This window comes from Sphaerodactylus townsendi, linkage group LG06, assembly GCF_021028975.2.
Source record: "Sphaerodactylus townsendi isolate TG3544 linkage group LG06, MPM_Stown_v2.3, whole genome shotgun sequence".
In the NCBI taxonomy this organism is placed as follows: Eukaryota; Metazoa; Chordata; class Lepidosauria; order Squamata; family Sphaerodactylidae; genus Sphaerodactylus; species Sphaerodactylus townsendi.
This window is the reverse complement of record NC_059430.1, coordinates 35,842,202-35,914,290: the sequence shown is the minus strand read 5'-3', so window position 1 is coordinate 35,914,290 and position 72,089 is coordinate 35,842,202. Positions and strand designations below refer to the sequence as shown.

At 42.0% G+C, this 72,089-nt stretch overlaps 1 protein-coding gene across 1 annotated transcript; it reads right to left on the bottom strand.

Annotated features, from left to right (window-relative positions):
- Positions 1-34,961: 34,961 nt before the first annotated feature.
- ISX (intestine specific homeobox) lies at positions 34,962-59,415 on the bottom strand. Its single transcript, XM_048501525.1, has 4 exons — positions 59,238-59,415; positions 39,079-39,230; positions 36,987-37,094; positions 34,962-35,388 (listed from the first exon to the last, which is right to left on the bottom strand). Exons 1-4 carry the CDS (start codon positions 59,413-59,415, stop codon positions 35,158-35,160), a joined length of 669 nt encoding a protein of 222 aa, XP_048357482.1. The 3' UTR covers positions 34,962-35,157.
- Positions 59,416-72,089: the final 12,674 nt, after the last annotated feature.

The window sequence follows — 72,089 nt, the reverse complement described above, 5'->3', positions numbered from 1 at the left end:
TCAGTCCTTTCGATGGCTCCCTTGTGTCAAATTTTAGACTGGAAGCTTGTTGGGACAGGGGTCTATTTTCTCATACTCTATGAGAATCTCATGGAGTAAGCATGCACATCGATTGTTAATATAAAGTAGAGACCCATGAGACTTGAGGGGGAGGGAATCCCATCCTTCCCGACTTCCCTGCCAGCCTGCCTGGCTGCTTGCAGTGCCTGATCTCTGGTTGTGGGGAAGGATGCCCCCCCATTCACCAGACTCATGGATTCCCCACTTAACTCCTGCTCCTTTTCCTCCCCCCAGCCTCCCTGCCTGCAATGCCCGTTCTCTGGCAGCAACTGTGGTTCCCATTCCTCCTCCCTCTCCCTCTGCTCTTACCCTGCCCTACCCTTCACTAACTTGCAGTGCCAGTTCTCTGGTGGCAACTCACACTCCACCCCTTGACCTCTTCCTCTACCACCTTCCTCTTCCCTTCCCTGCCCTCTTCTCCCACCTTCACCCACCTGGTTACAAGCAATGATTGCACTCTGGAGGCTACAGGCTTCTCCTTGCCTGCTTGCAGCACCCATTCTTCTCTGGTGGCAGGGGTGCATCATCATCACTCATCCTACCTTGCTCACACACCTCCCTCAAAATGGTGGCTGAGATCTTGCAACATAGGGTTGTGAAAGCACTGTGTTTCCCAACAAATATTCTATTTTAATTGTCTGTAATTTGGGATTTTTCTGCAAACATGGGAGGTCACCCAGGCTTGTAGAAAAATGTCCTTTATCTATACCTAGCCCCATTCTCTGCATTTTCTAACCGGAATGAAGAGGCAGGTTCATAATTAGATATATGGCAAATGGGGGACGTACAAGGTCTCTCGCTAGGTTGTATTTCTACCCCTTGGCATCCATCATACCCTCTTTCCTTTTTCTACTTCCTGCTCTCCTTCCCACCCACTAGATAGCTTTCCGTTATCTGCTCTCCTTTCCCTCTTCCCTTCCCTCTGGCAGACCCTCCCCAGGAAAAGTCTGTCCAAGCTGCATGTTTCTGGTTGCTGAGGCGATTGCCTGGTGGGGAACCTGCAAAGATTTCTGGGGTACTTCACTTTCCCCTGCATCCCTCCTCACACGATTTCTTCTTTTCTTCCTTCTGGCACATCCATACACTCACCTTTCCCAGCTTACTTCCCTCCTTCTTCACCTATGCCCCCTCTGTGGGGCACTGAGATTGGGGTCATGGATAGAGAAGACCAATCTTTTTGTACATCTGAAATAAACTCCAGGTTTGCAGAAAAAAAATTAAATAAAACCTCCACAAAATTATAATAATTTTGGGGGTTAAAACCCTCCTAAAGATAGAAGCGGCTCCTTTCTCTTTAAGAAATGAATGGCCTAAATGGCCATTGCTCAACAACCACAACAGTATTGCCAGCATTCAAGTCTTGCTTTATGTCTGTAAAAGGCAGGGGCTAGAGGCAGGGCCTTTTCCAGAGTGTTCTGGTATTTGAGAAAGGATTCATTGGGGCCAGGTCTGGCAACAACCAGAGGGCAATTTGCTTCCATGCAACTTTTATGATTCACCCAGTCCCAGTTGTTTGGTGGCATTCAGCAGCAGTGAACCCATGATAGCCAGTATTGTGTAGTGGTTTGCATTTCAAATTATGATCTGGGAGACCCAGGTTAAAACCCTCTTTACTGTGGATGCTCACTGTGTGACTTTGGGCCAGTCACATACACTCAGTCTAATTTATCTTTGTGGGGATAAAATGGAGGAAAGGAAAATGGTGTAAGCTGCTCTAGGTCCACATTTTGAAGCAAGGCAGGTTATAAATGAAGTAAATTAATAGTAAACATAACTGAAGATGGGGGGCAAATAAAATATAGCTTGGTGGGTGAGTGGGAAGAAGAGAAGAAAGTAGAAAAAGTTGAAGTTAAGGGGGCTGCCAAGAGGAGGGAAGGAAGAAATAGTGCAAGGTTGGAGATAAAGTGAGCCTGGTCCAGTCTAGCTGACTCTGTCCAATTGGGCCCAACCTGGAACTGCCTCCACTCACCTTGACCAGAATGTTCCTGGGGAGAGGCTGTCTGTGAGGGAAGGAGGGGAAACTGAAGATGTGGGGCAGATAAAGGAAGTTTGGCTAATGGGTGAGAAGGAGAGAAGGAAGGAGGAAAAGTTATAGGTTCTGGAGTTTACCAAGGACAAGACAGAAGAAACAACGGGGGACAGAAATGAGATGCCCCCACCAGTCCTTGTAGATCGCTAGCTTGGCAGAATCCCAGGAGAACTTCAGGTGGAGTTTTTGTGTAATGGCCGAATCTTTCAGTTCAGCAATTTTTGCAGCTTGTCCATGAGAGTATTGTAGGGTCAACTGTCACACAATAAATTGTTAAATATACCTAAAACATCTAAGGAATATCTAAATAGGTTAACAAAAGATATTCTAAGGAATATCTAAATAGGTTAACAAAAGACAAAGACTTCATCGGAAACATAAGCATGATATCCCTAGGGGATGGGGCGGTCTAAAATCTGAAAAATAAATAAATAAAAATAAAAAATATGGGTAGGCCCAGGAGAGAGCAAGCCTTAGCTACAGCTTCCTCTGGAATGTATACGTGGTCATTACCCTCTGGTTCTGTTCCTGTCTTCAATTAAGTGAGAAGGCTCTGAGCTTTAGCAGCAGTTAATGACAGGGCAGTGAGGGACTGACAGCAGAAGGCAACCAAAGAAAGCCACTGAAGCAGTGTGCAACTGGCAGCAGGTGTTTCCGGGCCTAATCATACCTTTCAAAGTACCCATGTCTCCTGTATGTCTGGCACAGCCTTGTTGGCAGACAGGAGTTCCATGCTGAGAACTTAATTCACAAATGTATATGGTCCCAATTTGGGTCAGGACCACGGTGCACAAAGACAGGGTCCTTAAAACTCACTGCCATATAACCTTCCCATTCTAAAACAGCTCTTGAAGCTGCTTTTACTCCACTAGGGAAACTTGTGTGTACTGATTGGCACAGAGGTGGGTTTGTTCTTTGGTTTATTTCACTTGCGGTGGGATAGCAACTGCATGGAAACACAAATAGTAGTGACCAGGCAAAATGAAAGCCCTTGTTCCGGGCCCTAATTGGCAACGTCTCTATAGAGGAGCCAAGCCCTCTTCTGACCCCTTTTTGAAACTCTCAAGTTAATGATCCACAGTTTCCATTTTATATTATTTCCCAGCCTTTTAAGTGGCTCTCAAGGGGATTTTGCAAAGAAAGTCAGTTGACAAATGTGTCTTGCACAACATATGTAAATGGCAACAATTTTTCTATTCCACCCCTCTCCCTTGAGTGCAAAAGGCCTATAAAACAATTAGAGCTTAAAATTGGACTCCTGGCAGAGACTGAGAGAGGGAGTTTATGCCTTGTTAAGTGTAATCAGCTTGGTGATAAGGGGGGCTATTTCAGCAGTGTCTAATATAATTACATCATAAACTCTACATTATAACCAGGGCAGGCAGAGGTGAAAAGGTAAAAAGAGAGTTTATAATGGGCTGCCCTTCAAAAGATGGGGTAAAGATAACTTACCTAAGAAAGTTCTGCTACAAAAAAAAGGCACTCTGTTCAGCAAAGTTCGACTCTTTTCTCCAGTGAAAATTAATCTTGTGCCAGAGAAAGAGCCATTTAAATGGGATAAAGGCTTCACTTTGTTGAGCATCGTAGTAGGCTATGTGCCTGTATATTTATTACATATGGGTATGATATGCAGATGGAAAAAGAGGACTTTGTGTCCAAGGGTCTTCAGAAAGCTCCTTAATATTAGGTTTTATTCCTATCTGCTGGATGCCCCTTGGAGTTACCTGCTCCCTAGAGTTCATGCTTCCTTCAGAAGAAAAAAAATAAAATAAAAGGGACCGCTAGAGGGCGCAAAACACATCTGGAAAAACAACAGTGCGCTATGGGCACACAACCAAAGAAATGGCATGTGTGGGAAAACTCTACGTAATCTTCCTCGAGACTCAGCGAGAAAGGTGGATTATAAATAAATAACCACGACTGCTGTTATCCGCACGGATATTATACCAATACATGACAGTGTCCTAGGCCTCTCGATGAGGCTTAAATTGAAATGAAAGTCCAACAACCAGCTAAAGAACTGACAGCTGTGAATAAAACAACAACAATTCAGTAGAAGATTGCCTGTAGCCCTCATTTTATACCATCCAAACCAGTTGTGGGATTCAGCAGGTTCGCACCACTTCAGCAGGACCGGTTGTTAAAATGGTGCTTGTAAGCAACCAGCTGTTAAATTATTTGAATCCCACCACTGATCCAGACCCAATCCAAACACCATCTGAAATCAAACTCCCTGCTTTCTTGGCAGGCCTGCCTAGTGTTGCTAGTGAAGAGCAGGTTAATAGTTGCACTGAATTTGGTACTTGACTTGACAACTACTGAGTTGAAAACTTTCCATCTGAAAGTCAAGGACATTTTCATAAGGAAACTATCCATAGCTATCCTCAAGTTTGGGGGTATCCAAACACACAAAATGTAAAAACTTAATAGTATTTTTGGGAGACAAATTGCGAATAACTTACATTCTTTGCACAGTAGCCTTGATAACTGCATATCATTTTGCTGCAAATTGCTATCTACATCATGTTGCCATAAGATGAAATTGCTCAGCTATCTTAATTCTTCTTACATGAAAGACCTTTTCTTTTGCCTGAAATGTAGCCCTGGGAAATTTCAGTCCCAATGTAAATTTAATACAGAAAGGATGGTATAATATACAGGATTTAAATAGACTGGCTATTCTAACTCAATAGTGGATATTAATTAATTACCAGTGCTTAAATGACAATAGTATATTTCCGTGGAGAATAACTGAGACATCAAATACCTAAAGATTGTCAGACTGGTGTATACCACCTGTCAAGCAGATGAGAAATTATGCTGTTAATTGTCTGAATGGATGTTATACTGAAACAGGAAGTGAACCCATAAGGAATTGTTGGAGGCATGTCATCCCCCCCTTCACTTCTTCCCCTTCCTTGAAAACCCCTCATAGACTCTCCATTTTTCCTGCTTTCTTCTTTCACTACAGCCAACTTACTTTTATCTCCCATCCTGCCTTCAACTTTTCCTCCATCCCTACCCCTGGCACCCTCTGTCTGGGAAAAGTCCTCTCAATGGGAACCCAAAGCAGCTTACATTATTCTATTCCATTTTATCTTCAAAATAACCCTGTGAGGTATGCTAGGCTGGGGGTGTATTATTTGTTCAAGGTCACCCAGAAAGACTGTGTGGCAGAGTGAGGATTTGTCACCTATTTCCTAGTCTGAATAACTAAGCTCTACACCACACTGGCTTTCAAGGGGTGACTGCTATTGTACATTAGCAAGCAGCTGGGTCCAGGTGAGTCATGGAACTTGCTGCCAGGCCTGGCCATGACTCTCCCTCAAAGGCCAAAGTTCTGGAAAGGTCCATTCCCCTTCCTTTTAATGACAGAAGCCAAAGTTTTAATGGACAGTACTCTTGTGGTTGCCTAGCATCAGTCACTAAGGGCATTATTTCTTTAAACCGCAGGTGCTGGTTCTATTATTTTGGGGTTTTAAACCTCTCCAAAGAGTGTATTCTTTTACACTTTCCTCCCTGCAAACCTGGATCTTTCCCTAAATTTGTAGAAGCATCCATCTTCTCTGTTCACAGCTCCAGCGTCTGGATTTAACTATCCACAGTTTTGGCTACACCGAGAATTAAATATATTGATTATCAAGATGCTTATTTTCCTGTGTGCTTTGTAAACTTTCTAACTTCTACTATTTTAAATGCAAAACCTTATCATCATGTATAAGCTGTGCAAAATCATACTTGTTCACTGCTCTATAATGCAAATGAGAGGAGAGAGAATCACAGAGATAGAGAATTTGATTGCCAGCTTTAGTTGACAACTTTTGAACTGCCTGCTCTAAGTGTCCTTTTTTTACAGCAGCAGCAGCAGCATCTAGCAGGTGGTGATGCTTATCTTCATGTTCTGAAAGCTTCCCCTGCTGATTTCCGCACATCAAGGGATTGTTCAAGATTAGGCAAGTTCACACCCCTCACATGGCAAAGCTGCCAACTAGATACTGGAGAAAATGTCCTGTCCTTTGCTACACATTTAGTATGCAGAAATGGGCAGCTGAAGCTTTTCATGGCATGGAGTTAATAACATCTCCTGACTACTGCAGTGATGTTATGCAGGTAGGCTGATGGCCATTTTTAAAATTCTCCCTCCACCTGTCTAAACAGCATTAGGAAACATCACTGGTGGCCTGGCAGGTGAGTCTCTTTAGGGAGAAGATTCCAAAGTTTTGGGTTGTCACTTTCCTAAACTCAGAAGATGAGGTCATCAGAAGCAGAGCCTGGGGTGACGACAGTAGCAGGCAAATGGATTTGTAATGCAGTAGGTGGGAGTAGAATTGTTCTGGCCTGGTTTTGAGCAGTTTGCATACAGTCGCCATGACTACAGGCTACCATCAAGCATAAAGCGGCTTCTCTCCTTGCACTGAGGTCTTCTGGGCTAGCTGCTTAAAGAAGCAGCACATAATGGAGGCCATCATGCGAAGAGGACAGAGACAAAAGATATTCAAAACCTGCCTGGCCACCTGAATTCTGTTTTTGGAAATTCTTGGAGTTTGGGGGGCAGTGTCTGGGAAGAGTGAAGTTGGGAGAAGAGGGAGCTTGTACAGTTCCACAGTTTGCCCTTTCAAGTGGTCATTTCTTGCAGGGGAACTAATCTTTGTGGTCTGGAGATTAGTTGTAATTCTAGGAAAACTGGAATGTGAATGGCTCAACGTCACACTGCAAGCTTCCATGGCAGAGTAGGAATTTGATCTTGGGTCTCCCAGATTCTAGTATAGTACTCAAACCACCACACAAAATGGGCTTAGAAAAGAAAAGTTGTGCGACTTGTGTGTGGAAAAATGTGGAATTACATCACATTTCTATTCCTGGAGGGCTTTAGCTCAAGGGACTGTTGGTCATCGTGTTGCAATTCCACAAACTGTGAAGAAATATGAGTTTTGGAATGATAAGGGAGAAGCTCAAGGCAGAAGTGGATTATTTAACCTCTTGAGACTGCTTTGCGACTTTCTCTGCAAGGCCTTCCTCAAGAACCAAGGCAGACATTCATCATACATCTGAATGAACTGGACTCACATGGGAGAATCATAGTTTACCCACAGTTTGGACAATTGTCCTATGCAAAAACAACCTCACTATATGTTGGAAATATGCATACTAAGAGGAGAGGTTCTAGCCTAGTTCTTTTCCTGTTGTTTTGATTTTCAATAGTCTTCGATATTATTTTTAAAATACATGGGGCCATTTGAAATGGCACATTTCTGCCCGCAATATGATATGGTACAATCCAGGTTCAGAAAGAACTGTCCCACATGATGTTTCTGATGTGTACAGTGTATATCATCCCCAAGAAATGTATAGCTAGTGGGGCTATACTATGGCTTCAAATTAAGCATATACTTTTCAAACTTGTAGAAGCAGTTACACACAGGCATACTCACAAGAACGCAAAATAACACTATGGGATCAGACAGCACTCCATCTAGTGTAGCAACCTGTTTCACACAAACAGGGGCCAACAAACAGGGAGTGTAGATTTTGCCAGCCTGATAAAAACTACTGATCATTGCTTGATGGCACAAAAAAGGTTAGCAAATAAAATAGATTTCCTGGAACACTGGCAGCAGATCTTGGGGTGGGATCCCTGCATTTGTAAGGATCTGTATAGAAACAGTCTAACCTTTCACTTGTCAAAGATTTTATTTTTAGACAATGCTGTGATTTTGCTAGAGAGAAATCAGGAATGCTGATTCTTGGATGTGGCAGTATTTGGAGATGAATGTGCGAGAGCACTTTCTTTATTGGAATGCTATTGGCTTTCTTTTCCATTCACCCAAGAGATTCCAGTGCTCTGATGCTTCCATTTGACAGGAAAAGGCCATCTACTTTGAATCAGCCGCTGCAGTTCCATCCACATATTTTCAGTGCACCCTGAGACTCCTAATTCAGCATGTTTGCATTTTTCTTTATCTAATCTATACATTTTGTTTAAGTGCATAACTTTAGGTATATATAACAAAAATTGGACACACTTTTTTATCCCCAAGTAATAAAATGTAATGAAAGAATTTACAGCTGGGGTTATAAAGCAATAACCATTGTAAAACCATTTAGCAGGGTTCAGATGCAGGTGAAAGGAGAAATCATAAGTTCAGCCTCAGAATTCATTTTCTAAGGAGTTTCCCCTGATGAATTGCAAGTTTCATTATTGCCTTGATAGATGGCAGCCCTGGAATATCTTCGTCTACATTTTCTTGGTTTATAGTGCAGTCCTAAGCAAACCTATGCCCGCTACTGTGGGTTTTCCAGGCTGTATGGTCATGGTCTGGTAGTTTTTGTTCCTAACATTTCACCCACATCTATGGCTGGCATCTTCAGAGGCATCTCATGATAAGTTGGGTTTCTCTCAGCTGTGACATGCCTCTGAAGATGCCAGCCATAGATGTGGGTGAAATGTTAGGAACAAAAACTACCAGACCAACATCACACAGTTCAGAAAACCCACAACAACCAGCTGATTCTGGCATTGAAAGCCTTCAAAAATGCATCAAACCTATATATGTTAATAGATGGGCAGTGCAATCCAGAGGGGTGGGGCTGAATCCCCTTTTGAATGTGGCACAGGCTTCCACCAGCGTAAATGCCATCTCTTGGGCATTTATGCCGGCTGAGGGGCAAATCTGTCAGCCTAGCCTCACACTGATGCTTGTACGCCGCCCACAGCTACACTGGCATTCCAAGGTGTTCTGGGGATGGGGCTGACCTTAGTTGGCTTCCAGACTCCTCTCAACCCCCAAGGCACCAGCTGAGTTGCCAGTGGAAATACGCCATGATTTTTGTGGCATATCTCTATTCTCCTCTATGGAGGTGTTGGGAACGCCCTGTAGAGTGGGGGGAGTGGCGCTCAAGTGGCATCATCCCTGTGTGCCTCAGCTGTGGATTGAACTGTTAGAAGGGTTTAACTCTGTTTACTGTCACACCATTATTCTTCTCTTATGTCAGGTAAATCCTCCCTTCCCCCCATATGCTGCTTAACACTTCACAAATATGATGTAAACAATGGGCATAATAAAAATGTTAGGTTCTTGGTTATCTCATTGCTATCTCTGTGCTATAGGTGGTGGCTAATACTGTCAGGGTAAAAAAGATTGCAGCTGTAACCCCCATGCTCAGAATGGGTTGACCCAGAAAGGGGTGGAGACTCAAAGCAGCAGGATGCTGCAGTTTGGAGGAGACAAGGCTACCAGACTCGGACCTTGATTTCTATAAGCCCTTAACATCTTCTTAGAGGTTTTTGTGGTTGTAATGGGTGAGAGTTCTCCTGGAAACCTTCATCATGTTGAATCCTGTTCATCAAGCCCTTGGAGTGTTCAGGAGCCAACCCACTTGCAAAGAAGAATTGGACTTTGCAATATCAGTAGACTGTAAATATAAAGACTTGAAAATGCAACTTAACAGGACTATAATGTGTTAAATGTTAAATGTTAAAAGTGTTATTTGTTAAGAAAGTAAACCATTTTGTTTTAAATTTAGTTTCTTTGCAACTCCTTCCAAGTACTGCCCCACAGAACTCACAAGCTGAGGTTACACAGCCATCCTATATTAAGAATTGCCATCCATTTTTCCTCTCCTTGGGATGAAAACCTTTAATCTTTTGCATACTTCTCTTCTGGTGATCAGACCATATTTTTTGTTGAATTGTGAAGGCATAGCTGTAGGCATCGAGGATTTTGCACCTAAACCTTGACTGAGAAGAGTTTCTGAGGAACTGAGTTCTTGGGAATTTACATCCTACCAGACCATGGCCCCACAGCCCCTAAAACCCACAATAGCCAATTTATGTCCTCCTCCTTTTCTTTCTATTGAACTTGGGCCTTGTGCTTATGAGCATCTGGGGATAGTGACTCCCTACGTCCCTAATATTACAGTACCCCCCCCCCCCGTCCCCACACACATGTAGATATTTGGAGCAACCTCAGTTCATAGAATCATAGAGTTGGAAGAGACCCCATGGGCCATCAACCCCCTTCAGTGCAGGAACACACAAGCAGGGGAGTTGGAGTATTGTATGCAGTATCTAAAAATGAACATTGCAGAGCTGGAAAACATATGGAACAGATCAAGATGATTTAAGGCTTAAAAATCTGGTACTTTTTGGTTTAACAAAAAAGATAATTGAGAGGTGACATGATAGAGGTTTATAAAAATATGCCTGGTGTTGAAAGATAGATAGATGTTTCTCCATCTCCCAAACTTCTAGAACTTGGAGACACCCAATGAAGTTGTCAGGCAATAGAATCAGGACAGACAAAGTGAAATATTTTTTTTAACTCAGCAAGTGACTAATATGTGGAATTCACTGCTAGAGGATGTAGTGATGGTCAGAAGGATAGATGGCTTCTAAGGGGACTTAGATCAGTTCATGGAGGATAGATCCATCAGTGGCCCGTAGCCATGGTGGTTCAAGGGAACTTCCACATTCAGAGGCAGAAAACCACAGAATACCAGTGCCAGAAGGCAACATCAAAGAAAGGCTTTGCTTTGTTTGTCTTATTGTTGACTCTCCTCAGTATGTATGTAATTTCCAAGCTGAACTTTGCCCTGAGACGTGTATTATTAATCATGAGATTATCCATTCAGGAACAAGATAATTCAGCTGAATGGTGGACAAAGGTTTTCTTTTAATACTGAAGACATAATAAAGTTATGTGAGGGGCATCAGTATGTAATAATTTATTCTGGTAAAAGTTATTGACACCTTATGAAAAAAGATTCATAAAATTGGTTAGATGACCAAATGGTGTAGGCAACACAGTAGAGAAGAATGAAACCTTTTTCAACAAAATTCCAAAATAGCACCTTTTGGCCACAATAACATTGTAACAGTAAAAACTTCATTCCTGGTGTGATTTTTGTGGATGCTGATGCCCTTATCCTCAAGGCAATTAAAAGCATTTTTTGGTTCTGTCTAGGGAACACCTACCTACTGGTTTGGCTCATGTTGAGTTCTTTGGCTGGAAACAGGGATATGATTTTTCCCCCTAATCATATAGCTGTTCATTAATAGCCTGACCCTATTTGTTGGGTTATTTTATGCATATTCTAACAGTACAGTAGAATGTAATCAGTACTATTTATGGCACAAATGTTATCATGAAGTTTAATGAGAATCCCATTTCCCCCCTAACTCACAACATCTCTCATGGAGCACTGTTTGGCTGGCAGCCATTGCAGAAATAAATATTGTGCAAATCAATGAGTATAAAAAGTCTTATCATTTGGTATGCATTTCATTCTGTATAATAGAGGTTATTTTGCACATGTTCACTTTTTCACAGCTTTGTTTTGTTCCCCTCTCATGTAATTCAGTCATCTATGACCCTGGGACAAAATCATTTTCACCTACTGATGCAAAAATGGCTGCAAGGCAAGAAAATGAAATTCCATCTTCACAGGCAGCTATTGCACAACTGTAAAAGTGTTCAATACCTGTTCAGCTCAGACAGCAGTAAATTGCACTGATCCAAGGCTTGGCTTGCAGGTGATCATCACAACTATTGAATAAGCTGTGTTCTCCTTCCAAACCTGTTACTACTAATGTTTGTAGAGCCCCTAGTTATATCCTGACCAATGAATCAGGAATGTTAATGTATTACCTACACAAACTAACCCTATTCACTGAGTGCATATGTGATGACGACTACTCTTTTTCTTCCTTTGTGAATAAATATATGTGCAAAATACTATTTATTTTCTTCTTTCCAAGGTATATATTACTGCCACCAGGAATTTAATTCCAACCCCCCTTTTAATTTCTCTTAAAGTATTGTGTCCAAGTTCTGAAGCAGTTTCGAAGGTCTATGTGGTCCTGGTAGAAGAAACTCTCATAAATTACTGGTGTAGGATGAGAGTGGTCATCACAACATACATGAAGCATAAATCTGCAGATCTTGGAAAAGTAAATCTTCTTTATAAAGATTTCTTGTAAGAGGTTCATAGGTAGGTGCAAAAGCAAACAAGTTTGGAAAATACTGTGCCCTTGATCCCAATGTTCTTTGATGAAAAGCAACAGGTGAGATGCAATGATACAGATGATTAGTACTACTAAAAGCTCCAGCTAACAGAAAAGATTTAGCCTGACAATAAAAAGAAAGCAGTGATGGTGTCAAATGGACCTTTTGGAGAACTGATTGTCAGTGCTGGGGTGATGTCACAGAAGTGATTCTCTCTCTGGTAGATATCCACTTGACCTTCAGAGGCAGGCAATTGAGGCCAGAACTAGACTTCCAATTCTGTGTCCATTCATGCCTTCATATGAACACACTTGAAGAAGCCGGACATCATATTGTCAATCACGTACCTCAGGTTTCTCTCTGTGTGTATAGATATCCCAGAACTACAACTATTCATTTCTGTTGTTTTCCATTGATGACCATTAGTTGGAATTTATCTCATTATATACTGGAAAAATATTTTATTTAACTGAAGACAGAAACTATTTCTGTCTACCATCCTTAAAAAAAAGGATAATCTGGCTCCTTAGTTTTCATATGATTGCTATGATGTCTGGTGTGTGTGAAGCAATCCTGGATAGGGCAGGAAGAAGGCATACTGTATTACCAGTACACATAGGGTGGATAGATCTTCCACTGTCCTTGGACCTCCCGTTCACCAGAGCTGCTTGATGGGGAGGGGGGTGTTGAATGGTGTGCATGTGATCTGATATTATACTGATGCTGCAACATCACTTCTGGTACAAACCAGTAGTGACATCATTGCATCACTGTGATGCTCTAGAATTCATACAGATTTCTTTGGTGAATTCTAGAGTGTCACACTGATGCAACAATGTCACTTCCAATATGTGCTAGAAGTGGCATCACAGTGGCAGCACGACAACAATCTAGGGTTGTAACCTTCAGGTGGTGGCTGGAGATGTCATGCCATTACAACTGATCTCCTGGTGACAAAGATCAGTTCACTTGGAGAAAACAACCACTTTGGATGGTGGTGTGTATGGACAACATCAGGGGAAGGCTTTGCTTTGTGTGTCTTATTGTTGACTCTCCACAGTATGTATGTAATTTCTAAGCTTCTGACACTTCTAAATAATCTCTCAGTTCACTTGTTCTTGAAGGGAGATGGTTCACCACCTGTGATGGGGCAGCAGCCCACACAATTATGGCTCATGCATCTTCAGAAGAAACCTCAAGAAAGTAATGGCTGCTGGGTTTAGTTGTGGATATATTTGAAACAAATTTAGAAAAAGATCAAAATGCTGATTTTGTTTGTCATCAATTTCTGCACAAAAGAAGTGAATGCCTTTTAGCAACACACTGTACATCTTGAACAGCAACAAGGCTATCTGATAAAACAGGAATCTTATTTAGACTCACGGTTCTCACACTGTAGGTCATGACCTTCAAAATGAACAATGTCTCTGAGGAGGGAGGAGAACAGGTTGCACAAGAGGCTCCTGGAAGGCTCAGTGACAGGCAAAGATTTGCCTCTACAAAATTTGCAAATGTGACTGTGAAATGCAGACAGCTTGGTACTCTGTAATGCTAGAAATAGTACAAATGAACAGTAACATATAAACTAGTCCAAGGTTAACTGATATGAGATCCCTGCATTTTATGTCAGGGAGAAGGAAAGTAGCAGAGAGTTATGTTTTAAGTGAGTTCCAAAAGGAAGAGTAAGTTTAGTTGCTGGCTTCACTTCAAAAAGTTTGAGACCTGCTGAGTTGGACTATCTAGATGGGAGCAGTTGGAGTGTCTTCCTTTGATTCGAGCAGTAGCCTATTAAGTCAGGAAATAATTTGCCCCCTGAAGTTTTTGCTTGGTGGGCACTGGAGAATGGCTGTACTAGGAGACAGTTCAGGATGCTAAGCTGTGCTCTGCTGAAGTTGAATTTCAGTGGCCTTCTACTGAATAAACTCTGCATAGGATTGTAGTGTAGCTATTCTAGCCTGGGAACACAACACTTAAGCTCACAGACTGAAGAAGTCACCACTTCATGTGTCACCTCCAGTTCAAGGTGTCTGTGGATTCTCTAAATGTAATATAAGAAAATTAATAGAACATAATGATAATCTTTTCCAAAAGATGCATTAGAGGATGAGATGCTTTTGTTATCTGTAAAAAAAAACATCCATTAGCATTTATATGCTCAAATGTTATGTCAAAGGAAGTCTAATGGAGTATTAATAAGGATGCAGTGGTATTTTGCAGAGTGCTTTTTTCATTAAGAGAGACGAGTGAATCTCTTGGATTACTGCAGAATTATAGAAATTAGACATCGAGAAAGCCATCAGCATTACTGACACTGAAACATGTTGGGCTTGTTACAGGCCCTAGCAGTCACGTTGAGGACTTTCTAAAATGTAGCTGTCAGTGATGTCTAAATTGACTGCCTTTATGTATGTTCATAACCCCAATTTAATGAAATATTGCTGATGAACGTACTTGCAAAGAAGCTATTTGGAATTCACATATATATATATATGCACATAACTTCCCTAGCCCCTTTAGAAGGCTAAAAGGAGCTTCTATGGTCACCCCATGCCATGCTATAGTGCAAATATGACTTGTACCATGGTCACTGTACCAGATTCAGCCTATGACTAGAATGTAACAGAGCCATCCAACAATGCCATGGTTGCAACGGTAAGACTTTTGGTATGATGATGTTGTTTCTGTTGTAGTCAGAGGGATCATAGGCTCAGTTCCGACAAAACTCAAAACCATAGTTTAATTAAACTAATTGTGATTGATGTGATTGTCTAAATGGGGGCTACCCCACAAACAGTTAGTTAGTGTTAGTGTTTGTCAAAACAGCATATGAAACCATAGTTTGAAGCTGGTTGATTAACCACAGTCTTAGTTATGGGGTTTCATACCTTCTATGAATACAAGTGTGCTGGTTTAATCCTGGCTTGTTCTCTAACATTGCACTCATGCACTCCCCAGCTACAAAGATGTCTGGTAAGAGTGAAGTTTATGAAATAAGACATTTTCAAGGAAAATGAGGATATAAGCAAACATTAGCAAGCCAATTCCTAGTTTCACAAACCATAGTTTAAAATAAACCATGCCTGAACTAAGGTTAGAAGATCTCTTTGCTATAAACATTATTTTTATTCCATTTTAACTGCTGTGGTTTCCCCCATATTTCAGCTGAGAAATTCTCTTCTAGATCTCTCACACAGCTCCTCCTTGCAAATCTATGATTCTCAAAGGTCGAATCCCCAGTTGAAAATTGCACGCAGATCAAAACCTGTTCATTGTGAAACTGTGTCCTCTTCATCGGAGTTTCTCCTTCCCCACCGCAGCGAGCACACAGCAGAAACATCTGGTTACAGAACTCTTAGCAATCCCTACTACCAGGCGATCTCGCTTTGCTTGTCTCCCCTGATTGGGTGGCATGCCTTGATGGGGCGGGACCTTTCCCTCCCGCTGAAACATACCTTGTAGGGGCGTGATAAAAAAACCAACGTATAAAAGTTTAACGTTTATTTTTACGATTAAGGGTTACCAGTTAATCCTTTACCTGCGTAAACCGTTAACGATTCAATGTTACACGTTTGACTGTTTAACGTCTTTCTGCGTCCCCTTCTGCTGGCCGATCGCAAAAGCAAAAATGAAACCAAGGAAAGGCTGCGCACGCATCGCATCAGTGCCGGCAGGGCTGATTGGTTGCCCGAATTCCGTGTCACGCTCCACAGCGGGAAAAGAGTAAGGGTTTCAACCCTTGTCCCTCCCCTTGGATCAGCTCTGAACCGTGTCAATGGGATCTATGTCACTTGCAACCAGGTTCTACTGGGACGTGGGTTTATGGGGAGAATGAGCGCCAGCAACGGAATCTGCTGCAGAAGCAATGGGGAGGTCACCCCTGAAACCTGGTTAGTTTGCGTTCTGAAACCTGGGTAAGAAGGTAGTAGGGATTCAACCAAAGTTCCTTGGGGAAGAAAAATGAATATTAAACTAGTTTAAAACTGTGCAGATACAGCCACCAGTTGGCAGACACATGATTCTCCAGTGCCACATTATCACTGCTTTGAAGGAACAATGCCCTTTGATGCTCTATTTAAAGGGTATTAGCCATATTCATGGGGGATTGGTCTATCAATAGCTATTAGGCATGATATAGAATGGATTCTCATTTGTTAAAATGTAACATACTTCTGAATACTAGTTGCAGGTGGAAACAACAAGCAGAGGCTTAGGCTGCTGTTTCTCTGTTTGTAGGTCTTCCAGGGCACCTTCTTGGCTTTTGTGGGAAATAGGAAACTGGACTTGAAGGATCACTAACCTGATCCAGAAAGTACCTTCTTGTTATAGTGTTCTTACAAATGCTTCCCAGTGACAATACTTTAGGATGTTCTCAGTGGGCGCTTTTAAGTTGCGGACTTTGTTTTTTCTTATGAGAAGCTATTGTTGACTATACAGCTCTACCACATCCTACCAATCCCATTTATAGTTTATGACACACATCTGCAAACATATACTGAGTACTGATAATAGTAATCCTTCAACCAGTAAATTACTTAAATTGGCTAGGATCCTAATTGCTGCTAAATGACATGATGGTTTCACCAAGATAGCAGGAGTTCACGCAGCGGTTACAATGCAGGTATTCGATATGTTGTGTACTTAGCCTTCAATACCTTGATCCCTACCTGTTCTCTTAGAATCTTGATAATGGCATTGGACTGTATGAACACCAGCACCTTAGCATGTGGCATTTCTCTGGCACAGCAGTTGTTAGCATGTGTATGTTATTGGAACATGTGTACAGCAACAAAGCATGTCTGAGATTTTCAGTAGGCTGAATGCTCACTTGATGACCATATTGTGCAGTGGACCTGGTTGAGATGGCCCTGTCCTCCTGCAGGGGGTCAGCAGGTATGGCAGCAGTAGGTACCCATAGTCACCTGTTGTAAGAAAGGAGTCAGTGTGCCTTTGAATCCTGGTGGGGGCTAGCTGCTGACCTGAACTCACCCAACAGCTACTCCTTGCTCTCCAGTCACTGCACAAGAAGGCACTTCAGGCTGGAGAGACCAAAGATCTGGGCACTGTGGATGTTCCCAGGGAACTTGGCAACAAGTCCATGAAGATGTCATGGTGGTCACAGATCACCTGGACGTTGATGCTGTAGAAATGGTAGCAGTTTTGATACACCTGTATCTCCTCATGAGGGACTGTCAGTGAAATGTGGGTGCAGTTCACAACATTGGAGAAGCCTTAATGGTCTCACATCCCACGAGGATCAGCCCTAGGTCCCCTTTCTGCATTTGGAACTGAATGTAGCATCTAGGAACTCATGAAAGCAACAGCATGCAGAGGACTGGAGATCTCCAGAACCTCTGCCATGACTGCCTGGAATGTCCCTGTCACCAGGAAGTGCAGGGACAGGAGTACCCTCTACAGCATGGGGATGGCACAGGGGGCTGGGACCTGGCCCTGGAGGCAGCTGCCAACCTCTTAAAGATCCCCTGTACTGGTCCAGGCAGGTGCTGTCCAGCAGTCAGAAGGTGCTGATTCTGCCCTTGTGCTGGTATGTACACCATCTTCTCCACTGAATGGGGCCCAGACATACAGGGCTGTGAGGAGGTGGATGTGTTGAATAACAGAGGAATATAGCAGTGGCCCAGGGGACGCATATCTACTGAAACAGATCCATGCCTATGGTGCAAGGTGGGAGTAATATTAAACTGTGGAAAGGGTGTGTGGGTGCTCCAGCTACTTTGGGTCCTACCTCCTGTTCCTGTGTTCAGGCACCTGATTCTTCCAGGGCTGCAGCACCTGCGACCATGGTAGCCTTGAAGCTGATATAGGAGCTGTGTTAGATGTCCCACAGTTAGATGTTCAGCCCTCACATTTCTGCACTGACATGGCAATGGCTGAAAGCTCACAGGCAAGCATTGAGGATCAGTGCTAGCCCACCTGGATAGATGCTGAGAAGGTGCTCCTGTTTGGTCTAGTGGTGGACAATGTGAGAGTTACCTCAGCTTTGGGCAGGTGGGTCAGCACCATGACCCATCATTGCAACATCTGGTGAATGATTGCTGAGTATGTGTCAGCACTTGTCCATACTCGATTGACAGTGGCCTACTGCTGAAGTTCTGTAATGACTCCTTTTGCTGGGCCAGGGAGCAAGTTCTGATGGCTGTGGGGTGGTGGGAGAGGGTCTTATACAAGTGGACCCTGGGAGTTGGCTCCCCACGCCCAGTGCTATCGTGCAGGCCATTATCTATGCCACCGTGGTTATCAGTTGTGGCATTAAGGTCCTAACTGATGAGATCCTCCTCTTGTCTGCAGACTCATGGGGTGACCTCCTGTCTTCACTCTATCACCTCCTTCATCCTCATACATGTGCTGCCAGTTGGGAGACCTCCCAGGTTGTCCCTCCTCTCAGGAAAGCTTTGGTGGCTTAGAGATGTGTGCTAGTCTCTCCTGTTAGCTGCCATTGCCAAGTGACGGGTCCTAGGCCCTTATCCAGCCGCATGCCCTATATGCTCCTGTGAGAACTTTGGTTCAGACATCCCATACCTGTCCCTGTCTCCCCACCAACAGTACCCCCGGTCCTGTCCTCCCCAGCATGGCCATCTCTCAGGGCAGCAGGGTCACCATTAACTTCCCAATTCCTCCCTTAAACCAGCTTCCACTACTTTACCATGGCCCGTCTGCCCCTCCCCACAGATCATCCTCATTCCAGCTCCAGGTTGGGAAATACCTGAGTATTTGCAGGTGGAGTTTGAGTAGGTCAGGGTTTGGTGACAGGAGGGACTTCAATGAGATATAATGCCAGAGAGTCCATCTTCCGAAGCAACCAGGTGAATTGATCTCTGTTGCCTGAAGGTCAGTGTAAATAGCAGAAGATCTCAAGCTACCACCTGGAGGTAACAGCCCTAATATTCAACAAAATGGGACATTCAAAAATCAATCCAGTGTTTCAGGTATTGAAGTCCTGGTGTGGCCAGAAAAACTTTGGGCAGGAGCCTGGGGCTTGAAGCCTGTGGCCTGGACTCAGTGGGACCAGTTGGATTTCAGACTTGCCATCGAATTGTACTGAATTTTCTTTTGGTTGATGGCTGCTTATCTAATTATATGCATAGGACTTTTAATAAGCTGCTTTGAATCCCTAGTGTGGGACATAAATATTTAAATGAACATTTCTACTCTTAAGTAAACAATTGCAATGTTAGTTTCGTAAATATCAAGAATTGTGTCTAGTCCTAGAAAGAATATTATCTAGCCTTACCTCTGCAGTTTGAAATGATGCTGAATGTTCACTGTTCCATAAGTCACATATTGTGTAATAGTTGTAGATTGTCTTAGATGACCTGTGCTCTCTGGGTGCAGATAGCAAAAGATAGGTTTCAATGTTCCCATAGTAAGCAAACTTTTATCAAATGGAGGGTGCTTTCGAAGAAAGCCTTAAGGAGTCATTAGGATGACTTGGGCTCTGGAGAATCTCTTGAGCATACACTTGGCAAAATTTGTATGTGGAGAATCCTGTCATCACTGAATCACATTGCAATTCATCTGGGGGCCAAATTTGACACTGATGTCTATGGAAATTAGACCCAGAGGCATTTCAAAAGATGCATAAGGAATCAGAGGAAGTATGCATGCATGTTTGTTTGTGTACATGCATGTAACTGAAGACACCCTTCAGTAGATGCAATGCAATTCTGACTTGAAAATGGTTAGAGGCACATAAAGAAAATGGTTAGAGGCACTGAATCAGGCCATTGGGCCATCTAGGCCAGTACTGTTTAGACTGGAAGCAGCTGTCCAGGATCTCAGACACAGAGGTCTTTCTGATCACCTACTACCTGAACCTTTTTATACTGGAGATGTTGGCGGCTGAAACTGGAACCTTATGCATGCCAAGCAAGTGCTCTACCACAGAGCCACAACACTGACCTGAGCCACAGCCCCTTCCATAACATGTTTTTTTCAGGTTGAAACCACATGTTTGATGGAAGAATCTTTCTAAGTGAGAGTCTGAGCCACTGAAACAAACATGCTGAATCACGGTCAAGTTATAGTAGGTAGTACTATATCTCTTACCCTTATTTATTTATCCCTCCCAGTTGGGACTTAAATCAGTCTACAAAATCATTCTGTTTCCTCCATTTTATTGACATATCAATAATACAGTGAAGTAAGTTAAACTGAGAGAGACTGACCCAAGGAACCCAGAAACCTTCTAGGACAGAGTCGAGATTTGAAGCTGGTCTTGGAGATCTAAAAACCCAATGTTAATATAAGGTAGCATGGGAACTGTTCCAACTCAAGGCCAAACTAGGCTTAAAAAGGAGATTCTCATGTTTATTTACATGTCAAGCTGTTCACAAGGAGAGGAGCACCAAGGTTATCTTTACTGAAAGTTAAACTTGCTGGCAGGAAGAGTGAAACCTGTCACCTTCCTCCACAACGTATCATGCTGCATTTCATTGATTTATGAATTTTTCAACCTGGCTAGCTTACTTCTCATGCTAGAATGCATGAGGAAGGAAATACTTGCAAAGCTGGGGACACAGAGACATAAGGAAAGGAGCAGATGAAATGTCCAGTTCCCCTCACCCACTACCTTCGATTTCTGGGGGAAAAAAGATCCTACTCAATACTTTACACCTGAATAGGTGGATATATAAAGAAAAACCTGTGGATTCACCTGTTATGTCTGGGTCTGCCTTCAAAAAGCTGTCAGGGCACGAACAGCAACGTATCAGTTCTTGTATCTTTGGAAGATTGTAAATACATCTATAGAAACCATAGAAGAAAATCAAGAATGGCAAAAAATATGCTAAAGACCCTCAGGAACAGTTGCTGGCCCACTTTGTATCATGCATAGAAACTTGCTATTGTATGTTTACATTTGACCTCTTTTTCTGTAATGAACTCTGTGTATATTAAATCAGCGGGCACTGCACATGCAAGCGTCTGCCTTTTCTATTAAACTTGCACCAATTGCTGTTAACAGTAGATACATTCAACTTGATACTAGACTGTATTGTCTGCTACAAAATATAAACTGGGATCATTATACAGACATAATATATAGTTAATCCAAGCATTGCAATTTGGCCCTGTGGCTGTTAGCAAGAAAGTTAAAAGCCTTTCTGAACACTATGACATTTGCTGGATCAAAGATAAAGCCCAATGTACCAAGATGTAACCAAATGTACAGTAATGTAGATGTGTAACAGGAAAGAAAGGATTTCTTATTTTATCTCCATGTAACCCTCCCTTTATAGTTATTAAACTCATATATAAATAGCAACTGAGAATCTGTCTCTTCTGTTCTACTCTGCTAATATCTGTCTGTCTGTCTGTCTGTCTAATTGGGAAAAAGCAAATCCCCAGGTGTAGATGGGATATTAGTAGAGCTATTTCAAATCATGCCAACAGAGTCAATTAAATCTTAATTAAAATATGCCAACAAATATGGACAACAAAAAATGGTCCACAGACTGGAAACTCTCAATCTACATTCCAGTTTTTTTAAAAAAGAAACATCAAAGATTGCAGCAACTATTGAATCAGTACATGAATTTCTCATGCAAGTAAAGGATGCTCAAAATTGTACAACACTGACATTAGCATATATGGAATGAAAAAAGCCAGAAGTTCAAGCTGGATTCAGAAAAGGAAGTGGCACTAAAGATTCTATTGCAAATTTACACTGACTACTGGAGCATATAAGAGAATTTCTAAAGAAACATGTTTCATATTGTCTCTACTCCCCAGGACAATGAGGTCAATTGGTTCTAAATTATATCAGTTAAACCTTGAATGCTTTATGCAGAGGTGCTTCCTAAAGTCTCTGCCTTAAGTATTCAAATTTGGCTGAGGCTTGAGTGAATCAGGAAGGGATCTTGTTGTTAGGGAGATCGTATCTAGAGGTTGGGGAAATGCATGGAAGAAGCAATTGTTTGAGGAAATGGTTTCTCAAGAGCACAGTATCCCAAAACAGCTTAGCGAGGTGTGGTGTTCAGGAGTTCTACAGATTCCATTATGTTAACGGTGTATTCTGGGAGGGTGGGATAATCAAAGATGCATGTCCTTCTTATGAGGCGTCCAGATGTATCACTGGAGTAGCTCATAGATCTAATCTCTGCAAACAGACTGTTTTGCCTTAGGCTTGCTTTCAGCTTGGACACTCTGCTATCCACCCATACAAACATGGAAACTAGCACTTTGTAGCACACAGTATGAGAAATAATATGAAATCCAATATTTCATAAGGCAGGGGATAAAGACCATGAGTAGTCTGGGTCCCTCATATCTTTGAAACAGCATTTCCCCATATTGAACATGAAGGCCACTCTGGTCATCTAGTAGTAATTTGATGGTGGTCCCCAGCCCAAAGCATGTGCGGTTGGCCTCAACAAGAGCCAGGGCTTTTTGGTCCTGGCTCTAGTCTAGTGAAACTCTGTCAGCTGACACCAAGGTCCTGTAGGACCTTAATCAGTTCCTCAGGGACTACAAGGAATAAATGTTCAACTGAACCTTTGGCTGAGGCCATCCCATGAATCGAATATTCTAACTTAATCACTTCAGACTTTTAAGGCCATTTTGAAAGAATTTGTAGAATTTGTTTCTATAGTGTCACACACAGTTTCCAAGAGTCACTAGAAAAGAATAATGCTCGGAAAAGTTGAAGACCTCAGGAAAAGAGAAAGACCTAATATGAGATGGATTGACCCTATAAAGAAAGCTTCAGCCCTCGGTTTTCAAGACCTGATCAAGGCTGTTAACAATAGGACATTTTGGAGGACATTAATTCCTAGGTCACCAGCAGTCAGAAGTGACTAGATGACACTTAGCATACACATATAGTAAAATGGCAGAGAGCAGAGCTGATAATGTGGATTGCATCACTTCAAACTTCAGGGAGAAAGATTCTACTTTCAGAGTTCCTCTACACTGATAATTATGTCTAGCACAGGAAACAAAGGGCTAGACTAGAAATTTTCTTCCTGACTTGCTGATGTTTTTATTTGCAGGGCTATCATGTCCATTTAAATCTGACATCCAAAACCACAACTTAAAAAAAACCCAGTGGGGAACATTTTAACCTTCCAAGATATTCAATTGCTGACTTTAGCCGTTGTCTTGCAAAGGGATTTCAAAGGATGATAAGAAAGAGAGACTGCTGTATTAAAACTAATAACGAAGCTGAAGACAGTGCATTCTCCTGAACTGAATAGAGGCTTTGGATTCCTGTCTCATTACCAATGCTGATTTCTCCACACCTCTGACCCCATCTAGTCCAATCACGTTTGTTGTTGTCATTTACATATTATTGCCATTGAGTTTCTGAATCAACTCTTATCTGCTTAAGGACAGATGGACTCACATTCTAGCCGTATTTGAAGAAGTGAGCTGTGACTCACAAAGCCACATACCTTGCCAGAAATCTTTAAGGTGTTACTAGACTCTTGCTCTTTTCTACTGCTACAGACAGAAGAACATGAGTACCCATCATGATCTAGATGCCTAGGGTTTCTTAAGTGCATGCCTATATCTGAATCAGGCCTGATCTGAGTAATCCAGATCAGTAAAATGAAACCAGAATAATTATTTTTTTAAGTTCAGAAACTTTTGTCTGTTTATACCAAACACATTCCTTATATCTGTTTATGATGTTTGCACATTTTTTCTCCAGAATAATGTCAGAAGTTCTCATAATCAGTTTCTTCAATATTTCACTGCCTTCCCCAGCTTACTCTGAGCGGGGCTAAGGTCTCCATTCCTCCATTCCTGGTTGCCAGCCACATCTCAAAAAGGATATCGAAGAGATAGAAAAAGTGCAGAGAAGGGCAATGAGGATGATTGAGGGATTGGAGCACCTTCCTTATGAGGAGAGGCTGCAGCATCTGGGACTCTTTAGTTTGGAGAGGAGACGTCTGAGGGGGAATATGATTGAAGTCTATAAAATTATGCATGGGATAGAAAATGTTGACAGAGAGAAATTTTTCTCTCTTTCTCACAATACTAGAACCAGGGGGCATTCATTGAAAATACTGGGGCGGGGGGAAGAATTAGGACTAATAAAAGGAAACATTTCTTCACACAACACGTGATTCGTGTTTGGAATATGTTGCCACAGGAGGTGGTGATGGCCACTAACCTGGATAGCTTTAAAAAGGGCTTGGACAGATTTATGGAGGAGAAGTCGATCTATGGCTACCAATCTTGATCCTCCTTGATCTGAGATTGCAAATGCCTTAGCAGACCAGGTGCTCGGGGGGCAGCAGCAGCAGCAGCAGAAGGCCATTGCTTTCACATCCTGCATGTGAGCTCCCAAAGGCATCTGGTGGGCCACTGTGAGTAGCAGAGTGCTGGACTAGATGGACTCTGGTCTGATCCAGCGACTCTTTCTTATGTTCTTATGTACATACTCTCCTACTCCCATCCTGGGATCATGACTTTTCCCCCCTATTACTGTCTTCTTTTCTTGTTGGCTTCTCTTTTCCATCTTGCCTCAAGAGCTAGAAAAAAAGCAGCAGCTGTAATTTCCAGAATTATCCAAAGTTTTAATGGACAACTACTCTCTTCATCACATCTTGGCACTATGCCCAGACAGACACTGCGTGCAATGACTGAGAGCATGAGACAGACAAATGAGATTTTCTTTTTTCTATTTTTCTCCTCTCCTTCTTATTGTGATGCTTGGAGCTGAGGATATTTGTACAGTAAATGCATTTATTCGTGTCTACCTATGAGGACTTTTTACTACCATTGTATTCTTCTCAAACTCTTTCAAGTTGCTCTTTTAACTTTTATCATTGTTGGTGTTATCATTGATGCGCTGCATTTCTGTGTTCAGTGAGACTGCTCATTGACACTTCCTATTGTATATCCCTCACAGGGCTGTCACCATAATTTATTAGTTGTAGAGCTATTCTTTTAATGTTTTCTACTCCTTGCCTAGCCATGTTTATGGTGTTTGTAAAAACTCCCTGCAATTTTAGGACATTTGTAAAATCCTGTTTGGCATTTGGAATGGATCAAGCTAAATGAAAGACAGACACAACAGAATTTTCCATTTACTGCACACACAAAATTTACTGAACACACAGAAATTACTATTAATGGCTCAAACCACAGGGACATGCTTTCATTCATTCATTCATTCATTCATTCATTCATTCATTCATTCATTCATTCATTCATTCATTCATTCATTCATTCATTCATTCATTCCAGATCCTTCCTTCTCCAGCCAAAGGTCAGGCTCAGCGTGGTTTAACAGAAATGCTTAAAACAACTATACAAATATATGAAATAAACCCAGCTAAACAACCTTGAACCTTTCAGTGTAAGATATACATTTTTATAGATGGCTACATGCAAGTAACTAGCCCAATCAAACCAGTCTCCCCACAAATTCAACCTTGTGCGTGAGAAAGTGAGGGAACATAGATTATTATTTGGGGGCCAAATATTTTATACAAGGTTGACATTATTAACTGTATGCCTGGTGGAGTAATTCAGTCTTGTTGGCCCTGCAGAATTGAGTTATACCTTGCAGGGTCCTAGCTTCCTCCAGAAGTTTGTTTCATCAGACGGGAGTCAAAGCCAAAAAAGATCTGGCTCTGGTGGAACTCAGCTAAGCATCTCTGGGGCTGGGGACCACCAATAAATTGCTATTGGAAGACTGAAGGGTTCTCCGGGGATGGTACAGGATGGACAAGGAGATGCAGTCCCGATGATACAATGATCTTAGACTGCTCAAGGCCTTAAAGGTTGGAATCAGAACCTTAAAAATGATCCAGAATTCAACTGGCAACCAGTACAGCAGGTAGAGCACAGGCCTAGTGTGCTCTCTCACTGGTGCCCAACGAGTACTCTTGCAGCTGCATTCTGGACTAGTTGCAGTTTCCAGAGCAGTCTCAAGGGTTGGCCAGCATAGAGTGAGTTGCAGTAATATAGCCTGGAGGTAACTGTCACTTGGATCAATGTGGCTAGGTCTGTACAGGACAAATAGGAGTCCAACTGCCTGGTCTGGTGAAGGTGGAAAACTTTTTTTCCAACAATGGAAAAAAGCCATCTTGGGCCTTCATAGACAATTTCAGAGATAGAGAGGGAGTGAGATATTTTAACCTGTTGCATCAAAAATAAATGGAGTCTTATGACACTTTAATGACTTAACTCATTTTTATTGTGGCCTATGTTTTCATTTTTTTTAAAAAAATTATTGATATTTTGGATTGTCACAGATTTATGCTATATATCTTTATGTTTCATCCTCCATATCCTTTTACCCCCTTCCCCCCCACTCCCCCCCTTCTTCTTTTCTTTAAATGTGCAGCAGCAGGTCCATTCTTTCTAGTCTTCTTTTCCAGTTTTCTTCTGTGATTCCAATTTCGTTTAACCAGTCTTTGAATTCAGTCCAGATCCATATCATATCCTTTTGTTTTTCTTGCCATATTTGGTTTCTTGACATTATGTCAAAAATTTCTATGGCCTATGTTTTCAAAACTAGAACCCTCTTCGGGTATATACAAGGAAGTGAAAACAGTCCTGGAACAAACCAAGTTGATCAGCCCTTGTGGTGCCAACTATTGGCTTTGGCTTACACGTTTCTCCCTCCTGAGAACTGGCAGCAGTGCAGGAGGAGACAATTGGTGATCTGATGCCAATCATCATTGCCTAGAGGTTCCTGAAGCACCGGCAGGAGCCCGCAGGGAAATTTCCCTGCAACTTAAATGGCCAGTTCACCCCCCCTGCTTCCACCTCCAAGACATCTGGTTACACAGTAGTGTGGCAACTGAGTGACCCTAATAACCCCCACAGTCTCTCACTTGACAGCCTCCCAGGCTGGAAGTGCAGATTCTTATCTAATCTGCAAGGTTGACAATAAAAACCAAAATTCCCAAACTAATTCCACTAAATGTGAAAATTTGATCAGGGAAACTCTCCCCTGGGAGCTATCAACCTGCGGAAGGCAGGAGAACAGCAGTAGCCCAAGCTGAATGACAAAATTCAATCAGAGTTGAACTGCCATTGATTGCTTTGATCTGGTTTGTGTTTATCTTTTAATTAAGTTGTTCTAATCTGTTTCATTTTATATGCCTTCCTCCTCTCTTGTCCCCACACGTGCTCTGGTGGCAGCTGTTCGGCAGGCATGACAAAACAACAACATAGCAACAGGGACCTAATAAGAACACAGTATGGTTGCCACGTTGCTGTAATTTTGTCAGGAAGCTAAAGTTAGCTTTTGTTTCTGAGTGCATGATGATGTGATCTCTGCAGGGGAACTGCAGAAGCTGCTGTGTCAGAACGTTGGCCCATCTCTCCCAGAACTGTCTACTCTGACTGGCAGCAGCACTCCATGTTCTCAGGTAGAGGAAGGCTGTTCCCAAATTCCAGAAACTCTTTTAAGTGGAGATACTGGGGATTAAACCTTCAATGATTTAAGCTGGTATTGTGACACAGAATCATGCTCCTCTCTATCAGATATATCTAGACCAGCATTAGAGAATAAAAGGAAAAAATGAGGACCCACACAGAGTCATGGAGAAGAGGTCCCAGTCCCCTCCATGCTGGAATTCCTTTCTTAACCATCCTTTCTTCCCCACTGGCCTAGTCCTACTTTCTCCACCTTTGCTTCCAGTTCTGTTTGCTCTAGCTGTGGTTTTACCCGACCTCAGCGCCTTCAACTTTGCCTTCACTTCCCTTTCTCCTAGCTACAACAACCAACATTACCACTCAAATACTGGCATATGTACAGTGGTGAGATTCAAATAATTTGACAACCAGTTCCAGTGGTGGGATTCAAATCATTTAACTGGTTGTTTACAAGCACCATTTTAACAACCGGTTCTACTGAAGTGGTGTGAACCTGCGGAATCCCACCACTGCATATGTATGTATAGATATTTTTGTATAGAGGAGATTCAAGCCCCTTTTTTACTTTTCATTTTTTTCTGCAACTCTGAACTTTCCCCCAGGAAAACATATACTTGAGTGTTGAGTAGCCAAAGCATTTTTGTAATCCACACAAAGCGTGAGTTTATATGGCATACCTGGCTTTTTGATTTGTTGGATCAAATGAAAGTCTTTGCTAACCCACGGTTCTATCTCCAGCAGTGGAGATAGGGTGACCTTAGGTGGCTCACAAGCCATTATACAATGAAAATACCATTTTTATCCTTGTTTAATAATCAGAGTTATATGGAGGGACTGCAGATATAAGGGGACATGTGAATATGGAACATCTGTAGAAATACTGGCTAATAACTATACATGTCAAATCAGCAACGATGGAAAAGGCAATTTCTATGCTTGGGATTATTAGAAAAGGAGTTGGAAACAAAATGGCTAGTATCATAATTCCCTAGTATACATCTAAGGTGAAGACACATGGAGAACGATGTTTACAGTACTTATTGCCATATCTCAAAAAGGATATTGTAGCTCTGGAAAAAGGCAACCAAAATGAACAAGAACACCTTCCAAACATGAAAGGACTAATATTCTTGGAAGTTTGTGTGTGTGTAAATTGCTCTCAAATTGCAGCTGACTTATGGTGAATCCAGCAAGAGGCTTTCAAGGTAAGTGACTAAACAGAGGTGGTTTGCTGTTGCCTTCCTCTGCAGAGAGCCAGTGTGATGTAGTGGCTAACAATAGTGAACTCTAATCTGGAGAACCAGGAACTCCTTCACATGTGTGGCAGATTCTAATCTAGTGAACCAGATTTGTTTCGTTACTCCTCCACATGAGGCATGCTTGGGCTAGTCATAGTTCTCTCAGAATCCTCTCAACCCCACCTACTTCACGAGGTGCCTGTTATGGGGAGAAGGGAAGGAGTTTGTAAGCTGCTTTGAGAGTTCTTACAGTTGAAAAAAGTGGGGTATAAATCCAAACTTCTCTTCTTCAGAGTCTTTCTGGGAGGTCTCCTTTGCTTAGCTTCCAAGATCGGATGACATCAGGCAATACCATGCTGCCTTACCTCCTTTGGAATGTTTTACTTCGGATAAAAGAATACCAAAAGGAAAACATCCATGATAGGTTTTTATTCATAGGCTGGGGAAAATGGGAAAGGGGAGAGACAGGAATTTTTCTCATTCTAATCTTCCTCCTTCCCTTTTGAAGAGCATATAGTAAATACCAGATCTCATCAAGTGGTTTTTCAAGGAAAAAGCAAAGCATTATGGGAATGAAGCTGCTTTGAGCTCCTAAGTCAAAGTCGTGATCATGAACTAATGGTAAGACTAGTGCTGCATGCTGGGTAAACTCCCCAGCATTGTGACTGGAAATTGCAAACAAAAGTGGAGAATTCTTCACTGAGGGGAGGATTTGTTGATCTTTTCCCTGATATTGCCTTGGATCATGTAATACTCATTTATTTGCACAATCCATGTAGCACAATGTGTTTGGATTGCCTTTGGAAGGAACAGATGAAAATCAGTCAATCACGCTGAAGAGAAAAAAGGAATCCTTAGAGATCACATTTGTTCTGTGCATCAGTGAAGAGATGAGTGAGCTGCCGACCCAGAGTGGGCAAGATGGTGACAAACATGGAAAAAATGGCTAAGGGTCAAAAATGTTGTGTTTGCTGCAGAAGACATAAATAAAGCATTGAAAACTTGAAAGATGGGAATGTATTCCCTGGAGAGAAAAGAAGGGGGCAGGAGCAGGATTGTTAAATTGGCTTTTCTTATTGTTCTGGGAGCCATTAAAATAGCGAGGCCATTTCAGCTCCTGCACGTTTCTAAACCCTTTAAAGAACATAATGCCTTAGGCTTAGGGGGCTGCAAATAGAATTTAATGAATGAATAAAGTTGACATTGATGACACGGCAGAGGTACAGGAAACAAATGATGAGGAATGAGATGATAGAAGTCTCAGTAAAATAGAGATGATGAGACGCAGTCATGAACATTCTGAGCGGAAAAGTCCTGTCCAATCAGCTGGCTTTGATTCTTTTAATAGATCACTGGGTAGTTGGGACAATTGGAACACAAACTGTTTAAAATGCTGATCCAAAGGGCCAGGCTTCAGGCCCCTGGCCAATGTTTCATTGCCGTTGTTGCTATTCCATAGGGGGGCATTTTCTTCTTGAAATTTTTATGAAAACAAGTATCACAGCAATAAATTCTTTGCAGCTTTTTAAATGTGGAATTTTTAGTAGTGCTGATAAAAAAAATATAAAACCTTGAAAGTTCTAAAATCCCCCGAAGATTCGACACTGGGTTCATATTTTGTTTGTAAAAATGAAAAGAGTCTGTAGGTCATTCCGATTCTTTTGCTCAGCAAAAAACAACTCTTGAAAAGATGAGCTGGAATCCACTGAAACCTTCCTCTTCCCAATTGGAGTGGTGTTAAGAGGTCACTTAAATGAGTTCCCAGAGGGCATGCTTTGTAGGTCCAGGATGGTACACTGGTGTTGGAGTAGGATCTGGGAGTCCCAGGTTCTTGTCCCCACTCTGCCAGGGCATCTTGCTGCATTACTTTGGACCAGATATGCCCTCTCAGCCTACCTTACTTCTCAGGGTTGTTATGAGAATACCAGTTAGGAGAGGAAAACAATATAAGGTGCTTTGGATCACCACTGGGGAGAAAGGCAAGGTATAAAGAAAGTAATCAAATAAGTAAATACAAGGGAGAGTCATAGATGTTTGAATACTCTTGCATTTGGAATTCCTCATGTAAATGGGGCACCTGTACATGGATTTCCTTGTTACTCCCCCCTTTTGTCACCCCAGAATTTAGTGGGGAAAATGGAGGAAAATGGGGCTGAGGATCTTGAGGAAGAAACATGAAGGAGTGTGGGCTGTTAAAATCTCTTCACACCTATTGAAAGCTTCAGACAGGCTGTGCTCAGAAGAGACCCATTTCATGATGTGCAATTAAGTGGAAAAACTCTACATGTATCTGAAATGGTCAACCAGAGTTAAGTTCTACAAAGTTACACTTTTTATAATTACATGGTTAGCCCAGGCTAGGAAGACCTAGTGCAAAAATAAGAAATGCCAAATTACCCCAATCCATAATGTGTTGCTCATAAATGCTATATGGCTTCAAATGCTATGAAACTCAATATTCTCTTCAATTCTTTGTTTTCACATTCAGCCAGAACTTCTAAGACAGTGTGCAGATTCTGAGCCCAGTTGCTTTTCTGATTTCTTCCCATGCATATTTGAAACTTGTTGGCTGCCTACTAGCATATACATTAACGAGCTAAAGCTCCCCCTCCCCCTCCACCCCCAAATCTTTTGCTGCATCAGACATGGCAGTTTTACAGTGTAGTCTTACAAAGTTCTAAGTCCACTGACTTTGATGGATGTAGAAAGGTATAACTGTACTTAATATTGCATTATTGTATATTCAGATATTCTAGTTTATTGTCAAAATGAATAGAAATAGCAGAGACCACAGCTGTGTTCAAATGTTGCTTAACTCATACTGTGTATATGTACATACAAGCATATAATTAATGTATTGTCGAAGGCTTTCACGGCCGGAATCACTTGGGTGCTGTGTGGTTTCCGGGCTGTATGGCCGTGTTCTAGCAGCATTCTCTCCTGACATTTCGCCTGCGTCTGTGGCTGGCATCTTCAGAGGATCTGATGTTGGGAAAGCAAGTGGAGTATATATCTGTTGGAGTGTCCAGACAAGGTTTCCCCACCCACCCTGGACACTCCAACAGATATATACTCCACTTGCTTTCCCAACATCAGATCCTCTGAAGATGCCAGCCACAGACGCAGGCGAAACGTCAGGAGAGAATGCTGCTAGAACACGGCCATACAGCCCGGAAACCACACAGCACCCATATAATTAATGTTCATAATGTGGAGGCATGAGAGGACTCAAATGAAGCATTGGGCTTTTATGCATGCAATACTTACCTCACAGCTGTGTGCTTCGCAGTGGGGTTTTCTTGTGGTTTTTTCTTTGAACCGGATTCTCCTGCTGCAAAGTGTCCACAGCTAAGCCCCATTTAGCCTGCTCCCCCCACCCCACTACTTGTTCTATCTGATTGGAAAGAACTGCTGTTGTGTGGGCAGGGAAACCTGGAGGAGTGAGGAAACCCAAAGGAAGTGAAACACGTGTTGATTCCCCTCACTTTCCCTTTGCTTTCCCTGAAAAGTTGCACTTTAACTGGTTTCTGAAATGAGGGGAGAGTTTGACCTGAGAGTGCAGTGAGTTCTGAAAATATGCACAACTGAGAATCCAACCCAAAGGGAATGGACATGTGTAATGGCCCATTGTATAGTCATTCTCACATGCCAATTTCCTGTTGTTCCTGCTATGCTGCTAATGGGAATACCATTCGGGAGACTGGTTGCATTAGCATGCATAATTAAATAGCCAGAATTCATAAACAAAGAAAGTGAATGCATATTCACTGAACAGTGAGAAATACCCAGTGTTTCTGCCAATAAACAAATACATGTACACTGTACTGATTGTAGGTGCATCTGATACCATTTCTGAACAAGCTCCGATCTTCTGTACCAAGTTGCAGATCCAGAATATATCCAGCCTCTCCTATTCTTTCATCTTTAGTCTTCAAGTGAATGTCACCTATATAAACACAATCTATTATGTTTCAGGAGAGGTGTCCTGGCCAATTATGCAGTAAGTGAGGCAAACACAGTTGCATCATGATGAGTCACCTCCAATGCCTTCTCGGCATCAGTCTGCTTTATACAGCTCATTATTCTGAAGCGGCTTCCCAGGAGGCAACCTCAAGATTAATATGTTGTGTGGCCAATTCAGCACAAGTCAAAACTCTTCAGAACAGCATGAGGCTTGGCGAGTCCCTGTTTCACAAAATATGTTCATTATTTGCTATATTTGTACCCTACCCTTTTGAAGAAGCTGAGGCTGCTATATACAGGGTTCCTGAGTGGTTAACCATCTGGCTCCTAGTCAGGCCCAGATTAGTTTACCTGTAAAATATGCATATGCCTGCTTTCCTCCTGAGTGGCAAACAATATGCATTGCCATCCAAAGGGAATTCTATTCAGGTCTGCTGAATGAGATTTACTCTCAGGAAAGTGTTCTCAGTAATGCATTTCAAGGGTGTGTCAAAGTCAAAAATAATAAACTGGGCCCTCCAATGAAGTCCATACTTCTAGCAAAATGGTCTTTATTTAGGAAAAAACACATTGCCTCTGGGTTATCTCCTCTACAGAAGACTTCTCTCAGCGTATGGAGGAAAACTCCCATACTACAAAAGTATCATTATCCCTGTGATTTTTCCAATCCCAACTTTACTGTATGGCAGAACTCACTAAAAGGATGGCAGGCTTTTTTTTGGGGGGGGGGGAGGAGAGGGAGACAGCTCCCACGGAACTGAGCATCTGCCCCCCCATTTCCACTTTCTGGAACCTGCCTCTGAGATACGATAAGAACCACTGCCTTACAGTTGATCCCAGTCCCAACCCCCACATCTGCTCCAGAATACCATAGGCTCATTCTGCACATGCAGAATAATGCACTTTCAAACTGCTTTCAATGCTCTTTGAAGCTGTTCAGAATGGCAAAATCCACTTGCAAACAGTTGTAAAAGTGGCTTGAAAATGCATTATTTTGCGTGTGCGGAAGGGGCCATAGTATCAAAGTATCAAAGTACCATAGTATCGATAGTATCAAAGGCCACTGAAAGATTGAGGAGTATCAGTAGGAACAGCTTTCCCTCTCACTGAGAAGGTCATCTGGAGACCCCAGACTTCATAATACATATTGCATAATGTGTTACTGCAGGAGAAATTTGGAGGAGATAATTTCTGAAGTTTCCTGTTTCTGAAAGTATCATTTCTAAGCCACATTTTCTTAGTTTAATGTGCTACCACCTAGGAATGCGTTTGAAGTTCTTTCCTTCCTGGGTGACTTTCTTTTTTTGTGATTTACTTTTTCTGTTCTTCAGTGTTTAAGAAAAAAGACTTAACAAAACGGGTTTTTTTCTGCCTCATAAATATTTTAATTGTTTAAAGAAATTTCACAACATTCCAGTCCTGGACAAGAAATCTTTCATCCAGTACCATTTTCTCTCCCTCTCTCTATTGTAATAATCCAGAAGCCATTACTTTGAATTGTATAACTAAAACAAAGTCTTGCTACTCACTTCACAGAAATAAGGTTACTTAAAGGTTATATTCAATTAACTCCCCCCCTTAAATATGTGTGGATGTGTTTTTTCACTTTACAAAACAAAACTACTGTGAGAATAACCCAAGGAGAAAAGTCCAGCCTAGTTCAGTTGAACCATTTGGATCTGATGAATAGCAGCACATTTCCTGTAGACTCCAGTAGCACGTGTGGTCCCCACAACTCCAACATTCTGACCGATAAAATCTCATCACCTTAAGCAATCTTTTCAGCAATGGCATCCATCAGTTTTAGGGCTGTGTAAAGCCTCAGTTCTTCAACTGACAGTGCAATGCAATATCCATTAGGTATATTATCCCCTCGAAGGTTATATTGTTTCAAGTGGAGAACACCGTTCTATTATGGAACTGGCAGTGTCCTTCAGGAAAAGCAGGGCTTTGAAATTTGTGAATGATTATTTTTCATTATGCCAATGCAGTCATCCATCAAAGACAGTGAGTGGCTTTGTAGTCCTGCTTTTAAGAGAATATCCCCCTCTCCCCAATAATTGCTACATTATTACATTTGTACTGCACCTTTCCCTCAAGGAGCTCAAGGTCCTACAGATGCTCTCTCCTTATTTATTCACAACAATCCAGTACATTGTGTAAGTCACTTCCAACTTATGGGGACCCTCTGAATTAATGATCTCCAAAATGTCCTATCATCAGTTGCTTTGCTTAGGTCTTGCAAATTGAAGGCTGTGGCTTTTTTAATTGAGTCAATCTATCTCATGTTGGCTCTTTCTTATTCCTACTGCCTTCAACTTTCCCTAACCTTATAGCTAGGTGCAGTAAAATTGGCTGTCTCAAGGTTAACCAGAGAACTTTATGGTCAGTTGGTGATCTCTGTGACCCACATCCAAAATTCTAGCCACTGTGCAACATTTTCTCAGCGATGATGATGTCTCTGTTTAGAAGACCAGAGCTTTTCCTCTAAGCATTTCATCATTTTCTATGTCAAATTGGCACAGATGTGGCTCCAGGCTTCCTTCAGGGGTACAGAAGGGACGATGTATGGTGGGAAGTAATCAAAGAGCAGATAAGGCTTCGAGGACGTTATAGGGTCCATGTGCAAGGGTACCACATTTGGCAGCCAAGTAGATGCAGAAGGCCCTTGGCTTGATGTGTAATATCTTGCAGTGAAACTTGTATCAAATAGGTAGCTGGGCATTAGACAGGGATTCTGCAACAAGAAGGAAAAAGGAGAGAGAGAGAGAGAGAGAGAGAGAGAGAGAGAGAGAGAGAGAGAGAGAGAGAGAACAATCTGAGAAACTTCACTGCAGGCAGCAATTTATGAGGCACACAGGATGTGCCTTATCAATTTCCTCCAGTGTTTAGCAATAAAAACCAACAAAGATTCAGAGACTATTTCTAAATGGAGTCCCTAAAACATAGTGACAGGCAATCAGTAAGGGAGAACAGAAAATCTTTTTTCCTGGTGACTGCAATGGAGACAGAATTCTCATTTGCCAACCAAATCACTCCTCTAGTTCTAGTTTTGTAACTTCAGGATTAAAACCTGGTTGGGGGTAGAGTGGAGAAGAGAAAACAATTTTGTACAAATAAAGTTGAATGAATATGAAAAACCCCCAGTTCCTGCATAACCATGGATGTTTCAAACCATGGCTTCACTATTTAGTTTGCATTAACCATGTAAGCTCTGCCTATAGATGACCCATCCACTTGTTGATTGACTGCACAGGAAAAGCAGGCATGATGAGGTTGCTGGTTCCAAATTCCAGCTCTGTATGATTTCCAAGTTGCCTGCATGGAATGAATGTGTGGAGAAAGTGTCTGTGTGTATGCTTCTCTCCCTAGGATTGCCAACCTCCAACTGGGGTCTGGAAACATCCCAGAATTACATCTGATCTCCAGATGGCAGAGATGAATTTCCATGGAGAAAACAGCTGTTCTGGAGGGAGGATTCTGTGACATTAGAAATTGTTGAAGTCCCTCCCCTCCTCAAATCCTGCCATCCTCAGACCTCACCCCCAGACATTCAAGAATTTCCCAACCCATAGTGGGCAAATCTATTCCTCCATGTGATCCCCAACACTGCTTTCCAAACATTGCTGATAACAGGGAGGGAGTGCATATGGGGACACCTCTCCTGCACATTCTTGATTTGATGATTGTGTGGAGGTAGGAAGAAGGAGAGGCCAACATACTTGTGTCTACTCCCCTTCCCTATAAGGTCAGTCAGAGTGTGTGTGTGTGAGGGGGTCACCTGTATAGGGATATACACTGGTGCACTTTTCACATGAAACCAGGGTGAAAACTGTGAAGAGCAAATGGAAAAAATTGCTCCCAACATGAAAAGGAGCATGCATTTCTGAGGCTTACTTCTGATTTGAAAATCATGGTTTGTGGGGAGCCAGTTATGCATCTGTATTGACTTTGAATGATCAACAGATGTTGAATTTATCATACTGTATTTTCTGACTCGAACTTTTGATAGGTGCCTGGATGGGACTCTGAGCAAGACCTATTCTAGGCACCTGCTCTTGGTGTCCATCTGTAAGTCCTACATGATTTTACAAAAGGCCATGAGAAGTCCACAGAAAAACACTGGCACATAGGACCTTGGTCTAAAGCCATTGCTCAAAAAAGTGTGTGTGTGTGTGTGTGTGTGTGTGTGTGTGTGTGTGTGTGTGTGTGTGTGTGTGTGTGTGTGTGAAGGATGCAACTGCTTTTTAGAGGCTGTTTTTATCAGTACTTTTGCAAGTAGCTTTGTTTTTTAAAGGGCTATTTCTATTTGTGTAGATTGTCATTGATACTTACTGACTTCGGGACTGGAATGAAATCAGCTTCAGTAACTTGCTGAAGGCCACCAAAATTGCCAAATTTTTCATGTTTCCTCCACTTTGCCCGCTGGTTCTGGAACCAGATCTATGTGCAGGGAAAAAAGGGAAATGTAATATGAAATTGTTCAGAAGTTATTTGGAAAGATGTTTACATCCACAAGAGGCTACATGAGCACAAAATGGATTAGAATGTGCAACGGGAGAACTCCCTTGAGCTTGATTAGGAATAGGACTCAGGGAAATTGAGTTTTGTTTGCCAGAAAGTGGTAAATTACCTTTTTTGTCCAAGTTGAATTCTGAATTAAGAATGCTTGAAAAGACTCTCCTACAGCACCCCTGCCCTGCCTCCATCATTCTTTCCCAGGTTGGTGTCCTGCCAGCCAGCCTTAAAACCACCAGAGAAGGCAGGGAAGAAGGGGGGAGGATAGAGACACTGATTCTTTCTTCCCTCCCACCCCATCCAGCAGCTTCAGCAGAAATACAGAAAATCTAATCGAGAGGAAAGGAGGGAGGTAGAAATTCTGACACAGAGAAGAATTTTGGGGGTGTAATCCTCACCCAATTTGAAGATAGACATTACAGAATGCTGAGCACAGGTATACATGTTCAGAATCTCATCTGATCACTCATTTGAGCAAGAAGAATAGATACTGCTGAAAAGACAGGAACTGAAACCTATCAAAATTGTTTTGCTTTCATGCTGTCCCCATTAACGGATGGATCTTGCAATTACTCTGGACTAATGTGCTGCGAGACCCAGCTTTAATTTCCTCTGAAGTCAGGATGAAAGCAGCTCCTTTTTCAGTGCTAAAATGTACAATCTCCAAAGACCAGTGGAACAATAAAGCCAGTATTTAAAAAGTACAGAATTATATTTGTCAAAAGTAAACAAGTGAAGAAAAATTAACTGAACACCTGGGTGGGGGGCGGGGGGGGGGGGAGCAAGCTGTCATCTGTGGCTTCAAGTTTGATAAGGTTGGTTAATAGTGATCAGATGTGTGGTGAGAGATCCAAAGTTAAAGCACCATCATTAAAAAGGTCCTGTCCTGAGTGGATGCCAGTCTCTAAAGCAGTGGTTCTCAACCTTCCTAATGCCGCAACCCTTTAATACAGTTCCTCATGTTGCGGTGACCCCCATCCCAAACATTTATCCATTTTACAGATGGAGAACACTGATGCAGAGAGGCTTAGGTGACCCCTGTGAAAGGACCGTTTGACCCCCAAAGGGGTCCTGACCCACAGGTTGAGAACCACTGCTCTAAAGGTAGAGGCACAATGAAGCAGGGCCTCTGTAGATAATATGATCTGAATGACAGGGCCATGTGTTAGTCAGTGGTCCTTCAAACATCCTGGCCCTTGAACATTTCGTATGAGCATGCTTCTGTTCCTGCAGAATGGACATTAACTCTTAGGGAGTGTTTCTGCTATAATACTTACATGCATGAGCTTCACACTTGATAGCATATGCCAATATACATTTTTTTCCTGCACTAGTAAAATATGTGTGTACGGAAAACCTCACCTGTGAATTTGTTTTGTCTTGACCTTTTAAGTAAGGCAGAAAGATGTATCTTTTCATCTTACTTTACTATATAGTATGCAATAGCAATATGGGCTTCTGGGAGAAGAAAGGTTGGGGTAATCTCTTCCAGATATTAAAACCTATATATTTTTAAATATAAAGAGCCTGGTAATTAAACACAATTCTCTCATTACAAGAAAATAAATTGAATTTAAATATATGACTCTAGCAATTGGAGAATCAATTTTTGGCATAATTAAGTTATTTTTCAATTCAACTGAGGAAGCAAAAAAAGAGAGAGGGTTCTATGATATATTATGATAAGGTTGTAGCTCATTTGTAAACACAATGGTATACTGCTGCCATCATAATCTTTTCAGAATGCTCTAGACTAGAGGAAATACATAAAGGAAATATATCGTACCTATAAAGTACACTGTAATCAAGCGATCCTTGGGTTTCTAATTTTTCCTAGCTCATAGGTAATGCTAGCTTAGCAACTTGTTGGCATAGCCATATATTAGCAGTACAGAATCAAAGAATGTACCTGGATCCTGGCTTCGGGGAGGTTGATCTTTGATGCCAGTTGGTTGCGGATGTGGACATCTGGGTAGTGTGTAATTTGAAAGATCCTTTCTAGTTCTTGGAGTTGCTCTGCAGTGAATGTGGTCCTCATTCTGCGTTTCCCTTTCTTCTCATCTGAACAAAACAAGAAGAAGTGTATATTAGGAAAACGTTTCAACAGTGAGGGGCAAAAGTTCTAAATGATCACCAGCACTAACACAGGATCAAGAATATCTCAGCGACTTCTGACCTATCACACCTACCTTTCTTCCAAGGTCGTAACAATCATAACTGTATGATTGAATAATTAAACTGAGAAATAGCTTTCTGCAACACGCTGCCCAGTTCTCAGCAGAACAGGATTTGGATACAAGTTGTCAGGGCAGCAAAGCTGACGGAGAGCAGGTACCATTCTGGCAGAAAATTTAGTTGCTAATCAGTTGAGCCATCAAGCTGGTCATAAAAATCTATGCTGGGATAAATTGTGTTAATCTTGAAGGACTCCTGTTTTATCAAGTTTGCCAACAGATTAACAGAAAATATCAGCTCCTTGGTAATGGCAGTAACAATCTCTAGCCACTGGCAGTGGTGGTGCTGTTATGCAGCAGACAGCAGCCCCCTTTCTTAATCACAGAGATTCAGCGAGTAAAATGCTTGATCCCCATCCTCCTGGTGCCTTTCTCCACTTGCAAACACCAAGTCTAATTTTGTATCTACTACAGGTATAAACAACTAGCAAATTCTTCTGCATAAGCCTCGTTGAAGATATTGGGTATTATTCCAGATTACTAGAAAGCTACTGGTCTTCTAAAGCCTGTTAGCCACTGAGCTTACCTCTTCTGTGCTTCCTGGCTACTTGTGTTTCTTTTCAGAATAACAATAGAGGCCGTTTCTGCACAGGCGGAATATGGCGGCCTGGGGACGGCAAAAACGCCGTCCCCAGGTCTCCATGTCCCTAAGCACGAGGGCGCAGCTGCTTACGCAGCAAGCGCCGCCTTCCATTGCCGCCTGGCGCTGAAGTCAAGGCCGTTTTCAGAGTCGCGCTGGGAGAGCGCGACTTTTCCCTGGAAAACGCCGGCTGGAAGTCGCACTGCTGCACAATGCTTGAACGGCCCGGCGGCTTCACCGCAGAGCTTTCCCCCCCACTCCCTGCGCTTCACTCACCACTCTGCTCTCTGGCCCTCCGGTCGTCTCCGGGGCCTGGGGACATGCCCTGCTCTGCGACCGCACGGAAGCAGGTGCGCAGGGCAGGGGAAGCGTGTCCCCAGGCCCCGGCGACGCGCCGGAGGGCCGGAGAGCAGGTGAGTCGACTGGGCGACAGTGTCCAGCGGCGCTGTCTTCCCAGTTCTTTCTGGGACCGTCCTTTGATCGCGGGACCCGGTCCCGGAAGCATCGGTCGTCCGCCTCACCGCAAGCGGAAAGGGCCGTAGATAGGGACCATCCAAAATGGGGCTGACAAGTAAGGGCTTCCCATAGACTGCACATTTATGTTCATCCTTTGGTAGTTGCAGAACCATATCCTACCAATATGAAATGGTCACCTCAGATTGAGCATCACAGAAACAACTCTCATATAATCTATGTGATGGCCTTTTAAAAATGGAAACAATCCATACATTCAACTGTGAGTCAGTGACTGACATATGTGTGAATCAGCACCATTGGAAGCAGAGCTTCAAAGATATCAGGCTACATATAATATGGAGGCAAATGGGGAATGCTATGCAAACAATCATCCTGGCATGGTTCAGAAAGGACTTTCAAAGAGTATCTAGTTAGGCAGAAATATGAGCATTAGCTATGATGAATGCTGTCATTATAAGTTCATCTCAGAACCAAGCGTCAGATTGAATGAAAAATTAAACTTATGAACCAGGAAGTTCCATCTTGAACCCTTGAACCTTCAACTAACAAATCAAAGTGAACCTCATTAGATGTATTCCTGGCAATAGCCTCAAGGAGCAAGTGTCAGTCACACTGAGTCATGCTGACGCTATTAGGCCAGCAGTAAGAAATTCTTCCCATAAATGTTAATGACAGGAGTCTTGAAAACTATGATACTATAGAAACAAATTCTACAAATTCTTTCAAAATGGCCTTAAAAATCTGATGTGCTTAAGAATTTCTACCATGGACAAGGATCCCAGAGTATTGGTTACTAACACATGTCAGGAAGATTGTCCTCCTTGTCTGTATTGTATTTATAACTGAAATGCATATAAGATAAGGTAGAATTATTTCCATTTTTATATAAGGTACAGTTGAACAATGCACACACAATAACACTAACAGAAACATCATCGCAATAACAGCACTGTACCCTCAAAGAAGCTAAAGAGTTTCCCTACGATTTGGTTTCTTTGGCCTTCACAATAGGCTCTTGTGAGTTTTGCGCTCTCATTACAGAATAGACATATCTGCAAAATAGGGCCAGCCACAGTGACAATATAGGGTTCTGCAATCCAAAGAATTTTATGACGTATCCCTTTTAATTGTTAGTGAGGATGCATGTGTACGTGTGTTAAGTGCCATCAAGCCACTTCCAATTCATGGCAAGCCTATGAATCAATGCTTTCCATGTCAGGTCTTCTTTTCCTGCTGTCTTCAACCTTTCCTACCATTATTGTCCTTTCCAGTGATTCTTGTCTTCTCATTTGCATGTGCAAAAAAAAAAAATGGGGGGTAGGATTTTAAGTTGCCTTAGGGATATGGTGGCAGCTACTAGGAGCTGTGAGAGGAAGAAATTGGGCAGATGAGTGGATGAACACAGCATGGGAAGCGAAAGGGCGGCTGTAGCAAGTGGTGGGTGGATTTGGGCAAGCTTCTGGTGAGATGACATTACGGATGAAGAGGGTGGAATGGGGAGGAGGCGTAAAACCAGGAGTCATGGCGAATCGGGGGGAAAGATCCAGAAAAGGTGATTGGAGATATATATATCCCAGTAGGGAAAAAAATATCCCAGTAGGGAAAAAAAATAAGGCAAAGATCAGAAAGGGGATATTTTCAGCTAGTGCAACTCAAAAATAAACAAAGATCCAGTGTGCAATGAACACTGCAGTTAGACCAGGGAGATCCAGCTCCAGATTTCTGCTCAGGAATGAAGCTCTCTTGGGAATGTTCCTCTCTCAGTATAATTTGCCTCCAGAGTTTGATTTAAGCACAAAAGCTAAGTAAGCAGAGCTGTCAGACGCATTCTTGGAATCCCCATAAGACTAAGGAAGAAGGAGGAAATTGACATAGCAATGTAGCTTTTAGCTAAAACTCAGAAGTGATATCATTGACACTCTAAGGCAGACCTGGGCATTATATGGCCCGCGGGCCACATCCGGCCCACCGGATGACCCTGACTGACCCCCCTGCTGTGCTGGGGAGCGAGGTGCCTTTGAAAGCCCCGCAGAAGCCGGTTGCCTTGGCTGCCGGCTTCTGCGGGGCTTTCAAAAGCGCCTCACCCCCCTGCCTTTTGGCCCGGCCCTCCACAATATTTTCTGTTTCTTATGCGGCCCCATGGAAAAAATAATTGCCCACCCCTGCTCTAAGGTTTACTGATTTCTATGGTAAAATCCATAGAGATTGGCAAAATGCTACAGCGTCAGTAACATCACTTTCACATTTTATCCTGAACTGACATTAATATGTCAATGACATCCTCCAGTCCCATTTTCCCATTCCATACATCTGAGTACTGGTAGGGAACAGGGGCATTTTGGAGGGGTTTTAATTTTAGCTATTGAAAGTAGACAAATGGCACCCGTATAAATAAACTGCTATTTCAAGAGACCTCTAAATATAAAAAATGCTAAAAATTACTAAATTACTATTTTAAAAAGTAATTCTGTGGGCCTGTTAAACATGAAACAGTTTGGGACCTCAGCATGTTTTAAACTGTCCCTGCCTATCTCCTCAATATGTCACCCTGAGTTGCTTGGAGGAAAGGTAGGCTATAAATGGGATAAATGATACAAGCCACGGAGTTGAATCCAAAGGTGTCTTTCTGCTTATTATGGAAGAGTACCTTTGGATCCGACACTTGTTTCACGTAGGCATGAAGAAAAACAAATTGTCCTGAAATGAGGACTGTTCACAGATTGATCATTTGTATTACCTTGCAAGCAGTAGGAAGATTAACCACTCATGTGGCACACAGATGTGGTAATATGTGATAGAACATGAAGTAAAATAGTTTTCAAAATAAACACTGATGTTGGTTCCAACTTTATGAGCCTCATTACTCACTTCCATATTCTATTCTCATCTTCAAAATGGAAACAATATAGAATATATGTAGAGCAGACCCTTTGCTTTTATAACCATTAAGGAGATAAATAAACATTGTTACTTGCCTGGAGTCTTAAGGGTGTAATTAAATGAGGCTGAATGTTTGGTACTCTGAATAATGCTAAGCAGTGAGTAGAGGAAAGTTCTTAATATATTCACGGCCAGATTAATATTGGTGGACGCCCCTGGCAGCAATAATTTTAGGTGCCCTCTGGGGTATAATGATCCTCTCCTTGCTGAAACGAGGATGTCGAAACCCAAGCCAAAACCTCTCCACTCTGCTTCTGTAGCAGCATTTAAGACTTTGAAAAAGCATTTGTTGCTGCTTCAGAACCCATTAACAGGCCCCAAAAGCCTTCTTGAAAATGCATTAGACATCACTGAACAATACTGAAGTGCATATTGTTCCCATTTCTATGGCTGACATTAGGTGGTGCTATTGCTTTAACTGGGTTATGAACTATATTCTGGTTAATGAGTTACAGGAAAACCTTAAAAAAACAAACCAACCAGTCACTCATTCATTTGTAAATATGCCAAGCTTTTCTGATCTGTGCATCTGGAGCTTGGGAGTCTATGGCAGGGATGGCAAATTGGCAGCCTGTAACTCCACCTCCTGAAACTGTTTGATCTGCCCTTCACTGTCAGAAGAGTTAAAAAACAAATGGGTCATAAATTTACTTGTCAGGAAGAGAAACAATGGTTTTGTATGTATATTTCATACAAATGAGATTGTGTTGCTATGTGTTGAGCATTGTTGAAAAGCCACCAGCTGGCCTCTCAAGGGTATGTTGCAGGAAACCTTTCCTCCTTGTTCCTTTCCCAAATTGATAATTTCATTCCATCCACATTGGCAGATTCATACCAGCTGTGCTAGCACAGAGACCTTCATGTGCCAGAACAGAGGAGATGCCAAGAATCAGGTCCATATGCATGCCTTCTCTATTACTGTTGAGAACACCATCCTACATGGAGGGACCCACGCTCCATTTTCTAATTTGTATTAATGTAATATCATCATTGTATGCCATTTTTGACTTTGCTGGCTGCCTTGAATGTGGTAATGGAAAGGTAAGATGTGAATTTAACAAACAAATCTGTTTGGAATTTGTGGGAGTCATTAGAGTTGGGTTCTGAACCTGGTTCTCTGAACTGAACTGAACCTGGTTCTCCAGATTAGAGTTTGCCCCTCTTAATCACTATGGCTCTCAAAGCAAAGGTAGACTACCTTTTTGGCCCAAGGGCTGAATAAAATGCAACATCTCCCTGTGAAGCTGACCAGCCTGAAAACAAAAGGGCGAGTCAGAGACAACACTTATGGTGGAAGTGAGTCAACCCCAGTGGCCCTGACAGCACTGCAGTAACTAATCTTGAACCTGTCTAATGGCTACTATGCCGATCTAGGAGATGCTGGAAGCATAAGACACTCCTGTTGTCTTCTCCCATACCACTGGCCCCAGCCTCAATTGCCTGAGAGAATATCTGACTTTGAGCACCAAGTCGAATGGTTTACTGTTCCCACATCAGCTTTTATTCTGGGGTTTGCCTACCCCTGACAGCACAAAGTTATTGGTATGAGCTTGTTCCCCCTCTATTCAGATGTTTTTCATCATGTCTGTTGCATGGTTATCAAGTGGCATGTGAACCTTCTGCTTGCTTATCCAGCTGAGTGCTGTTTTCCAAAGCTGGGTTGTCTCAAATTAAAAGAATAAAATAACCTGAGGTCAGCTGCAGGGCCAACAGGGACTGAGTGGACTGGCTCTGATTGCAACTTCAGACGAAATTGCAGCGGAGATCGTTACAGAGAGCTAATCAAGGACTTGCCAGTAGGAAAGCAAGACAGTGCATTTTTGATTAAATGTAATCAGTTATTCTGTTTATGTTTTCAGAAAGAGAGACTTTTTTTTAAAAAAAGATGACAACTCTGTGTTAGCATTCGCCCCCGCAAGGTGAATGCTTCTTTGACTGCAGCTTCGAATATTTGTGAATGCATTTGGGAGTTCCACTTAAAAGATCCTACAGCAAGCAATAGCATTCAAAATTACAGTCTAATAAAGCATGTGGGAGGAAGATATGAGGCTGGAAAATGTTAAGCATAATGCCAGATTTACAAATTTGGCTTCAGGGTCTCTGGGGAAATATGACTGCATTGCTTTCTTGAGATGTTTCAATATGCAAAAAGTTTGGAATGTTCAAATGCATTTTTTTTGAAATCTGTGAGGAAAAAAGTTCAGAATAAAAGCTTAAGTAATTTAGGAATGCAGATTTTTTTAAAGCAGTCCTCAAAAATCTGGTGAAAGGCACCTCATTCTCTTCATTCGACATGCAGAAGTTGTCATACTTTGACATTTTTACTTGGAGTCTAGCTCTTGGCAGAAGGGCTCTGTTTCGATCTTGAAGATGTCTCGGATGAGAAAATGCAAAAGCATCATTTTGACCTTTGGTTCTCTTTGCCTGTACTGCTCTTACAAACCTGGTTAGTAGGCAGACAAATGCTAGAACAAGGTGCACTTTCCCATCAACAGGGATACCAACCTCAAGGTGGGCTTGCAGTTCTCCTAGACATACAACTGAAATCAGACGACAGTGACCATTTCCCCCCAGAGGAAATGGCGGGTCAACTGTATGTTATACTATAGAGTCTAGGAGAAGCAGAAGTCCCACAGTGTCACCATGTCCAACTGAACTCCTCCCTCTCCCCAATAAAAGGTGTTGAGAGATAAAGTCACGTATCTTCTATGCTTCTTATATTTATGCCATTTTTGTTTAGGGCTTCAGACACATTGGAATTCCACTAGAGGAAGAATCATACATGATCAGAAATACATGCAGCAAAGTCCCCCTCACTCTCTAAGTGGTGGTGGCAATTCCCACCCCGGCTTTTACTGCTGTTCTCTCTAGTTGCCTGAAAAGAAAATCAAAGTGGCTGCATCCTGTGTAAAATGGCTGCCTCATAATGTCTTCGTTCCCTGAAGCTTTTAACCCTGCAGGCATAGGGACTGATTCTGTCACAACTCTTTACACATTATGTCACACACAGCCTACCTGTCTGCTATGCAACCCAGTGAGGACATATTGACTTAGAAGTAAATTTTACATTATCAAATACAACTTTTTTCCAATTAAGAGTATATAATAATGCAGTTTTAGATCTGGTCTGTAAATGCTGCAGTATGAGATGGTTGAATGGCCTGTATGACTTCAGATGGCAAAAGTCTGTGACATTTTTGAATGCCCCTTGACATTTTTTGAAAAACCACCCTTCTTGCAAGTGGATAAGTGCTGAGATGCTCCTGGTTCACGTGTCAAAGGGAAGCCTAGAGAAGACTTCCAGGGAAGGCAAGAAGGGGAGCCTGGCATGTACAGTTAGTTAAACCAGCCAATTTAATAAAGTTCCATTTTGCTTTTTTTTTCTTGCAATTGTTGGAGTCTTTTTAAATGAAGGATGTCTAATTACTCGGCTGACAACATGATACTAATACAGCACTTAAATAGTCACTTATTTTCTCAGGATTTATATAACAACTGTTTTTAGGCTGGGTCATTTCAGTCATGGTCTGAATGGAGCAGTGAGACAAAGTACTAGTCCCAGTATCAAAGCATAGGTCAGCTTCTTTATTGAAACACACACACACACACACACACACACTGCCCCAACTGCATTTAGCATGTTCTGCATCAGTGAAGCAAACCAAATCTGCTCATCTACATAAGGAGATTTCTTCTCTGGGGCTTCTCCTCCAAGCTAAAGAACTCACTTGCCAATTTAAAAGGGCACGAGGAGAGACTTTGAGTTGGGAGTATGGCACTGTGGTTAATTTTTATTAAAGGCTCTCCTCACCCCTTATTAAAATGGACTAGCCTAGTCAGGGAGAATGGTTCTAATTGGATGCATACAAATTGCTCAGGGTAGAGCCTTCTGCTAGTGAACCTTTGCATTTAGCATCCTGCTGCTATCAGTTGAGGCATTGCAGAAATAGAACAGCAGGATGCTGGGCTGTTGAAAGGCTCCGTTTCATTCCTTACAGTCCAAAACTTTCAGACAAAATCTGCCTTCATCCAAATACCAATCACAATTGCTCAATTATTGAAGAGGATGGAAGGAAAGAACAGTAAGTGGAAGACCCCAGGCACTCACAGGAGAAATGCTTCTTCTTTTTTTAATGGCAGGCTAATTATATTTGAATATGCATAATTGTAAGGACTTGGATTTTGCCTTCGCCAACCATCATCTTCTATGCTGACTGGGTTTGGGAACATTCCCTGCCAACTTTTCATTCAGTCCTTGCAATGATGAAAAAAATTAGCAGGTGGAGCTTAGCATAGACAGAAACATTCTGCCACAAGCAAGTTGCAGTAGAAAAAAAGATGTATGGAAGATGGAATGCTAGCAAATGCACCTGTTAAAAAGTTGCTTCAAAGCAAAGCCACCGACTAGCACTGAGCTTACTCCCAAGTAACGCACACCTTGGAGCCAACTGTTTTTTCTAAACTAAAACCTCAGTATTCAGGTTAAATTGCCATGTTGGCACTTTGCGATAAATAAGTGGGTTTTGGGTTGCAATTTGGGCACTCACTCTCAAAAAGGTTTGCCATCACTGTTCTAGGGCAAGGGTGTCCAACTCTGGCACCCCATATGTTCATGGACTACAATTCCATATGTTCATGGACTACAATTCTCTCTTCTATACAGCACCTGTTTTCTGTTGCATCCAGCTATCTCTTCAGGATATTGGATGCAATTGTTCAAGGATGAGAGATTCTCAAAGACAGTATTATTATTTTTTTTAAAAAAAGAAAGCTCTTCCAATCATTTTGAAATGCTGCCCTGAGAAGTGGGAGGAAGTGCTGTTGGGTGGATGGAGGAAGGTGGAGAGGAGCAAGAAAACCCAGTGCAAGCCTAATGCATACTATCTATCTTCATTTTCCCTCCAAAGCAAGAGGAAAAGTCATGTTTTCAGAGGTTTCAGAAACCATGAAGATTCTCAGATCTGAGGTGTGGTGAGTTTGAGAGAGGGGAAAATGAGTGTGTTACAGATAATCCAGTTTGAAGGGAATGTACATCACATCACAAGTGCATAAATGGCCTGTGACATCACTGTTCTTGCCAGTGTAATGGAACAGTGAAAAGGAGTAGATCTTGAAAATCCTGGACTGTGTGATGCTAAACTTCCACTTATTCAAGGGACCTGGAAGCCATCCAGAACTTCTGGTCAACCTACTTGAAGATGGGCTTGAGAACTTTTGATTTCAGAAAATATTGGCCATCCAGGGGTGGCAGGTCAGAAGCAAAATTAAGAGCTAACCTGTCAAATGAGGACAAAAGTGGAATCTAAAAGAGCACAGGAAAAGTGCAGTCATTTGCAACTTGGTCTCTACCAGCAGCTACTTGATCTACAACTATTAGCTAAAATACAATTCCCCCCTCCCCCTCCCCCCTCCTGAGCCACCATGTGCACACCTTGATCCCATTTCTCTATCCTAAGACTGTTTGAAGGGGTCACTGACACTGTGATCCAGGGTTTAGTTTGAGCAAGGAGTTATTTCAGAATGTCAGTATCCCTACCTGACAATTATGGAACAATACTTGAGGAAGGTGTTTCCTACTATGTGCAATGAGGAGCCAGAGTTGGTCCCCAAGTACTTGAGGGCAACACTTCTGAGCCAAAGAATGTGGCTTTTATGCAGACTTGATTTCCTTGGAGACATTCATCACTGTCATATCCCCCTCATACATGATTCAACTGAAATCTTATATGTATTATCTATGCTCTAACACCCACCAGTTCAGGTTATGTCCTATTCACTGATTTTTTGGCAATTGGTGTGATTATTTGTGGATGTTTAGCTGGCTGTTTCACTCTGTTCGTTACTAACCCTGCAGTAGAGTCAGTGCAATTGACTTTTGGGGGCATGTGTCACATAGCCAGATTGAGTTCTTCTAGACTACTCATCCTTTCTGCATAAATACTCAATTCAGCAGGCACTTGTTTGGATAGTCAATTAAATCATTCACAAATCAAATTAACCTGTCATCAATAAATACTATGTTTTAATAAAATCTTATGTCTGGAATTCTCTTTCCTCCTCCCCTCCCCAAATTCCCAACTTAGAAACTGTTGTAGTTGTCAATTTGATTGAATTCATTAAAGCGTTATGACTCCCATGCAGACAAAGGATGAATTCATTGTTTGTCAGGTGACTTCAGATTTCTCATCCTTGCTATTTTGGACTCCTAAATCCCTTTCAATTTCTCTACAGCACTGCGCAAATTGATCCTGTGGTTATTTAATATCTTCTAGAGCCTTTTTAATTGATTTTCCCAGCGTTTACACTTTTGTTTTGCATTGCCTTTTTATAGGGGTTAATTTGTGATATTGCTCATCTTATGGTCTACCTATTTCTGGTAGATAGTCTACAATTAGTCCAAATAAATAAAAAGATTGATAAAGAAATAAAATCAAACGACTAAAACCAACAGCAAAAATGTGAAAAACAAATCTATTGTCAAAATACAAACAAATACTTTAGAAAAGGAACTGGAAACCTAAATGGCTGTGGATTTTTCCAAGTATGATATAACAATGTGGGGCAGTGTTGTCTAGTGGGATTTCTCCTTCTTCTACACATACTTTAGAAGTTTCCTGGTCTTCCACTGTGGGCTAATCCTAGAACATAAGGCCAATGCAGTGACATCACTTCCAGGTTTGCACCAGAAGTAATGTGGGGCACTGACATGGCACTGCTTTATTATTTCCCTGCCCCCCTCCCCATTGGCTGCCAGCACCGGGCTGGTTCCAGGAACATTCCCAGGATCTGTAAGTATTACTCTGTCATTGAGCTTCCACAGGACTGTGTTTTTGGAGGAGAACTACAGAAAGTAATTAAGCTTCTTTTAAGTTTTCCAGCAGACTGTTTACAAGCTGCCCATTGCTATCTGTTATGACTTGGACCGACAAAGCTTTGCTCATCAATCAGGCACTCTTGCTTTTACATCTCTGTCTCAATCAAGGTGACTGTCCCATTTTCTGTTCCTACAATGTAATTCTGTCATTATCTCAGTACACACGACCTCTGCTCACTTCTGATATAGGATAAAACCCTTGTTAAAACAAGAGATAAAAGGCATGGCCCCAATTTTCCATACGAACAATAAAAAAGAGAGATCAGATCCTTAGTCTGTAATGACAAGTTTGGGAAAAGCTAATAAAATCACAAAGCAATGTTAAAGAGGAAATGATAACAATATTATTAATTCATAAACAGCCTCATAAGACAAGTTCTATTTTCAAAAGCTGTGCAGGACTGATAAGTTTACCCACCTGCCTTATAAAATGTGACCAGCTTCTCTAAAATCCTTGGGGATGCGGTGGGAAAAAAGAGGAACAAACATATACAGGCATCTGAAATTGTTTTCCCGGCAAACACCTTTCTGTTGAACCGCTGCCCTATGCTTAGGAGACAATGTTAGTTTGGACTGTGAATGAGGAATGAATTGTGGGTATTTGGCCAGTGGTTGGGTCCAACAGTGGCTGTGGCCAGGGCTGAGGGTTGCCAGCCCTGCTTTGGCAAATGCTGGGAGATTTGGGGGGTTGCTAAGCGGTCCCTGGCAATGTGTGGAAAGTTTGGGGGTAGGAACAAGGGAGGTCCATGATGTCATGTGCTGTTGCATCATTTGTGGGGAAACCCTGGAAGTGACACAGGGTAGCTGCAGAAATTGCTGGAAACTCTATGGTTTTACTCTATGGCAAAAAGCTATTGAAAATAGGGAAAAAAATCTTAGAGAATCACCATTAAATCCCCCCTTTTCTCTCCCGCTACTAACATTAGCCATTTGGATGGGACTGTTAGTTCCCTGCCCAAGCTGGGCGCCTGGACATGGCACTGTTGCTGTGCAGCCTTGGTATTCCCAGAAAGACTTTCTGGTAGTGCCAAAAAAGCAAACAACACCCTCCTCACTGTTGGAAAGCCCTCCATAGGGGTCCTATGGACTCACACCACAAAAAAAGTGGTGTAAGTTTAGGAGCTGGGCACCAGCATTTTCGGTAGTGAAGCAGGGATGGAGGCTGACTAAAGTCAGCACTGCTCCTGGCCAGGCCTCTGGAATGCCCCTGTGTTGCCAGTGTAGGAAACGGGCTGCACGAACACTGGTGTGGCGCATGCCACCCCCTCACCAACAGATCCATGCCTCCACCGAGGAAAGTTCCTTGGGGAAGGCAAATTTGCTGGGATAGACCTTGCCCCCTCTGCTAACAGATTTGCCCCACCCTGAATGGGACCATAGGAGCAAGTTATGGGTAATTGGCATCATGTTTAGTATGGTGCTAGAGGTCCCTGGCTCAACTGTTGCCGCAGTCTTGAATAACAACAACAGCGACAACAATTTATACCCTTCCTCTTTTGCCTTCATCAGGACCATGACAGTGGCTAACAAATTAAAAACATAAATAATAAAAGCACATCTTGAAAAATGAAACAAAATACATAATTAAAACAATTAAAACCAAGCAAAAATTCATGTGTGTAAAAAGTACCATCAAATCATAGCTAAATTATGGGCAAGTGATTAAGCAGAAGTGGTTCACCATTACCTCTCTCTACAAAGTCTTCCTTAGTTGTCACCCATCCAAGTACTAACCTTATTTAGCTTCTGAGAGTTGACAAGATCAGGCTATACTGCACCATTCCACATCCCCAAAATACCATCAAAACAACAGTTTAAAAACTGGGCAGGAAGGAAGTCACTGAGGGATTGTCAAACAAAATAAAAAAGTCTTTACCTGCTGATGTAAGATGGCAACAGAAGGGGACAGGCAAGTCTTTCTGGGGAGTGAGTTCTGGAATTTTTATGCCATGTCAAAGAAGGCCCTGTCTCTGGTTGCCACCTGCCTAATCTCAGAAGGTGGAGTTCACGCAAAGAAAGGCCTCAGAAGATAACTGTAGCTATTGGGTAGGTTCATAAGGGATTAGGTGGCCCTAATGCTGGCCTGAGTAGGGCTGCCAACTTCAGGTAGGGCCTGGAGAACTCCTGGAATTACAACTGTTCTCCAGGCTACAGTTTCTCTGGAGAAAATGACGGGTTTGGAGGGTGGACTCTGGCATTATGCCCTGCTGAGACCCCTTCACTCCCCAAACCCTGCCCTCCTCAAGCTCCACCCCCAGAACCTCCAGGTATTTCCTAACCCAGCCCCAAGCCCTATGGGACTTTAAAGTTCAACACAAGCACCGTGAGTTTTGCCCCAAAACAATGTACGGTACATGCTTTCAGATCTTTCAGACCTTCTCCTAACTGTACCAATCAAAACAACTCTACAAGCAGAAAAGTTTGTTAAATCAGTTTAATCATCTAATCCAAGTGCCTTATTTCTGTATAATTCTGATTTGCCCTATATGAATGGCACTATTTCACATGCCTAAAAATTCCATTCAAGTACTTTTGGTTTTTATAATTTGATGAATTAATTAATTGACTTCATTTTACCCACCTGATGAGGAATCAAAGCAGCTTACATTGTTTCCTCTCCTCCATTTTATCTTCACAACAACCACATGAGGTAGGTTAAACTTAGAGTGCCTGAATGGTCCAAGCTCACCCAACAATCTTCCATGGTAGAGCAAGGATTTGAACCTTGACCTCCCAGATCTTAAACCAACCCTCTAGCCACTACTACATGCCACTGATTTACTCTACGCATACTTAATCACAGGCTCTCTATGAATTTCGGGGTGGCATTCAGCATACTTCTTTACAGCCTGTTTGTGAACACTGGGGTGACATGCAGCGTATTTCCTCACAGCCTGTCTGTGGACTGATGGGTTTGTTTTTGCATATTTTGCAGCAGCTTCCTGTAGTTGTCTTTTTCTAATGCACTGTGCTATTGCTCTCTTTCACCTGGTGGGCTCCAAAAGACGTCATGTGGAAGCAGCCATTGTATTTTCGGGATACAGAAAGGAAGTGTTCTGCCATTGGATGCTGATGAGTGAGAAGGCTGTGAAGAGGTTCAGGGTAGGGTTGAAGGGCAGGGAGCTGGACTGTACCGCCAGTGCAGCACATTCCTGGTGACTCATCCCGCCACTTCAGAGCATGACACCAAGCACAGGGTGATCAGAGGCAGAGAGTAATAAACTTGTCTCCACAGTAAGCAATCTGATGTCCATATGCAAAACCCGACAAATGTTTAGTAGTCCAAGGTGATAGTGTGGTTTGTAATCTGTTTTGATAATATTTGGCTGTAGCGGTGCTGTTAACATGAGGGTGGGTGGAGGAGTACTTTTTCATAGCCTGTCTGTTAACTTTGGGGTGACATTCAGCATACTTTTTTGCAGCCTGTTTGTGAACTTTGGGGTGACATGCAGCATATTTCCTCACAGCCTGTCTGTGGACTGATGGGTTAGTGTTCAAATAGGTTCACATGCGTTGTGGAGGGCAGTGGTAGAGTGCAGTTGATGAAGGACATGAAGCTGGTGGCGTGTAACTGTCACCTTTAGAATGTTCATGCAGCATGTCTGTGGACTGAGGGATTGGTTTGCCATTATAATGTTCACGCAGATGGCCAGAGATGAGCAGTGAAAATAGTAAATAGGTAATAAATTGAGTGGAAGTGAATATTTTGGGAAATCCTTTCTTAGTGAGCACCTGGAGTACGTAAGGAACAGGTGCGCTAAATTTCATGTGTGTGGCATCGGTGGTTTTTGAGTTATGTTGATGAGTCAGTGAGTCAGTCAGTAGCATTTCGCGTTTATAGATATAGATTATTATAATGTGATTATATAAAATAATAATACATTATACTTTTATAATATAATTATTACGATTTTTATAATTTTATAATAATGTATGCGTAGTGTTTTACACAGAAAGAACTATTTCAATTACTGTGTATGATTGTGAAGCCCTTCGGGGATCGGGCGGTATATAAATTGAAGAAATAAATAAAAAATAAATAAATAAGTATTGTGCCTCTGGTTTAACTACCAAGTTCATGTTGATGGAAGTTAATTTTTTTCTTATTTTTTTCAACTCCTGTGATTTGACAATTGTGTGACAGGCAGAAATTCAACAGGGTGAGCTGTCTCCATTGATTTATTCTGGGAACAGCTTTGAGACTCACATTTATGCCTATCATGTCTGACTTGCTGCCATTATGAAACTGTCACCATGTAAAACTCTCAGGACACATCCCATATTCACAATCGGCCTTTCTGACATTAAAAGGGTACAAGTTTCTTCCCTAATTTTCTGGTCACTTGTCTGCAGAATGTTTAAAATATGAATGTGGAAATGTTAACTTCCTTTGCAGCTCTTAGAATATGCTGTTTGTGTGATCGAGGAAAGAAGGGAAAAAGAGTCACCAAAGGTTGCACACAGAAAAGAGGCCGTGAGCCAGCATGACATTTTCTTTGGTAAATGTACAGTTTGACTTCCAGGAATTGTAACATTTTAGACTGAGGGAAATGCCACTAATCTGCTGAGAAATGGTTTTCAGATCTGCTTCAAGTTGCATTTGCAAACCAAGGGGGGTGGGGAGGAATATAGATACGATGGCAGATGGAAACATTGGTGGGGCCCCAACCTAGACAGCCCAGGTTCGCTCAGTTTCATTGCATCTTGAAAGCTAAGCAGGGGGTACACCCTGTTAAATATTTGGATAGGAGACCTTGGAGACCACCAAGGAAATCCAGAGTTGCTATGCCGAGGCAGATGATATCAAACCATCTCTGTATATCTCTTGCCTTGAAAGCCTTATAAGGCTGTTGTAAGTGGGGACAGGCAGCTAATGCACATTTTCCCACTTAACTGCTTAACATGGAAAGCTCATAGAACTGTTGTTACTGGAATTCCATTTGAAGAACTAGAATACTCTACAGTTAAGTCTAAGGGATGCTTCATAAATGCCATCATGGAACTCAAGGTAGCATACATAGCGTTCCCTGTAGGTACTGTGCCATGTGAGATGAGACTCTTTCCTGGATGCTGTTTTAAGTATGTACACAAAATGGTTTATGCATACACCTAATGATGCAAAGTATAAATACAGTTGCACGTGTCAGAGAGCTTTGTAGGATTATCAAGCTGAGACTGTCACCTAGTGGGAGTGTTGGCAGACAGGGAAATGGCGGGTTGGATATGACATCAGTGATGTTGCTGATAGCATTGTGTCACTTGAAGGAACAACATCAAAGTAAAAATGGGTAACTGTAGGAATCATGAGAAACTTCATGGTAAAAACCATCATAGAATTTCCATGATTCCTAGAACTATGCATTATGGGGGTTTTTCCCCTGCTGCTGCTCAGTCACCATAGCCAGAATCCTATTTATTTATTTTTATTTTTTATTTCTTTAGTATTATTTTTATTTCTTCAGTATTATTTCAAGATACTGAAAAATGCTTGTTATAAGCTTCCAATGGGAGAAATGTCAACTGTTCCTTGTTGGTTTTACAGTGTTGCAAGTGATTTTGAAATTGGTATGGAAAGAAATAGTGGTTGCATTGCATTTTTTTAAATGATCAGCTTGAGTACAAAGTATTATTCTGGTATAAAAAGTATTGTCTTCCACTGTGCTGGCGATAATGTTCATTTAGCCCATGACAAAGGAGAAAATCAATTATTTTCTTCCAGTGGCTAAAAGATACTTCACACTGCCCCTTAGCATCTTGAGCTTTTACACAGAAGATAACATTCCCTTGGCTCCTGTTTGTTTTCCGTAAACAACCAAAAAGTAGCATTTATAGGCTGTTTAGTCAAAAGGATGGGCCCAGACTTGGCTTTGCAAGACAGAAAAACAATGCCTCTGTTCTGATGCTGGGGTGAAATTTGCCTTTGGGATGATTTTGAGGATTTCTGACCTCCGCTACTTTATCTAAAAGTCAGTGTTTTTCATTTGTGCTGACTGAGCTTTATTTATTCATTTTATTTGACTTTTACCCTGAACATTTCCTGGGCAGTGATCTGTGAGCAGCATTTTTGAAGGATTGCCTTCTTCCATATAGTTCTCACAACTCTGATAAGGGTTTTGTCATGGCCCTGCTTTGCTTGCCATATGTAGTAAAAGTCAACCAAGAGGCAGGGCCCTTTGAGTCACTGTGCCCTTGCCATGTAACAAACCTCTGGGTAGAGCCTGGAATTATGACTGATCTCCTGACTACAGAGATAAGTTTCCCAGCGGAAAAGAGCAGCTTTGGAAGGTGGCCTCTATGGCATAACATTCCTGCTGAGCTCTCTCACCTCAATTGCTACCCTCCCCAAGCTCTGCCCCCAGATTCCCAAAAATTTCCTAGCTGAGAGTTGGCAACTCTATCATGTAATGCCCTCCCTGTAGCAGACTACAACAACAACAACAACCACCACCACCACCACCTTTATTTGGCATTTAAAAATAGGTTTTAGAGCAGTGGTGGCGAACCTTTGGCACTCCAGATGTTATGGACTACAATTCCCATCAGCCCCTTCCAGCATGGCCAATTGGCCATGCTGGAAGGGGCTGATGGGAATTGTAGTCCATAACATCTGGAGTGCCAAAGGTTCGCCACCACGGCTCTAGAGCATTGCAGACTATTTAGCACTAGATCTGATAGTTTCCAGCATGATGTAAAGATGCCTTTACTCAGCCAGACATTTTACGAAATAGTTCTTGTGCCATGGAGAGAAACATGTTTCACTGTGATATGCCTCTGACGATGCCAGCCATAGATGTGGGGGAAACGTTGGGAGCCATAACTACCAGACCACAGCCATACAGCCTGAAAAACCCATAACATCTGGTTCTTTTGACTGTTCTTTTGATATTTAGTATATGTTGCTTTTACTCTTTTTTAATTGTCGATTAGTTAATTTACACCTTATATTTTATTACTCCTTTTTGTTTTCTTTTTTATGTTTCTAGTTCTACCATATTATCTGGGTTGAATGGATTTCTCTTAATGCTGGGTTTCAGTTGTTCTTAGCTTGCTTTAGCATTTTGTCTGCTGTGTGGGAACAGGAGTTGATTTTGTGTCCTATTTTTGTACTTTGGGCTGAAGGACTAGATAGATTTTTTTTAAAAAAATAAACAACTGAATAGATAGATGGATGCTTCCTTCTAGAATGACTTTTCCTGAAAAATTAGTGGCCATCTAAGTAGTTTCCTTCTCTTGTGGTCTTCTGGAAGACCTCTTCATCCTCATTTGTTCATTTAAGTTCAGTCAGTTGGCCCAGGCTACCCCAATCTTCTCAGATCTTGGAAGCTAAGTGAGATTGACCCTGCTTAGTACTTAGACAGGAGACCACAAAGAAATGCCAAGTTCCCTACACAAAGGCAGGCAATGACAAACTACCTCAGTTCAGCTCGTGCCCAGGTTGAAGGTTCTGAAACATACACACCAATCCTCTAAATCACATATATACTTCTGTGATATAATATGTACACACACTTTTCCTATAGTTTAGTAAGAATAGATCAATTCCTCCCCAACTCATAAAGACCTGGAAAAATTTGCCTGACCTTTCTCCTGAGCAAGCTCCACTGAAATGAATGGGTGTATGCAAGAACATGGTATACATTCTACTGTATCTCTTCCTCTTGTCTGTATAATAACTATTGCCCAATTTCCTCTTTAACACTAATACTGGTAAGGAAATATACAGTGCAATCCTAGAGAGAGAGAGAGAGAGAGAGAGAGAGAGAGAGAGACTTCAGTCTAAGCACATTGATTCAGACTGGGGTAATTCTATATCGGATACCACAGAAAGTATATGTTCAAATCACCAGAAATTATTTCAAGCCTGGATGTTTAACCATCATTCTTTCAGAATGCTTATGGGGGCATGCATATTTTCCCTATCTTACTCTCACAATATTCTTGTGCAGCAAAGTAGACTGAGCAAGAATGACAGGTCCAAGGTCACCTAAAGAGCTTCAGGACTGAGCGAGGATTTGAATCCAGGTCTCCCCCCTCTTAACCAGACACACTAACTATTACACCCCACTGTCTCACAAGTCCCACATCCTCTAGGTTTAGTGGCCTCTCTAGTGCTTATAACGGCTGCTGATCAAGAATGTGCAGCTACTGTCCTGGACCCAAATATGTTTTGTTCTGAAATTTCTGTATCCTACAAAGTGGCTTGAATTTAAAACTTGCAATTTTTTCTGTAGTGTGTGGATATGCTGGTGGACTTCCCATTTCATCTGGTTTCGTAGTATTTTAACCTGTGTGTTTCAAGGTTGCCAGAGCTGGAAAGTACTGCCAAACTGTGGGAATTCTAAGTGTTGGGTATTTATGGTGTTCTAAAATACAAGATAACCTTTATGCTGTATTGAGTTTTGAAGTCAATCCTTGATGACAGTGTAGGTACTTTAAGCCTTAAGGAACACCACACACCTAATTTAACTAATTTTCCATCCAGTACAAGTTTACTGGAGTTGAAAAATGGCATGCTGGTATGTGCAGGCTAAATCACAGGCTGGCCTTCAGTAAGGGATGAATGTTTCATAGTAAAGAATAGGAGTTATCTTTTAAAATAGGATTCTAAAATGTAAGGTCATCCAGTTCATAACTAATTTCAAGAAGGATCAATAGCAAGGATGCAACCTTTTGCCATCTGTGCATTTCCATGCTGGGAAAAGCAGCGCCTATTGAATTTCTGCCAGTCATGCTGTTGTTAATGTACACTATCTATAATAAAATGTTGGAGCTTTAGATTCACTGTAATCTTCCCCAAGCATTTTAATTGGGGATATTCATAACTCTGAATACTAAATGTTAAGAATCACATGGAAAGATCAAAGCTGACGGCTGTCAAAAGCAGTCATGCTCCAAATTCTTTAAATGGCATAAGAAGATCCAGATTTTTGTAAGTTTTGTGAATGAGAAGGAACGGTGCTTACCCTTTGACATATCTAAAACTGGTTCAGATCCCAAGATTTGAGCAGCCTCAACACGGTTCCTGCAGATTGCTGTACTGTGAAGGCAGGCTTTAGTGGAAGGTTTCTTTAAGATCTCTTCAACTGAAAATGACAAAATGGGCTTTCCCTGGCTGTCGCATTCTTTTGAATTGCTCAACATTGTGAAGTTAGAAACTCTGCCTCCAGGGTATTTTTAGCCATATACTATTCTTCAAGCCTTTTCTGCTGTTGTTTATACCAGAGAAATACAGGTAGCTGTTTATGTCATCACTTTGCTGAAATCAACTCAGAGCGATTCAAAAAACAAAGCAGAACTGAAGCCCACGTTTTCTTTTGGATCCTTCAAACCCGCAATACATTTAGAAGAATCATTCAGAGTGACTACCAAATCGAAACAGTGGATCCAATTATGATAAAATAGTATCCCCTAGTATTTAAAGTTTTCAAGATATTTGTAATCCCAGCCAGAATGATCTTAGCTGATCACAGAAGGATACCAGCCTGTAATGATGACCAGAATTTCCAACGAGATCTGAATACAGTTATTAGCATTTTCTTCTTGAAGTAGCCAGGCTTTATGATATATTTTTTGACAGGTTGCAAAATGCTTGGAAGTCCTGAGCACAATTAAAGAAGCTTCTCACAATCATCATAGGTACCCTTTTTGTAGTGATTTGGGGATTTGGGGCAAGTGTTCCAAAATCATTGTCCGGCAAACAGGTTTTGACAAAATAGGCAGCAGCAGACAAGAGAGCTTTTTGGAATACCAGAGGTGGCAGGGTGGAAAGAAAAACAACCTTTCCTTTCCTTAATACTTCAGCAGATCCTGTTGAAAAATATCTTGAAGGTTAGGTCTTCTGCACCATATTAACTGCACAGCAAAATCCACAGGGAAGGTCTTCAGAGATTTGTCTCTTTCTCCTGCTGCATTTGATTTCTCTTGTTACTTCTTATTTAGTGGAGGTGGTCCTGCAAAATTACCTTTCAAAGCACACCTTGGAAAATTCTCTGAAGATTTCTCCCTCACCTTTGAATGTTATCTTTCTGACCTCCCCCCTTTTTTGGCTTGTTGCCCTTTGGAGTCTTTTACTATCTCTCTCCTGTAATTGCACTGGCAGGCTGTTCCTTGTTTGTCCAATTACCCGACAACTGTTGAACTGATATTCCATCATATGACCCTTTGTAAAGCTGAGCTTCACATTACTGTGTAACCAGATGGCAATAAAGCACTCCTGATAAGATGAAAGACTTTTGGCTTTTTCCAAGAACTGGAGAAGTGTCTGGACAGGGAAAGGTAGAATTTCAAAATATTTAAGCCAATCACAATAGAATATGTGTGTATAATTATCTGAATATATTTAACATGAAGTGGTTTACAGCCGCCTATTAAGCTGATAACCAAAGTGAAGTTGCACCTTCCACAGACACCAGCCTGCAAATGGGTAAGATTGGCAGCTGCCTGTTCAACATGCATTCTCAGGGTTCACCTCATGGATCAGCCTGCCTGAAGAAGTCAGGAAGGCTCCCAAAGACCTGTCATTCCACAGAATTCTCAATAAATGATGTTGAGGCATTGTTAAAAAGAGATTAGGCCTGTAGTATAGTGAACAGCCCAGGGAGGATGCCTTTATAATGGAATGGGAAGGCAATCTACCACAACAATAATTGTTGGTATCATCTACTTTTACTGCATTCTTGTAATCCATTTTCTGTACTGTTTACAATACACCTTGCCTTAGATAGTTTGGTATTTGAATTGCTCTCTAATTCTGTAATCCTAGTTCTATTGCATTCTTCATTGATTGTAACCCATAATCTACCCTTGAGTCTCAGCAAGAAAGGTAGGCAAGAAATAAACAGACAAAATAATTGGGTAAGTCAGAAGACTTTTACTAATATCTGACTGCTGACCCCCAATTACAGAGTCAGACCAGCAGTAAAGATACCTGAATTCAAATGTGAATTCAAATCCATGAAGCTCACCATGTTAAAAATATATTGGAACCCTTTATATAACAGTAGTCTACTTGAAGACTGGTCAGGTTCGCACAATATTCCTGGGAATGTCTGTTTTCTTTGCTGCGTCACTTTATCAAAACTCGAATCTGCACAGGTTAAATAAGTTTACATTAAATATGAATGTGAAAGAAAACTATTATCAGGTCTTCCATATATGGTATTTAACACCAGTTATAATTTCAAAAATGTGTACAAATTGTTCCCCAGTTTGTTGGAAATGTTAAAAAAAATGGTACGTACATGGTGGTCCTGTAAAAAAGTTCAGAGGTTCTGGCAAATAGTTCATAGCTTAGTTCAAAAATATTAAAGTTGAAATTTGATATGAATCCTGAAATTTACCTATTAGAATATTCAGTCCAGGAGAAAAGAGCAGATAAACTGCAAGTGATTCCATGAGTTACAACAGAATTCAGCCAATCTAATGATTAAGCAATGACCTTGGGGAACATGTGCCACTTTTCTGGTAATTGGACTGTGCAAAATTATCCAAAATTTGCCACCTGGCCTTGTAGTCCAAGCAACTTTTATGCATGTGCAAATCTACTTGGTGTAGTATGCTGAAGAAGAAGAAGAAGAAGAAGAAGAAGAAGAAGAAGAAGAAGAAGAAGAAGAAGAAGAAGAAGAAGAAGAAGAAGAAGAGTTTGGATTTATATTCCTCCTTTCTCTCCTGCAAGGAGACTCAAAGGGGCTTACAACCTCCTTGCCCTTCCCTCCCTCCCCACAACAAACACCCGGTGAGGTGGGTAGGGCTGAGAGAGCGCGGAAGAACTGTGACTTGCCCAAGGTCACCCAGCTGGCATGTGTTGGAGTGCACAAGCGAATCTGATTCCCCAGATAAGCCTCCACAGCTTGAGTGGCAGAGCAGGGAATCAAACCTGGTTCTCCAGATTAGAGTGCACCTGCTCTTAACCACTACACCACTTCATCTGGGGAACTAAGGCAAACTGATCAGGAACACATAACTGAGGGAGTCTGAACTAGGTAAATTTACCTAGTGATCACACTTATGTTCACGTTCACATTCTGACTTATAGGGGCATCACATCCCCTTTCCATTTTGGTGATGTTTGGCAGCAATTACAAAATTCTTTGTGAGTTACTGCTGCTGCCTGTCACACCTCCACTCAAAATCCCTTTCTTTGAAGAAGCAGGTAAGTCTGTCCCTGACCCAGGTTTTTTTAAAATTTAATCAGCTCTTGATTTAATTGAGGCACTGTCAAATACCTCCCTCCCAATTCAGCATAGCTATATTTTCACTGAGAATAATCTGGAAATATAGAAGGATTGGGACGAGATAACCTGCACACGCTCCAAACACACAGATGCATTTTCTATCCCTTGAAGGATGTATTTGCTCTTTGCTTTTATGATTTTTGACCTGTTTCAAAAGGCCAAGGAAAATCATCTTGTCCCCTAAGCTCTTTTGTTGATCCCTATCAGTGCCTCACTTGATGTCTTCGGTGCTATCTTTATCTCAGTTCACTGGGGAGACAAAACAACTAATCCGGAGAATGCTGAAAATGGCTAGAAAGGGATGTATGCATCCAATCATGTGACTCCCTCAGTGTGCTGTGACTGCTGGAGATGGGCAGGGTTTCTGTATGTGGTTGATTTTAGGATGGGTTTGTGTGTGGATGATTTTGCCGTCCAATCACAGCTGACTGATAGTGACTACATAGGGTTCAGGGCAAGAGGCATACAGAGGTGGTTTGCTAGTGCATGCCTCTGTGTGGGCTGAGAGAGTCCTGAGAGAACTGTGACTGGTCCAAGGTCATCCAGCAGGTTTCATGTAGAGGACTGAGAATCAAACCCGGTTTTCCAGATTAGAGTCCACTGCTCTTAATAACTACACCTTTATGGCTTCTTCTGAATTCTAAGTTGGAATATGAAACAACTTGGGGCAGATCTAAGGAATTTCCTGATTGGCTTTAAAAACACACACAACAACCCTGCCATGATTACAGCAGTGAAGAGAAAGCCACTCTAACCCCTGTTGTTGCCTAAAGTGGATCACTGCAGTAGAGGGGTTAAGTAAGTTGCTCCGCACATACATCCTAGAGTGATATCAGCAATGCATGATCAGCCTGGTAATAGCTGGATGTAAATGGGCAGTAAATGACTCACCATTCCACCACTGTCAAAATAAATTCTCCTCTACATTTCCACTCCACTCTACTTCAGTTCTTATTTTTTTGGTTTGCAAATGTAAGGGCAAGCCCCAACATCTTATTTTCATTTAGATACAGAATCTGTCAACATCACTAGGCATTGAATGTTAACTCATTTTGGAAAATAATTTTTCCCAGAACAGTGGGATCAAAATATAATAATTATTTTTGATATGACAGGCTGGAAACCTGTCACTTAGGAATAGAATAATTTCAAAATCTATTTTCCTTGCCTCCTGTAGGATTCCATTAAGATGAGGCAAGTTTCCCCTTTCCTTTTAACTGAATCTCAGCTGTTCTCAACACCTGATGCCTCTTGGAGCGTATCTATTCCACATGAGTCAATTTTCCCCATATTTGATTAATTTGGACATGTAGAAACCCCTTCCTTGTCTGTGGGTACCTCCATTGTGCAGTTTGTGTGACTGATTCTTGACTATCAAATTTACTATTAATACCTGTGACATTTCTCAGGGATGAGCTTTCTATGCTATAGTTTTAAATTGTGGCAAACCACCTTGAGCATCTGAATGTTGCAAAAGTAGGCCATAAACACACTTTAATCAATTGTCAAGCAGATAAGTCTCTAGCAAAGATAGAGTATTTTCTTGTGGTAACCATGGGTTAGGAATCAGTAGACAAAATCCACAACACTTCAACCAGGAGTAGAAGAATTACACCTTAATTCTTCACATGTTTCCTCAAGAGAAATCTCCACTCCTTCATTTCCAATGGGATTTACTCCCAAGTTAGAATGAATGGGATAAAGGGTTGTCACATGAAGCTGGCAAACCATTAGTAGTGCTGAATGAAACGGCAGAGGAAAGACGGAATTGTTCTACACTGCAACATGACTTCCAGCTAGGAATCCAAAAGCAGCAGCATCATATTGTGCAACACTCTAGGAATGTTTTCTGATCGCTACAGCTGTTACCATAGAGATGATGAAATATCCTAGAGCATGGGGAAATGTAGCAATGTCACTTCTGGATCCCAAGCCAGAAGTACTTCTGTTTTGCTGGTTTCTGCCCACTCCCAAATGCTGTTGATTCCAGGGCTGTCAACCCTGATGGAATTTTACCCTTAATGGAATACAGTAAGGGAATAATCCATGTTAGAAAAATGAGGAAAAAAGAATTTATAGTTGGCATTTGAGAATGCACAACATATTACCTGTGTTTTCCGTTTAAAACATACACCCTAGTGTTTCCTGCCACCGTGCTCAGCAAAAGTTGAAGCTGTCCTCCAACCTACAGAACCTTTCTGCATTTTAAGCTGCTCTTTTTTATTTCCCTGCTTTCTAAACTCTTTCTCCAATAATTTGATTTGCAAGCACTGTGAGGCGAAAGTCAAATGGGGAATTCTAGAACACAATCTAAGATGATTGATAAAAGTATGTCTTAAAGAGGAGCCTCAGATAAAACAGTTTCTGTTTTCATTACCTTTGTTATCTGTGTAAAACTGTAGCTGTTTGTGCAGCCTGCCCTAAGGCTATGTAATGGCAATATATAAAGGAATAGTTACATATTGATGTCTGCTGTGAAAGCAATGGTCTGTAATTATTTTGGTCACTTGCCCACCCCTGCTATCACAGTTAACTGCTGCTATCCTCTGGCATAGAAAAGTGCTTTGCATGAAAGCTCAGTTGAAGGCCTGGCTTCAGGAAAGCACGGGCTGCCCACTCTGGCTCTCGGTCTACATGTGAGATGCTGAATCCTTATATTTCTTTGTTTTAATGGGAAATTAGGATAGTTAATTTAACAAAGAACTGATCCCAGTCACCGAAGAAACACAACAGGTTTGTTTACACATAACACAAGTAGGGTTCAAGGATTGCCAGGTCATCCCTGGCTACTGGAAGGGAATGGGGGAGTAGGTTTTTCAGCATCATTTTGGGAAACTCGTGGAGATTTGGGGATGGAGCCTGGGGAAAACATGGACCTCAATAGGGTGCAGTGCCATACAGCCCACCTTCCAAATCATCTGTTTTCTCCAGAGGAAGTTATTTGCCTCCTGAGGCAGGTTGCAGAAAGACAACACAGACAACCACCTTGTGTGAAATAAAATTTGACCACAGCCTGTTTATTGGTATGTTGGCTGAAGGAAGCAGAGGTGCAGCATAGGGGATGGATCCGGCACTGGCAGCATGTCTGCTGTCCCCCAGTAATAACCTTCCCCCAGTTGATGCAGGGGGGGGGGGAACCAACACCTGGAGCAGCAAGATAGTGGGAGCCATCTGGGCTTTGGCCTCTGTATGAACTCCCCGTGCTTCTGGAGGCACGAGCCACCTGCAGCCTCAACCTGGGCATGGTGCACATTTGCTTGCTACCACCCCCCAGGCCTCTGATGGAGGCCCCCACTAAAAAGGAGGCCCAGCACACAGACTCTTCCTTCTCCTGAATGGATCAGTTCCCATGCGCAACCTGCCAGATTGTGACGGATGAATGCAAATAACAATAAAGCCCAACAAAACAATTGGGTAACACTACAGGGTTGAAAAAAACAAGAGTGGTTGGGTGGGAGAAGCCATCGGAGCTTAAGTGGAACAGAGGCCCAGGAAGGCCCGGACTGCCTTTACAAGGCTACGGCCTTGTCCCCTTCACCTACAGAGCGTAGTGGTTAAGAGCAGGTGCACTCTAATTTAAAGAACCAGGTTTGATTCCCCGCTCTGCCACTTGAGCTGTGGAGGTTTATCTGGAGAACAAGATTAGCCTGTGCACTCCAACACATGCCAGCTGGGTGACCTTGGCCTAGTCACAGTTCTTCGGAGCTCTCTCAGCCTCACCCACCTCACAGGGTGTTTGTTGTGGGGCGGGAGGGGAATGAGATTGCAAACCCCTTTGAGACTCCTTACAGGAGAGAAAGGGGGGATATAAATCCAAACTCTTCTTCTTCTTTCACATCAGGGGCTCATGCCAGCAGCAGAATAGCCCTGCCTGGTGGCTGGATGCCAGCATTGAGCCTGCCCCTCTCCCTAGCCTCTCCAAGGTAGCAATGGTGGCCAAGGTAATTCTCACCCATGCTTTCTGTAATCTTGCAATGAGTTGTAATTCCAGGGGAACCCAAGGTCCTGTCTGGAGATTGGCATCCCTGTGGGGCCCACAGGCCCAATTGGAATCACTCCATCAGCCATCTTAAAACAATGCATTTTCTTTTTCCCAGAAACCAACAAGAGGCAAGTGGTCTCTCCTCTACCATTTTACTCTTTCACAACTGTAGCATGCTGTTTAACTCTTTACCACGTTCTGGAGACCATTTTAATTTCCAGACAAAATCCAGAGATATTTACTTGCTCAGTTAAAAACTCCATCAATAAGGAATGATGACTATTGTCATTGTGCTACAATATTTTTTCTTATATTTGTGAAAATTATGTGTGGGTGACATTGTAAGATGACATTGTAAATTCAATAAGGAAAAGGAACTGAACTTGGAAAATAGTGATGTCAACTTTTACACTCAGAAACTTTAAAATTCATGTCCTTTAAGAAACTGGACTGGGGTTTGAGAGGCAAGAACCTTTCCTACTTGCTAGTTATAGCCTCAAGTCTATTTTCCTAGAGGTCCAGAACTTGTGCACCCAACAAAGCTGTTTCTGGGGGTGGGAAAGAGCAAGAAGGATCCCTTAAACATTGAGATGGTCAAATACAGCATTTTCTAAACTAGAAAAAATGACTAAATATTTATTAGTGAACAAAATTTCAAAGGTTTTGGAACCCTTGGACCCCACTTGGATTCTGAAAAGCATGATCAGATCTAATATTCATGAATATGTTAGATCTTGTTTAAGATGTATTATTACACATGCAAAGCATCAACAAATTCAAAATGCGTGAAGACCTGCTGACAAAGTGGAAATCCAGTTCACTGATTGCAAGAAGACAGCCGGTTGTTTGGACAGCAGCTGGGCTGCACCTGAGCAAATGGCTGCATCCGCTTCACACGATTATGCTGCTTTATCTCACATGCTGGATTAGAAAAGTTTAGCGCTAATTGCAAACCTCTGTCTGAATTATCTACTATGATGATCTTTTTTAAAAAAAGCATTTAAAATTGGTATGGTTACCATTAGTCTGCTTTTACAATTAGGTAATATTCTTGGTGTTCTGGCACAAATTAGTTCAAATTGGGGGAAACAAATTAAAGTGTATTGTGCAGATTTTATTTATTTAATTTCATTTGTTGCCCACTGTAATGATCCCATGCTTTCAGACGCACTGAGGAAATTTTTCCCTCCAAAAGATGATCAGTCTGTCCCCTATTTGGGTGCTGATTGAATTAAAAGCCTTTTTGCCTCTCCCCTTCAGCATATCTTTCCCAAAGATAACCAACATCACCCTGTGTATCTGAGGCGGTTTCTGCACGGGCTGAAAGCAACGGCTTCAGCCCAGTAAAACACTGCTTTGGCGGGGACCCTTCGCACAGACGCCGCTGCCAAATCGATGCAGCAGTGCTCTGTGCTCGCCAAAACAGTGTATTCAAAACTCACTTGGGGAGCGAATTTTCCTGCAAACGCCGGCTTCCATCCACTGCCATGCAAACGACAGCGGGTGGAAGCCAGCGTTTTCCCCTCCCCTCCCCTCCCCTGTCCCAAACGCCTCCTTACCTTCTGCTGGCAGCCGTGTCGCTCTGAGGAGGGAAAGGGACATGCCCCCTGGTCTCCGGTGCTTCAGCCATCGCTGTGGCCATGGGGGCATGTCCCCTTCCCTCCTCAGAGCGACGATAGTGTGATGCGGTTGCCAGCAGAAGGTAAGGAGGTATTTGGGACCGGGGAGGGGAAAACGCGGCTGTGTGGAGTTTGCTCCAACAGCTGCGCATCCCATGGGGCCGTTTGTGCGAGCGGCCCCAGAGCCTGCATCGGCATGATTAATGCCGATGCAGGCTCTCTCCCTTGGCTATGCAGAAACAGCCTGAGTGAACTGTAACAAGGGAACACAGATTCCCTCAGAAAGCAAAGCTTTCAGCCAAGAGTACAGAATTGTTCATTCAACCTCTGCCTCTCCCAAACTCTCCTCCATCTGTCCTTTATTGTTCAAATTAACTATACACTGATATTGTCAAATCTCAGAAGCTAAGCAGAGTTGGCCTTAATTAGTAGCTGAATTGGAGACCGCCACAGAAAAACAGTGTCTCTATGCAGAGAAATGACAAACCACCTCTGATTGTCTCTAGCCTTGAAAACCCCACTGGGTTGCCATTAGTCATCTGCAACTTTAGAAGCACACAGAATGCCTACCTAATGAAGTTCCAATGATGGGTTGGGAAATTTATAGAGATTTGGCGGGCGGGTGGGAGCCTGGAGAGGGTGGGATTTGGAGATGGGAATGAGCTCAGAAGGAATGTGATGCCATAGAGCCTATCCTCCAAAACTATCATTTTCTCCAGATAGCTGAAGTTTGTAGATTGGAGATCAGTTGTAATTCTGGATGATCTCTGGGATCCAACTGGAGGTTGGAAACCCTGCATTTTAAATAGTTTTATTTACACATTTTGAAAAATGATGGGAGTGTGGTAACTTTGAATCCCTGAGGCGGGCCATTTCACCAGATGGGAGCCATAACAGATAATGCTTTCAAAGTATACCAAGGTAAATAAGTCCAAGCTATATGCAGTTTTTCTCAATCTCAGAGCTGCTTTTGATTCTGTGCCAAGAAACTTTTTGTGGAGGAAGCTTGAATGCCTAGGTGTAGAGAAGAGATTTCTCTCTTTAATCATTGAAATTCACTTTAATACAACATGCCAAGTAAAGTGCAACCCAGAAGGCACACTGACCTCTAAAATCCCACCTGATAAGGGGGTCAAGCAGTGAAGGAGAGAGAGGAAACTGCCCCCATGCCCCCCCTCCCCAATCCACCCATGGCCTGCTTACGCCCCACCCCGATCCACCACCCCCACCTACCTCAAAGGGTGTCTGTTGTGGCAAGAGGAGTTTTTAAGCTGCATTAGACTCCTTACAGCTGAGAAAAGCAGGGTATAAATCCAAACTCTTCTGGTTGTAAACAGTGGGAATTAGATACCCTTTTGATGGGTATCTAGAATCAGATTTAGCAGTCAAGGCAATGGTAGCACAGCTGGGGAGAAGGATAGGCATGGTTTACATCCATGATTTTAAGTGTCAGGCTAAGTATAGCCCACATCTCTGTCCCCCATTTAGTTTGTTGGTTGAAAACCATGGTCTTGTATCCAAACTGCATGCTATACCTGGGACCAGATTTGTTGACCTTTCCCAAGCTCAGCACTAGTGACAATCTCCTAGACAGCTCATTCAGCCTTTCTTTGGGATTTATTACCTTAGTTGTCTCTTCCCAATGAGCCTGTAAATTAGAAATATTAATAAAATGGCACTGTGGTTTTAAACCAATAACATTTATTATGCTTTTTATGGCATAATTATTATCAATTGACATTTAAGCCAGTCTTGTAATCCATCAAGGTGAAATGGCCTCAGAAAGCTATTACTTCAAGATAAAACAATAACAATAATAATTACCATGGGTTAGGAAGTGAGAAAGCGTGGGAAGGGAAAAAAGGTAAGTGCTTTAAATCTTGATCATTGATTATACAATTTGGCAATGGGTTTAGCAGCTTCAGTTGTTGATAAGTTAGTATTTTAATTTGTGCTCACAATTGGTGAGGTTTTTGCTCCCAGCACTTATTGTTTTAAAAGGGCTAGCAAACAGAAAAGTCAATTAATTTAATTTAGAGGATTTGCTTGGCTCCTGCTATTCAAAGTATGTCCTCTTTCTAAAGGTGTCCTCTCATCTTAGTGAGGGTTGTTCTTTGGTAATATGTATTCGTTTGGCTCACATGATTCATATTAATGTGTGACCATGTCAGACTTCAGAAAAAATGTGCCTGAAAACGGAGGTATCTGAGTTAGATGGACGAACATACTCTTGAATGTACTTTCAATTGGCACGCGTATGTAAGACATTCAAGACTTTTGAATTCATTTCCAGAATATGGATTGTCCATGCCTTGTGAATGACAATTCACAATACAAAGTGTTGTGAAATGATTTTACTGTTTTCTCAGGCCTCTTTATATGTAACACTTTATATGAAACACTTGTAAAGCCACTTCTCTGTAGTGTTCTAAGGTGACATCAGACTTGTCTCCTTGCCTTCCTTATAATTTCTTAGGCTGATTCCGCATGGGCCAAAAACAGTGGTGTGAAAACAGTGTGAAAATGGTATAAACCCTTTTACACTGTTTTAAACCCTTTTACACCATTTTCACACCGTTTTCACACCACTGTTTTTGGCCCATGCGGAATCAGCCTTACTTATTTTTGCTGCCACCAAAGGTTCTTGCCTTAGAATTCTTGGTTGGACCCAAAGAAAAGGATGACTTAATTATATTTGGTAGAACAACAGAATGACCAGCACATGAAGGTGGCTCAGAGATTAAAAGAGACCCTTTACTGTAAATAAAACAGTTATTTTCACTTAAATATAAATTGAGAAGTAACACTGCATAATGGTTTCTGTATGGTTCCAAAGCCAAATGGTTTCAGATAGGTACTTTCTCTAATGTTCCTTAATTGAACCTAGCACTTACTTTTTCACTTGCTGGTTAGACTACTAATGTCCACAAAACAATGGTTAGGCTACTAATGTCCACAAAGGGGCGCTGTGTGGTTTCCGAGCTGTATGGCTGTGTTCTAGCAACATTCTCTCCTGACGTTTCACCTGCATCTGTGGCTGGCATCTTCAGAGGATCTGATCCTTCGACAATACCTTCGACAATATAATGTCCACAAAATTTCCTAACTTGCCACTTCCAAAAAGAGCACAGATTACTCTCACAGGAATTCCCTCTTCATCCTCTCAACTCTCCTCTGACCTCACACAAAGCCTCTCTGAACAAACCAGTCAAGTCTGCACCCTGGAGTACAACTACAATCTAATTAGAAGACATTTCACTCACCCATCCAGTCCCCCTCTTTCCTACTCTAGAACTTTCCTTTTAAAAACCGTAACAATAACTACAAAACCCCACATTAAAATACCAAAATAACCCCCCCACACACAGTATTTGCATATCAAAACACCATAGGCTGGTACTTGATAACTGCAGTACATTGCATCTCTAATATGTAGGTTATGTATTCTAAGTGTAAATCCTTAGACAAAACCTAACAGTTGATAGGATTATAATTACACTCTCACAGAAAAATGATCTGCGCATTTCCCACTAGATTGATTACTTAATCTGCTTCCTTGTTTTATTCTCTTAAGAACCTTGTGAGAAGGGTTAAGTTGATCAATATGTGCTTCATCAAAGCAATCTAGCAAACAGGTCTGGGGGCAGATTTGAACCAGGGTTTTCCGCTCCCATCCTAAACACCGTAACCACTGTACAATGCTGATTTTTTGGAAACTGTAAGGGGAAGATGTGCATTTTCAAAGCAAAGAACGGGGTGCACACTCATGAACCACAGCCAATTGTGGGTTCTCAGTGAGGTCTATTACATGTTCCTTACAATATCCCAAACATTAATTGAATACTCTAAGGTCTAAGAAAGTGGTTCTCAACCTGGGGGTCGGGACCCTTTGGGGGTCGAACGACCCTTTCACAGGGGTCACCTAAGACTCTCTGCATCAGTGTTCTCCATCTGTAAAATGGATAAATGTTAGGGTTGGAG

Excerpts from the sequence above, each read along its gene's own strand:
- ISX (XM_048501525.1), bottom strand. The coding sequence starts at position 59,415 with ATGTTGAGCAATTCAAAAGAATGCGACAGCCAGGGAAAGCCCATTTTG. Across the intron at positions 39,231-59,237 it reads AGTTTTAGATATGTCAAAGG|ATGAGAAGAAAGGGAAACGC; the intron begins GTAAGCACCGTT and ends TGTTTTGTTCAG. Across the intron at positions 35,389-36,986 it reads TCATTCCAGTCCCGAAGTCA|AATCCCTGTCTAATGCCCAG; the intron begins GTAAGTATCAAT and ends TTCTTGTTGCAG.